This window comes from Culex quinquefasciatus, chromosome 2, assembly GCF_015732765.1.
Source record: "Culex quinquefasciatus strain JHB chromosome 2, VPISU_Cqui_1.0_pri_paternal, whole genome shotgun sequence".
Taxonomy (NCBI): domain Eukaryota; kingdom Metazoa; phylum Arthropoda; class Insecta; order Diptera; family Culicidae; genus Culex; species Culex quinquefasciatus.
In genome coordinates this window covers 126,205,148-126,264,915 of record NC_051862.1, presented here as the reverse complement: position 1 = coordinate 126,264,915, position 59,768 = coordinate 126,205,148, and the positions used below count along the sequence as shown (strand labels likewise).

General features: G+C 41.0%; 4 protein-coding genes across 4 annotated transcripts in view; 1 reads left to right on the top strand and 3 right to left on the bottom strand.

Moving 5' to 3' along the window:
- Nucleotides 1–16,128: 16,128 nt before the first annotated feature.
- On the bottom strand, nt 16,129–22,186 carry LOC6038264 (aspartate aminotransferase, mitochondrial). The gene is made up of 4 exons (XM_001848036.2): nt 22,031–22,186; nt 21,816–21,920; nt 17,332–17,839; nt 16,129–17,161 (listed from the first exon to the last, which is right to left on the bottom strand). Exons 2-4 carry the CDS (start codon nt 21,899–21,901, stop codon nt 16,466–16,468), a joined length of 1,290 nt encoding a protein of 429 aa, XP_001848088.2. The 5' UTR covers nt 21,902–21,920; nt 22,031–22,186; the 3' UTR covers nt 16,129–16,465.
- Nucleotides 22,187–28,692: 6,506 nt separating this feature from the next.
- On the top strand, nt 28,693–31,026 carry LOC6038266 (uncharacterized protein KIAA2013 homolog). The gene is made up of 2 exons (XM_038255802.1): nt 28,693–29,524; nt 29,587–31,026. The coding sequence occupies exons 1-2, from the start codon at nt 28,875–28,877 to the stop codon at nt 30,821–30,823; spliced, it is 1,887 nt and encodes a 628-aa protein (XP_038111730.1). The 5' UTR covers nt 28,693–28,874; the 3' UTR covers nt 30,824–31,026.
- Nucleotides 31,027–38,053: 7,027 nt separating this feature from the next.
- On the bottom strand, nt 38,054–39,221 carry LOC6038267 (small nuclear ribonucleoprotein-associated protein B). The gene is made up of 2 exons (XM_001848039.2): nt 39,024–39,221; nt 38,054–38,822 (listed from the first exon to the last, which is right to left on the bottom strand). Exons 1-2 carry the CDS (start codon nt 39,024–39,026, stop codon nt 38,211–38,213), a joined length of 615 nt encoding a protein of 204 aa, XP_001848091.2. The 5' UTR covers nt 39,027–39,221; the 3' UTR covers nt 38,054–38,210.
- A 14,286-nt stretch (nt 39,222–53,507) lies between these two features.
- LOC6038268 (cytochrome b561 domain-containing protein 2) overlaps nt 53,508–59,768 on the bottom strand; it is a 6,802-nt gene continuing 541 nt past the window's right edge. The window contains exons 1-2 of the mRNA XM_001848040.2: nt 59,652–59,768; nt 53,508–54,125 (exon numbers count right to left, since the gene is read on the bottom strand). The exon at nt 59,652–59,768 is cut by the window's right edge and continues 541 nt beyond it. Coding sequence (XP_001848092.2) covers nt 53,616–54,125; nt 59,652–59,768 — 627 coding nt within the window. The 3' untranslated portion in view covers nt 53,508–53,615. The remainder of the gene's footprint in view (nt 54,126–59,651) is intronic.

Genomic DNA, 59,768 nt, shown 5'->3' with positions numbered 1-59,768 from the left:
TGCTAGTTTGTCAAACACGGGATGGTGCGAGTTTGTTTGTCATAGTCCAATACACTCAACCCCCGGTGGTTGGTCACTTTTTCGTTTGACACTTTTTTAGTTTGTACCCCTTTTGTTGGTCAAAGTCAAACTAAAAAGTGACGAACTGTCACTTTGGTAGTGTGTGTGTGAGCTCCGTGTAAAGAGGGGTCTCAAACTAAAAAGTGATCCCGTTCGATAGAGGAGAAAATCGTGACGTCAGAAATGAACTCAAATCACTCAAAGTTCATTTTGTGAGTGACTTTAACATTTTGGCCTAGTTTGACAGCTACCTCGTTCCCAGGTTTTCTGTGGGAGAGAAAAGGAGGCGAATACTTTATGAAAATCATACCTGTCAAAATTCCTAGCCTCAAAATTTTGTCGCGAGTTGCTTTTCTCCTCTATTGACAACAGTTGGTGTCACCTTAGAGTTGTTTAGACGTCATTTTTTCCGTGATTCGATTATCCGAAGTGAAATTTTGCCTAGGCCTTTGTATAGTCAAGTCCAAGTCTGTAATATAATCTGTACTGTATTCAAAAAAACATGAAAAATTTAAAATTTCGGTAAAAAATCAAAATACAGGTATTCAAAAATTCAAAAATCTGAAAAATTTCTAATTAAAAAAATGTTTATTTAAAAATTCTTATTTTTTTTATAAATCCAAATCTCAAAATGCAGAATCTAAATTTTAAAAGGACGGATTTTGTTTACTGCTCGAAATGAAATAAATAAGAGGTATTGACCATCAATGATAAATAAATAAATCGCTCTACTGCATTGCCTTGGTGTTCTCGATTGCGAGATTCCTACTTGAAACAAGGTGTCCGAAGGCTTGATTGTTGAGGCAATTGCAAACCTGTTTTTGAGAGGTGTGCAAAAAAATAGCGAGCCGCTCAAAGAGCCGGTTCACTAAAGGAGCGAACGAACCGTGGCTCAGAAAAAAGAACCGCGGTTCTTTTTAAACTTCAGTCTTTTGAAAGCACCGTTTCAAGATGGCATGATTTATGTTATAAATATAATTTATTGAATTTCCAAAAAAAAAAAAAATAGTTTTAAATTTGTTTTTGAGAATTTAAAGTGCCATTTTTTTAATATTTCAATGCTAATAAAAATGTATCTCAAAAGTAAATGATTGTCTAAACAAAATGAAAAAAAAAACATTATACAACTGATTGTACAATAAAGTATTACCAGAATACGAATTTGAGCTTTTCAAATTTGTAATTTGTAAAATATTACCAAAAATCTACTGAATAGTTTAGAGATTAAAAAAAACCTTTTGTCCGATTAAACTTAAGCGTTTATAGACTTTATACAGCCGTCCCCTAACATGACAGTTTTCGTGAATTGCGCGTATCCACCGACAGATGGCATGTGGACCTCGTCGGAGTCCGCCCATTAAAAACGCAACTCAAAATTTGCATGGGAAACTTTTTTTCCGTGACGGCTTTCGCGGCACGCTCCCTCCAACTGTTCGAGACTAATATTTTAACGTGGCGTATCTTTAAACAAGTTTTTCAAGAAAATGATTCCAGAATGCTTATTTTGTCGTTTTAAACCGAAAGTAGGCAAAAACTATATTAATTTAAACTATTCGCCATTTTCAAATGTTTGGCTAGATGATATCAAAGGCCGCCATCTTAGGCCCACTGGGCCCACAAAAAGAGGTACGCTCAGTTTGTATGGGAGCTGTCAACATGCTCCCGGGCTGACTTTATATCGATTAAATCAGAATGTAGAATGTAGTAAAAAGAGTTGCGTTGGAGAATTTGAACGGTGCGCGTCGCGTTCATCACGCAGGATTTTCGTTGCCGTTTCCGTCTTTGTTGTCCCACCGATTGTGTGTGTTTTTTGGTCCGGGCGGTTTCGCGTTTTCGCATTTTATTTGGTTTTATCTTTCCACAGCCGGCTGTCTAAGATTTAATCATTTATGCTAAACTCAACAACAAATAACCGGGAATAGTCTCATCCGCATACTCCGACTGTTTGCCTTGAGAATGCATAATACATCACACCATTAAACAAAATTTATTGATTATTGGGTCGCATCATCATCCTCTATGTTGAATCCTGGCCATTACCCTTAAGGTAAGAACAAGATTGTCCGTCAGGCCTGGACGCAAACGCAAAATTTTGCGCCTGTCATCATAGCCTGCCAGGCATCGACCATTGAACAAAGCAACACCTGCAGATTGTTCGACTGACAGCTGATGGAAAAATCTAACTGGCACAGCGTTCTGCGTTCACCACTGCGTCGAACGGACAATCTTGTTCTTAGCTTTACCCACTAACAAAATCCCAAGTAGAAGTAGTTTTCCGGCACACGTGGGGGTGTGGATATCGTATAGAACCCACCCTTTGTAGCAACCTGTGCTAACTAACATTCCCGTTCCAATCCCCCGAGATCTACAAACAGACATGGCGGGCGCCGTTGGTGGCCAACGACTGTTTCCTATTAGCAACGGCTCTAGTTTTGATGATCGTGATGTTTTATCTTTTTAGCGCATTCATGCATGCTGTTGATAAGGGAAACATTATTTGATCGTTTAAGCGTTTGGTCGTTTGTATTGATAGGATACGGTCTGTGATATTCTCCTATTTAATAATATTAAGCTACACACTCTTCGTCATCTACCAGGGAGCCGAGCTCCATCTTTATTATTCGGCTTCATCTTCCAGACTGACTACGCATCCACGCTCGCTTTACACTCACACATACACAGCTCTACACGCTTATCGCTGACTAGCTAACTTTGGTTAATGTTCAGGATGCCACATCCTCCCCTTTCCAAATTGAATGTTATAATAAGTACACTAACAAAACTTTAAAGTTAATATAAAACTAAAATCCTTTCTGCCGCTTCTCATCGCATGTTTTGCAACGCCTGGTGAAGTGTCCGTCCCGTAGGGCTATCGGCTGCCGATATCAACGATGCCAATGATGCGGGTCCATTTCCCTTCTTTGCGTAATCATTGATCGTCCATCTATCCTGGTTTCCTCCGAGTCAACTAAAGTAGCGAAAAAAATGAAGAAAAGAGAAGAAAAAAAAAACTAAAATCAGCAGTACTAGAAAAAAATACCATCCACTTTGACGACCCTCAGGATTTCTGTGGTCTATATTGCAAGTCAGCTCGAACCTAAGAGTCCAAAGGCACCCAAACCTCTTTCTACTCCAAGGAACCTAAAACCCTGGGTTTGAATTGCAAACCTTTGGATTGCGAGTCAAACCGCCACCAGCGATTCCACCGGATCAGGCTTAGTTTGGTGTGTTGTTTGTTTTTATAGCAGGGGGATGACTCCCATATCAGGAATGACTTAACGGCCTAACAACACCGGGACCGACGTTTTAGGTTGGAGCAGATGAAACCCATGATCATCCGCTTACAAAGCAGACAGCGTAACCATTCCACCACGCCTGCCCGTATACCAAGCTCTAATACGTAAAATATAATGTGAAAACCACGTATATCATGTACGGTAAACCATGAACCTCTTTGTAACGCATTTAATCGTATTATAACATTAAAAATGAAAACTCTCTAAGGATTCCTCTCCCAGCTAAAATTGGATGTTTAATTGGTTTAGAACTCGGTCCTATTTCCATCCACTAATTTAACAAATTATTTTACACCTTGATTGTTCTTCGCCTATTGAGCTTTCTATCACTTTGTTTAGATGGAACCATTATTATTATTTTGATTTTAAACTAAAACCACTGGAATCTTCCTATTGGGTTATAAATTTATGGAATTGATTAAGGAGCATTGTGTGATGAGAACGCTTTTTCTAAAAGAGTGATTCAAGGCTTTACCTTCAACAACAATGTGTTTCACAAAGATCCACATTCAACTTTGTAGTGGTAGTTACACTAGATTTATGATTTAACAATTTGGCTTTTTGTAATTGTTTCCGTAAACAGATTCCTCGATTCAGAGATAAACATATTTGGCCATGTTGACTGACGTACGTATGTAATGTTATTTATTTACAATTTGATTGATTCAAATTTTACATTCGTGGATCGCTGTTTCGAATTTCGTGCCTTATACTATATATATTTTTTAGCATGTTTAAATGTAGTAATAGATTATATTTGTTCTTTCTTTATTTAGTCATTAAACATACATTGACTACATAGATCCCTGCTTTACCTCTATATACAATGGAACATTGTTTGTATAATATCTTTGATGATTTTCCAGTTTTTTTTATAGTGGATCTGTTCATTGAGAAATTTATAGTGTCGCTAAATTTTTATAAGGTTCCATCATTCTTTTCGTTGCGTTCTTTGCAGGCAATGGTGCCCTATCCTTCCTTCCCTGTGGAAATTTTTTGCGATACATTTTCGCGTTTTTTTTTTTTTATTATTATTAACTCATTGTACTGAAGCGTGATCCTAAAAACTTATCAGCTTTCTTTGAACCGACTGCGTATGTGAATTGATCAAAGATTATGATTCTTCTGTTGTAATTTTTTTTTGATTATTTTTAATCATGTTATTATCTATTCTTTTGCATAATTTTGTACTCTACTGTGAAAACCTCCTCATTAAAATAACTCAACCTGACTCTTTCGGTAGCTGCAGCTAGTCTCGGGCAAACCCGACTCAATCTTCAGGAACTGTTTTGCTGCAGTTGGCCTTGGGCTAAACCCGACTCAACTTTTTAGGACGATTGGCCTTGGGCTAAACCCGACTCAATCTCTAGCAGCAGTTGGCCTTGGGCTAAACCCGACTCAACTTTTCAGGAACTCTTTTGTTGCAGTTGGCCTTGGGCTAAACCCGACTCAACTCTTCAGGAACTCTTTTGCTGCAGTTGGCCTTGGGCTAAACCCGACTCAACTTTTTAGGACGATTGGCCTTGGGCTAAACCCGACTCAATCTTTTGCAGCAGTTGGCCTTGGGCTAAACCCGACTCAACTTTTCAGGAACTCTTTTGTTGCAGTTGGCCTTGGGCTAAACCCGACTCAACTCTTCAGGAACTCTTTTGCTGCAGTTGGCCTTGGGCTAAACCCGACTCAACTTTTTAGGACGATTGGCCTTGGGCTAAACCCGACTCAATCTTTTGCAGCAGTTGGCCTTGGGCTAAACCCGACTCAACTTTTCAGGAACTCTTTTGTTGCAGTTGGCCTTGGGCTAAACCCGACTCAACTCTTCAGGAACTCTTTTGCTGCAGTTGGCTTTGGGCTAAACCCGACTCAACTTTTTAGGACGATTGGCCTTGGGCTAAACCCGACTCAATCTCTAGCAGCAGTTGGCCTTGGGCTAAACCCGACTCAACTTTTCAGGAACTCTTTTGTTGCAGTTGGCCTTGGGCTAAACCCGACTCAACTCTTCAGGAACTCTTTTGCTGCAGTTGGCCTTGGGCTAAACCCGACTCAACTTTTTAGGACGATTGGCCTTGGGCTAAACCCGACTCAATCTCTAGCAGCAGTTGGCCTTGGGCTAAACCCGACTCAACTTTTCAGGAACTCTTTTGTTGCAGTTGGCCTTGGGCTAAACCCGACTCAACTTTTCAGGAACTCTTTTATATGCTCTAAAATCATAAATTCAACATTCTATCCACTTTCTCTTACAAAAAATGTTTTTTTTTCTTTTTCCAGTAGCAACGGTATTACTGTAGAATCGTTATAATTCCTTAAATTATTGTTTAATAGATGGCTTCATTATTATAATTCTTAAGAATTCTCCCACAACGCAATTGCATTCAGTAAAGGTATAAACAGTTTAATACGAAAAAGCAAATGCTTATCCAATGCTAAGCATATACTTTTCATGTTTTTGCATATTCGCAAAAATCTCCCAAACTATTCAACAACAAACGCAACATAGCAAATTGGTTATGATTTACAACAACTCAACTTTTATTTTTAATAAATTTAAAAATACTTTAACTAACATAATATATTTCCATCGAGGACCTTTGGGATATTAAACTAGACGTTACGAAGCTAAACTTTCTGTCATATTAAAATATTAAAGATACATTTTGTATTTCTTAATCCAATGATTAAACACAAACCCTCATAACTGCTTTTTTTTTACTTCAGGCCTTACAGTAAATATTCACAGGCTTCCAACTGTAAAAAAAATGTAAAGAAATCTATACTCAAGTCTTTTTTGGCAATGAAGTTTTTTTTTTTTTTATAAGCGACTAAACTTTGCATTTTCTTTTTGACAACATTGCAAATTATGGACTTTTTCAAATCAATCATTAAAAAAAACAAAGAAATTCAATTTTAGACCTGTAATTCACTAACTGTATTGAAAGCTTCCATACAACAATAGAATATTCTATTTATGTTCATAAAAACACTTTGCGCATTGACTGGGAATATGAAAGTCCTGAAATACAATAAAATAATCTTTGTAGAAGCCAAACGTAAGCTAGTTGCAATGTACTGGCAAAATTTATTTAATAATGAAGGAAATGTCAACGAATTAGTACGAATATTCTATACAAAAATTAACACTATACCATCCGAAACCGTACTTCTAGAAAAAAACGACGTAATAACACAGGAAATAAATACCCAGTGTGGTTCACTCCACAACTAAGAAATTTTAAAAAATAGAAAACAAAAAGCCTACAAATTATACAAAAGCAATACAAATGACACAAATTATCTGAACATATCCGACCTTTTTCTTCTAATTCCTGTTGAAAACTCGGCATCGTGTATATAGTAATCATCACCCTTCCGCTCACCCAATTTTGGGTAATGTTATAATTGACTACTTCAATCAGAACCCCTTAATCGTGCATCATATAAACAAAACTATTTGAGTGCGCCGCTCGCGCTGGTGCAGCACACATCACTCCGCGGAAGAAACAAAAAACTGACATTTCAAAACTAAACAACAACACACATATTAAGCCCTGCTCCCCTTACTCTCGCCTCCTCCTCCTCGCGCACATTTTTTTTTTAAATCTGAGTGATGGCAGCACAACGTTTAGGATTGCTGCGATCTTTGCATGCCGTGACGGATGCAACAGATAAATTTAGTTTGGTCGAAAGACGCAACGCGGGGGAGATGAAAAAGGGAGAAACTTCGGCACAGCGTTCGTGTGCTTCGTTTAGACATGTTAAGGGAAGAACACACACCAACCCGTCGTCGACTTCTTGCCAAAACCAAATCGAGCCACACATAGTCAAACCTCTTGAACATCCCAACCCAGCTATCAGGCCGTGCACGCGATCATCACGCATAACACTCTCACACACTCATACTTTCACACATACACACATCTTTCTGCTCCGCTCGCTTCACACAAACAAAATAACCGGAACATGCTCACCAAAACTCCAGAATCTCGGCTGCCTTCTGCCATCGTCGCCACGATGCCGTCCTGCCTTCCCAATCCGATGGAAAGCCGTCCTGCTGCGCAAAATTTCGGATCACGCACTTTATTTTATTTATTTTATTTTTTTCACTAAAGGAAATTGACTTTTCCATTTTTTTTTGTCAGACTTTATTCACAAAATCACTATTAATCAACATGGCAGGATCGCCAATGTGATATTCTCCTATTTAATAATATTAAGCTACACACTCTTCGTCATCTACCAGGGAGCCGAGCTCCATCTTTATTATTCGGCTTCATCTTCCAGACTGACTACGCATCCAGGGTTGCCACATTTGATTCTGTATTTTTGAGGGTCAAAAATCTATATATCTGTATCAGGGGGAAGAAAATCTGTATTTGGAATCTGTATTGACATTTTTAAACATTTTTCAAAAAACAAAATATTCTGCGGCAAATCGCACCGTAAGCGACTCCAGGTGAAGCAGAACAAGCTGCTCAAGATGGTGCACAACTTGGACCCATGGTACCCGACCGACGATCTACACGAGCTGGCCGGCGTCGACACCATCGACGCAAGCATCGAAAAAGCAACGAGAACCTTCAGGACTTCCTGTGGGATGTCAACGAATCCGCTCATCGAAGCACTCCTTGTTAGGAAGGCAACCTCTGCCAACTAAACCAACCCTGTACCCCGGAAGTAGTACCAACCTGACGGCGCGAGTGTAGCTGTCAAACATCATTCTCAACACGCGGAAATTTTGTAGTCGAACTTAAATTCGTTTTAATTTCGTTTTTCCGCTGCCATTCCGAAAACCACTTTAGGTTTTGGGCCCGGGTAACGTTTCGGATCTACCGGTTATCGCGGTCAAAGTGTTTTCGGTGATGGACGGGGACAAGTCGGAAAAGTTGTTCCTTCCGTTCTTTGACGGCACCAACTACAATGCCTGGCGGTATCGGATGCTGTCCCTCCTGGAGGAACGCGAGTTCCTGGAGTGCATCGAGGCGAACGTGGCAGATGTTCCGGCGCTGAAGGACGAGGAAGGTGATGACGCGGCCAAGCAGCTGGAAAAGGCGCGGCTGCGGGAGAGGAGGACGAAGCGGGATCGTTCGTGCAAGAATCTGATCATCTCCCGGATTAACGACGATCAGTTGGAGCATGTCCAGGACAAGACCACCCCCAAGGACATCTGGGACGCGTTGGAGCACATTTTTCAACGGAAAAGTTTGGCGCGCCGGATGTACCTGAAGAAGGAAATCTTGACGCTCGCGTTGGGGAACACGTCGCTGCAGCAGCACTTCCTGACCTTCGACAAACTGGTCCGGCAGTACCGTGCGACTGGAGCGGACATGGACGAGCTCGACGCTATCTGCCATCTTCTTCTGACGCTGAATGCGAGCCCCAAGTACGCTGCCGTCGTGACGAGTCTGGATACGCAACCGGAAGAGCAGCTCTCGCTCGAGTTTGTGAAGTGCAGACTACTTGACGAGGAGACGAAGCAGAAGAGCGTCCAGATTGTGATCCCGAAGAAGGAGGAGACGGCGTTCGTCGGGGCGAAGGCGCAGCAGCAGAAGCCGAAGCAGAAGAAGAAGCTGCGGTGCTACAACTGCAAAGAAGAAGGACACAAGATGTCCGACTGCCCGCAGAAGAAGAAGAAGGAAGTGAAAGCAAGTGCAAACATGGCGGAAGAACAAAGTGCAGTGTGTTTCGCTGGGTTGAGCAGGGGGGAAAGTGTTCCGGAGCAACCAGTGATCTGGTACATCGATTCGGGCTGCTCAGACCATCTCGCGAACGACAAGTCCTTGTTCGTGGAACTCGAACCACTGAAGTGTCCGGTGGAGATTGCAATCGCGAAGAACGACGAGTGTATCGTGGCCAAGCATTCTGGCAAGGTGAAAGTGATCTCCAAAGTGAACGACAAGGACATTCTCTGCACGATTGAAAACGTTCTGTTTGTGCCCGAATTGCGTTGCAATCTCTTCTCGGTCATGCGTGTTGACGATGCGGGAATGCGTGTGACCTACGCCGAGGGTGAAGTCGCGATCTACCGTGGGTCGGAACTCGTCGCGAGTGGAAAACGAGACGGGAAGCTGTACCGTTTGAACTTCGTGCGCGCGCGCGTTGGCGAAAACAAGTCGATGTTGACGTGCGGACTCGTGCCGAAGAACGTCCAGCTGTGGCACCGTCGGTTCGGCCACTTGAACGCGAAGTCGCTCGACCAGCTGATTCGCCGGGACATGGTCTCGGGTTTGAAGCTCAACGGTGGGCAGAATGGCAAAGAACTCGTTACGTGCGAAGCTTGTGTGCTCGGCAAACAAACCCGGAAGCCGTTTGCAGTGCGCGAAGGCAAACGTTCGTCGCGAGTGCTCGAGTTGATACACTCGGATGTGTGCGGACCCATTTCGCCGGACGGCTTGGACGGAGCGAAGTACTTCGTGACCTTCATCGACGACTGGAGCCACTTCGTCGTGGTTTACCTGGTGGAGGCGAAGAGCGAGGTCTTCCGGTACTTCAAGATGTACGAGGCCATGGCGACCGCCAAGTTCGGGAAGAAAGTGTGTCGGCTCCGCTGCGACAACGGCGGGGAGTACAGAAGCAACGAGTACAGAAGGCAACGAGCCACACGAGGAAGAGCCGAACGTCGAGAATCCGCCAGAACCAGGACCGAGCGGCGGCAGGCCGCAGCGTCCGCGTAATCCACCGGACTGGCACAAGGACTACCAGGTCGAGTACGCAGCTTTCGCGCTGAACGCAACCAGCTACGTGGACGATGTCCCGAGTTCGCTGGCTGAGGCGCGCAAGAGAAGTGACTGGCTGAACTGGAAGGCGGCGGTGGACGACGAGATGAAATCGCTTACGAAGAACGGAACGTGGACTCTGGCCAAACTCCCGGACGGCCGAGCCCCGTGAGCTGCAAGTGGGTGTTTGCAGTCAAGCGCGGATTGGATGGAGATCGAGTTCGGTACAAGGCGCGCCTCGTGGCACGAGGTTTCAGCCAACGCAAGGGATTCGATTACGGGAAACCTATTCGCCCGTCGCCAAGCTGGACACCCTGCGGACGGTTCTTGCCGTTGCCAATCGTGAGAAGCTCGTCGTGCACCAGATGGACGTGCGCACGGCGTTCCTGAACGGAACCCTGGAAGAGGAAATCTTCATGACTCAGCCTGAGGGCTTCGAGGAAGGGACAGATCTCGTTTGTTGCCTGAAGAAGTCGCTGTATGGCCTGAAGCAAGCATCGCGCGCCTGGAACGAGCGGTTCAACAACTTCGTCGTGGATCGTTTGAAGTTCGAGCGGAGCCTGAAAGATCAGTGCCTTTACACACGAAAGGACGAACGGCAGACTTTGATCATCGTGCTCTACGTCGATGACATCGTTATTGCCGGCACGACGCTGAAGGCTGTGGAGACGATCAAACGCTGCTTCTTCAACGAGTTCGACATGACCGACGTCGGAGAGATAAAGTGCTTTCTCGGGATGCAAGTCGAACGGAACTGGGAGGAAGGCGTGATGCGGATCAGCCAGAAGCAGTACATGGAGAGTTTGCTGCGGCGATTTGGGATGGAAGACTGCAAACCTGTTTCCACTCCCATCGAAAGTCGCCTGAAGCTGCACAAGGGCACGGAGGAGGAACGGACGAGTCAGCCCTACCGAGAGCTCATCGGGTGCCTGACTTACGCCTGCCTCACCACAAGGCCGGATCTGGCAGCAGCGGTAAACTTCTTGAGCCAGTATCAGAGTTGCCCGAATGAAGCGCACTGGAAACACCTCAAACGGATTCTGCGCTACATCAAAGGAACTCTCGACGTTGGCCTTGTGTACCGGAAGAACTTGGAAACGCCAACCGTGGAAGTCTTCGCCGATGCAGACTGGGCGAACGACGTGCTGGACAGAAGGTCGGTAAGCGGTGGGATTTTCAAGGTGTTCGGATCGACGGTGGCCTGAATCACACGGAAGCAACAGACGGTCTCGCTATCTTCGACTGAAGCTGAGCTCACTGCGCTTTGTGCTGCGGTGTGTCACGAGTTGTGGCTGGGACGTCTCCTGCAAGATCTCGGATTCAAGCCAGAAGAACCGGTCCGAGTTCACGAAGACAACCAATCAACGATCCGGGTTGCGGAGGAAGCAAAAGACTTCGGGCGTCTCAAGCACGTTGATGTCAAGATTCACTTCATCCGTGACCTCATCAAGCAGAAGCGGATCAAGCTGGAGTTCATACCGTCGGCGAACCAGCAAGCGGACATGATGACGAAGGGGCTACCTGTAGCAGCTTTTCGCAAGCAGTGTTCCGCTATCGGACTGGAGCGTTGCAGCGGTTGAGCAGGGGTGTTAGGAAGGCAACCTCTGCCAACTAAACCAACCCTGTACCCCGGAAGTAGTACCAACCTGACGGCGCGAGTGTAGCTGTCAAACATCATTCTCAAGTAAAACGTTCTCGAATAAACACGCGGAAATTTTGTAGTCGAACTTAAATTCGTTTTAATTTCGTTTTTCCGCTGCCATTCCGAAAACCACTTTACTCCTCCGTCAACAACTGTGATATTAGTCTTAAGCCAAACATAGATCTAGGGTTTTTTCTCAAAATTTATTTTCCCTAAAAGAGCATGCAGCTAGCAACATCTAAACTTAGAAACATGTACCCTCCCTGTAAAGGCTTATGAATTGATCTCAGTTGAAAGGTTCTCCAAATCCCTGAATTGCAAATGTAACATCCTGGAGCAGAACTGTTAAATTCTAATAAACACCAATTGAATTGAATTGAAAATATTCTTAATTGTTTTTTAATGCATAAAAATGCTATACAATCTAAAATTTAATGTTTGGGCTCATCCAGCAATTGAAAAAAAAAAAAACAATATTTAAAGAATTAAAATTATTTGATTTAAATAAAAAATCGGGAAAATCTGTATATCTGTATGTTTTTCTTAAAATCTGTATTTCTTTATATACAGATTCTGTATGACCTCATAACCTCAAAAATCTGTAAAATACAGATAAATCTGTATTTGTGGCACCCCTGTACGCATCCACGCTCGCTTTACACTCACACATACACAGCTCTACACGCTTATCACTGACTAGCTAACTTTGGTTAATGTTCAGGATGCCACAGGTCCTGTTCAGCAACGGAGAAGGACAACCATAGAGTTATCTAAGAGTGATCTCACGCACACTAGCGCTCCATTTGTTTTGCTGGCTGGTACAAAATTTAACCTCAATCTTTTTCGTGTACGTACACGCAATACATGCGCACGTAGATAACTCTATGGGTGGTCTCCCATGCTCATGCTCATGCTCATTAAATCAGAATGTAGAAAAGAGTTCACAGAATATTTTCTTCCAATAAAACATCAGCATTAGTTCAATCCTTGCAGAAATAAACGCAATTATAAACAATTTTTCCAGCATCCTAGATTTCAGTTTGGATGCCATTCAATTACTCGAATGTATAGGTTCGAGTAAAAATATTGACAAAGAGACTTATGGTTTCCAAGGGCATCTTCTCGTTTTCAGTTTTAATTTGTTTTATCAAATAATTTATAAAAGTCCAATGTGAAATAACTTATAAAATCACACGATTCTTTAAAAAAACCCCTTTTTATCCAAACTTTGAAAAAGAGCGAAAGAACCGTTCAAAAGAGCGGTTCTTTTTGATGAGCGAACGAAAATGAGCGGCTCCTAAAAAGAGCGGTTTTGTTTTGCCCACCTCTACTACACTACACCTAAGCTTCCATCCAACCCGGGATTCGAACTGACGACCTTTGAATTGTTAGTCCAACTGCCTACCAGCGACTTCACCGAGACAGGGCCCAGGGAGACGACTCCTACACCTAGACTGAGCAGACGATCTAAACTTTTTTTTAGGTTAGTCCGGGGCCCACATTTACTTTCCCGTCCGACGAACCCAAGCCGACTGAGTGAGAAGCAACCACGCTTGCCCCTACAACAATTTCAATTTAAAAATTTGAAAACTTCTGAAATTTATAAACTTAGAAATACAAACAATAAAATACCAAAATTTTAATAAAAATAACAAAAATAACTTATAAAATAAAATAGTTAAAATCCTTTTAGGCCGATGCAAATATTTAAAAAAGTTTTTGTCCCTCGGCCCTGGCCGAGGTCAAGGGGGGGCAAAAAAATTAAAAAATATAAAAATTTAAATAACAAGCCATAATCTTCACATTTAAATGAAAAAAGTGTTTTAAAATGCATTTTACACTAGTTCAGTTGTTTTGCAATCATTAGTTTTCAAAAAATCTAAGATCTGACAAAAACAAAAATTGTATCGAAAAAAACGTTACTTAATCCACCCTTAGGTGGTTGGCGCCTTCCTCACATTTAAAGATTGCTATCCAAATGCAAGAAGTGCGTAAATAACACTTAAGTGCTTATAACTTTTGATAAGGTTGTCAGTTCTTCAATGTTTTGGACGCATTGGAAAGCTCTTTTGAATACCTATCCAACGATAGGTCGCATGAGAGATCCGGACAGCATTTTCATCAAAATATCTGAGATCCGGCCTCGAAAAATTGCGTAAATAACACTTAAGTGCTTATAACTTTTGATAGAGTTGTCAGATTTTCAATGTTTTGGACGCATTGGAAAGCTCTTTTGAATACCTATCCAACGATAGGTCGCATGAGAGATCCGGGCAACGTTTTTATCAATATATCTGAGATTTGGTATCCAAAAAGCGTATAACTAACACTTAAGTGCTTATAACTTTTGATAGATTTGTCAGATCTTCAATGTCTTGGACGCGTTGGAAAGGTCTTTTAAAAACCTTTCTGAAAATGTATAGCATGACGGGTTTTCTTACAAAAACCACCCTTTTTACAATCTTCCGGACTTTTGTTAAAATGGTTTTTTAACATAACTTTTGAAGTACTTAACTAAACTGCATAATTTTTAATAGCGACTTATGGGACCCTAAGATGGATCGAATGAGGCCAAAACGGACAAAATCGGTTCAGCCAGTCTCGAGATAATCGAGTGGCAATTTTTTGATCAACATCCCACCACACACACAGACATTTGCTCAGAATTTGATTCTGAGTCGATAGGTATACATGAAGGTGGGTCTAGGAGGTCTAATTGAGAAGTTCATTTTTCGAGTGATTTTATAGCCTTTCCTCAGTAAAGTGAGGAAGGCAAAAAGATTTTGCATCAAAAATTTTCAAAAAATCTTAAGATTTTTTAATAAACCCAAACATGCTAAAAATGATTTTAAACGCAGGAGAATGTATTTTGATTTGATTTCAGCTGGTTGCCCTTGAATTTTCTTTGAAATTTTGAAGTTTATTGTAAAAATATTATTTTGCCCCCTGATTTTTCGGGCCAATTTTGAAGGGGGGGGGGGTGACAAAAACTTTTAAAAATATTTGTACCAGCCTTATTCAAAATATTTTAAAATCTGAAATTTAAAAATTGAACATAGAAATTGAAATATTCAGTAATGCAACAATTGATTTTTTAAAGATAATAAAATTTCAAATAAAAAAAAGTGAATCAAAGATTTCAAAAAAATTATAATAAAAAACAAAAATCAAGGAATATGTTTTTGACCTAGAGTTTAGTCAAGTATATAAGTTTCGATTATCCGAAGTGAAATTTTGCCAAGGTCTTCGGATAATCGAGTCTGGACTGTATACATATTTTAATATATGCTTCTAAAAATGTTTGATTTTCTTATTTTTGAATATAACAAAAACATTCAAAAATAAATAATTTAAGTACTTAAGAATTTGAAATTTAATAAGGAAACTTTAGAAACCTAGAGTTTTATTTTTTTAATGTATTTTTTTAGTTTTTCCGATTTTTTTGTTTTTTGTGTTTTTTTTTTATTTTTAAATTTTAGTCTCTTATTTTTTTGGAACTCTTTAATTTGTGTTTTTATTATTTAGGATTTTGATTTTTTTAATATTATATTTTTTATTTTTTCTTTCAATAACCTTAAACGCGCGCACCGTCACACATGCTCAAACCAAACTTGACTGCGTTCCTTTCGATCTCTTATGCTTTGGGATGTTCCCTTGGTTCATGAAAATTTTTAGCTTAAAACTATTTTTGATGCAATTTAAAAAAAAATAGTTTTTCGGCAACTTTTTCAGTGTGCGGGGCAGGATAGACCACCTTAGAAAACAAGCCATTCCGCCTAATACAACGCTGAAAGGAGATAAGAAATGACTTAAGGGATCTTTCTAACATAGTTTCCATGAAGTTAGACCACTTTTATAAAAATAGTCACTTACCAAATCAAACATTTTTGAAAATAGTGTAAATATGTTGTAATAAGACACTATTTTTATAAATAAGCAACAAAACAACTATAAAATCAACTAATGTTGCATAAAACGTGTTTTGTGAAGCTACCAGGAGTGAAATAATCCTTTTAGCTTGAATTTCGTAACTTTTGATTGTTTTTATAAGGCAGGAAAAGAGTGGTCCATTCTGCCCCCAAGTGGATTTTAATCTAACACTTCCACCACCAAGCCTCTAAATGATTTGAAGGTTCCGTTGTTGTTTGATTACCTTCGTAATAGCTTCTGGTAACATTATAAACATTGAACAAACTTTTTCAAACAATCTAACTTTCGAGAAAGCTTATTTAAGAACCTCGAAATAAACAACATTTGCGTGGTTTTGTCAGTAAATGTACATTTTTGCTCATAATTCGAAAAATACAATGAATTCAAACGTGGTTTTCGGTTTGGTGATGATATTTGACGTCTCTTACAAGACCCTTGCCTTACAGCATATTTTAGGATTTTCTCAATATGATCAGAAAAGCGCCACTCGCTGTGCTGTTGTTCCAACAAAAGACTTTATTTCTACACTACTAGTATGTATGGGTGTGGTTTGAGGTCAGCCTAGCTGATCTTCTAAGGTTTTTCGTGCGTGATCGTGCCAAAAATTCTAAAGGGCTGATATAAAGACTTTATAATAGCTTTGATTTGTAATCATAACGTTCACCCACCCTCCTCGCCCTAAATCAATCTAATTGATTTGGAGAAAAGCTCGCAAAAAGTACACTGAGTGCAATTTCCTTAAATGCCAACATCATAAATGACTTTCTTTCCTAGACAAATCAAAAACAAAAATGCAATTCGCGTGAAGGCAGTGCTGCGCGCTTGCGGCATTACTTGGTGACCTCGTGGATGGCCTGAGCCAGATAGTCCACGTTCTTGGAGGTCACGCCGGCCATCGAGATGCGTCCGTCCTTGGTGAGATACACGCTAAACTCCTTGGTCAGTCGCTCGCACTGCTGCTGGTTCATTCCGGTAAAACAGAACATTCCAATCTGGTCGGTGATGTGACTCCAGTTTCGTGCCGATCCCAGCTTCTTCAGGTTGTTCTGCAGCGTGCTACGAACGGAGATGATGCGATCGGCCATCAGCTTCACGTCGGCAAGCCACTCCTTGCGGAGGGACGCGTCGGACAGGATTTCCGCGACCAGCCGGGCACCGTGGATTGGCGGGTTCGAATACATCGGTCGGATCAGGATCTTGATCTGGGACATGGTCCGGTCGGCTTCGTCCTTGTCGGCGCAGATCAGCGAGAACGCTCCGGCACGTTCACCGTACAGACCCATGTTCTTGGCGAAACTCTGCGCAAGCGCAATCTGATGGCCGTCCTTCAGGAACGACCGCACGGCCAGCGCGTCCTTGTTGACATCACCGCTGGCGAAGCCCTGGTAAGCCATATCGAAGAACGGGTACAGGTTGCGCTTCTTGATCACGGCCGACATCTCGGCCCACTGTTCCGGCTTGGGATCGACGCCGGTCGGATTGTGGGCACAAGCGTGCAGGAGGACGATCGATCGTTCCGGGATTTTCTGAAACGAAAGGGCAGTTGCTTATCAACGTCATTGTCGGCTAACGTATACTTTTTTCTCAACCCAATTAGGCGCGTCTTGTTTACAACTCACTCGCGGTTTATCGCCCTTGTCCCAGTAATCTCAAATGTTATAACACGTATATCTTATCAACCGTTTCGCAAACTCACCGAAAGATCCTCAAGCGCCCCCTTGAAGTCGAATCCGCAGGTGCTGGGCTCGTAGTACCGGTACGCCTTCACGTTCAGCCCCGAGTGGCGGAAGATCGGCCCGTGGTTGCCCCACGACGGCGTTGGCAGGTAGATGTCCTTGACGCCCGGGAAGAAGCTGGCCAGGAACGCACCTCCGATGCGCAGCGCGCCGGTTCCACTGATGGCCTGGACGGTGGCGTTCGCTCCACCCGCCACGTGCTGGCTGTCCTCGCCCAGCGCAAGCTTGATGCTGTTTTTGCAGAACTCGGCCGTTCCGCCGATCGGCGAGTACTCGTGGTCGAGGTTCTTCTCCACCAGCCGCTGGGAGGCCTTCTTCACGCTGGGAAGCACAAACGGTTTGCCGTTGTCGTCACGGTACGCGCCCACGCCCAGGTTGATCTTCTTTGGGTTCGAGTCCTTCTTGTACGCCTCCGACACGCCCAGGATCACGTCCGGCGGACCCATCTGGACGGCACCCCACCATGAGCTGGAGGGAGAAGGTGAACAATGGTTTGTTAACTTTTTGAAACAAGTGCCAAAATAGAAGTACGAGTCGAACATTCCAACGAGGTTCACCGAGTTGGATAAATACGACGAGTGCTGAAAAAGTCAAGTTTTGCAACAAGTTTCATACAACATTTTTTGCAATTCCACCCTTTGGGTGTCAATCAACCGTATAATTAAAAATAATGTTGAAAAGTATTACTTTTCGGAACAAGCGCTGAAAAGTTCAACTTTTCAGCATCCATTTCAGTGCTGAAAAGTAGAACTTTACAGCATTTATTTTGAAAAGTGTTAATATTCGATTCTATTATTTTTGGTACTAAAAAGTATGCTTTTTCGTCGTTCAAGAATGACAGGTACAGGGTTGTTACGGGAGAGTCGAAAAAAATCCGCGCCAGATCCGCGCCGTCCTAAAATCCGAAACCGCGCAAAATCCACGCCATATAAAAAAATATCGCGACCAACATTTAAGAAATTTTATTTTTTAATGAAGAAAAACTAATTCAGAAAGTATTTGATTAAAAAAACTCGTTTTATGTTTGAAGGCTCCAAAAGAATGAAAGCAATAAATCCATTTAAAAAAATCCTCAAGAGACGGTCAAGGCAAGAGTCATGAAAAAAACGTTACTTAATCCACCCTTAGGTGGTTGACGCCTTCCTCACATTAAAAAGGTGCTATCCAAAATGCAAAAAGTGCGTAAATAACACTTAAGTGCTTATAACTTTTGATAAGATTTTCAGATCTTCAATGTTTTGGACGCGTTGGACAGCTCTTTTGAATACCTATCCAACGATAGGTCGCATGAGAGATCCGGACAACGTTTTTATCAACATATCTGAGATCCGGTCCATAAAAAGCGTATAAGTAACACTTATAACTTTTGATAGATTTGTCAGATCTTCAATGTCTTGAACGCGTTGGAAAGGTCTTTTAAATACCTTTCTGAAAATGTATAGCATGATGGGTTTTCTTACAAAAACCACCCTTTTTACAATCTTCCGGACTTTTGTTAAAATGGTTTTTTTAGCATAACTTTTGAAGTACTTTACTAAACTGCATAATTTTTAATAGCGACTTATGGGACCTCAAGACAGACCGAATGACGCCAAAACGGACAAAATCGGTTCAGCCAATGTCAAGATAATCGAGTGACATTTTTTTGATCAACATCCCACCACACACACAGACATTTGCTCAGAATTTGATTCTGAGTCGATAGGTATACATGAAGGTGGGCCTAGGACGTCAAATTAAGAAGTTACATTTCCGAGTGATTTTATAGCCTTTCCTCAGTAAGATGAGGAAGGCAAAAATCTTCAAAATTGAAAATACAATATTTAACTTCAAAAATAAAACCTCAAAATTAAATCAAAATCTAAAATTATAATATGATAAAATTTTAAATTTCGAAAGCCTGAATATTCAAAATCTAAGAATTTTAATACAGTTTGTAATCCAAAATCCTCGCTAAAATTTCACTCCGGAAGAAATTTAATTTCCGATATTTGAAATAATGCCTTCTCATAATTTCAAAATCTTATGTAAGAGATTTTGAAATTATGAGAAGGCATTCAAAAATTGTGGAATTCAAGAATTTACGAATTTAAGAACTAAGAATTTAAAAATAAAAACATTAAAGAATTTATGAATTTAAGAATTTAAGAATTTAAAAATTTAAGAATTTAAGAGTTTAAGAATTTAAGAATTTAAGAATTTAAGAATATAAGAATTTAAGAATTTAAGAATTTAAGAATTTAAGAATTTAAGAATTTAAGAATTTAAGAATTTAAGAATTTAAGAATTTAAGAATTTAAGAATTTAAGAATTTAAGAATTAAAGAATTAAAGAATTAAAGAATTTAGAATTTCAGAATTTAAAAATTTTAGAATTTTAGAATTTATAAGCTTAAGGATCAAGTTAAGGATACTAAAATCATTTTAGATTTGAGAATTTTTTTTCCTATATTGTTTTGAACTTGATATTTTTTAAGTTTTTAAATTTTGACTTTTTAATTTTGATTTTTTTTTTTTAAATCTTCAAATTTTCGATTACCCACATTTTTGGAATTTTGAATTTCAGATTGCTAAAATTTTAAATTTCGAAATTTCAGATTTTTTAAATTACTATTTTACAAATTTCGAAAAAAAATTAATATGTATTTTGTTTTTTTTGTTTTTGTTATTATAAAAACTATTTAAACAATTTTTTTTCGATTTTTTGAATTTCTGAAGCTTTGAATTTGGAATGTTCTGTTCTTTTTATTTTCGCCAAGAATGTTTAAATTAAAAAAAAAATATTTCTACCGATTAAATTCCATTTTAAAATTCGAAAGTGGAGGCCAGCTTCTGTTACGTCCAATCAAGCTCATATTTGGCGCCCACCAGAACAAGCCCCAATAATAGTTTTTGTTACACATTCTAATCTTCGGCATAAGTTTGTAATACAGTAGTTGTTCGGTAACTGGGCTGAGAACGTAGCCCAGTCACCGAATGTTGCTCGTTAACTGGGCTGAACAAAAAATAACGAGGGGACCACCGATGCATAATATTTTCCAGATGAAATATAAAAATAAGAGTTACTCAAATTTATTTGCAATGCTTACATTACATATTTCTTAAATTGTAACTTGAAATTAAACAAAAGTTTGAAAAAAGATTATTTATTTATTGAATATTATTTTTGCATCCATTAACCCCTCGGTCATTTTGGTTTGTTTTGGTTTTTTGACGTTTGTCTGCTTTTTAACTGGGCTACGGCCCAGTTATCGAGCGCCCAGTTAAAAAGCAGCCCAGTTAAACAACGCCCAGTTACCGAACAACTACTGTATTTGATTTACAAAATTAAAAATTGAATAAATCCAGTATAAAATTAAAAATCATTACTCAAAACTCAAAAGAAATTAAATATTCAGAGCCGGAGATGTTAAGAAATGTCAAGAAACATATAAAAATTAATTTCTACATAATCTTTATCTTCATTTTTCGACGTTTCGTACTAAGAAAATACAAACAAACATTTTCAAAATTGCCATCCGCGCGAAATCCGCGCCTGAGCAAAATTAGCCAACAAATCCGCGCCAGATCCGCGCCGTCCGGAACAACCCTGCAGGTAAGTAAGTAGTTTCACGACAGAATTGCAAAAACATAGTTTTTAAGCACTTTAATGAAAGGTACGCCAATTTGTCATTCAAGAATGACAGAAAAATAATGTACATTAGCTAGTTTTTCAACGGAACTTCAATAAAAAAAAATCTACAAATGGCTTGCATGTTTATTGATCAGCTTAAAAAAATTTCTTTTTTGTTTGTACCATATTAAATTTGTCGCGTAATTTATTCTATAATTTTTATTTTGCTTTCAAGTTATTAACACAAATTTTTTAGCGTATTGACAGAAATATACCAATATCAATTTCAAGCCATGATCTTGCTTTCATTTCAAGACCAAACTTTTCCTCAACGTTCTCAATGTGAAGGTTAATCACCCACGCCGCCGCCGCCGTCACACGCACTGATGCCGTGAAGCGCGCTTCCCTTATCTATTTTTAGCGTTTCTTCTCCCCAAAAACGCTCCGTTAGGTAATGTGAACGGACAAGCAGCAAGCAAGCAAAATTCCGTCAAATCTCAAACAGAATCTGATAAAAAGTAATCCAAACAGGCACAGAAATGTCAAGCAAGCTGTGCGAGCTCTTTGATTGTTATTTATTCTGCCTACTTTGTGGGCGACATGACAACGGGTCCAAATCGATAACGAAAAAACAAGTTATTGATTCTGTTACTTAACATAAGCGTTCATCGATCTAGTAAGCACCTTTCTACCTTACTAACGACTCCGTTAAGTGACCTTGAATGGTCAGCAAAGGTCATCTTCCAGTATGCTTATTTTTTTCAAGATAGGCCTACCGGAAACTTTCTCATCTTTCGGCCAGTTCCGGTTGGTCGCACACACCCTCACTCACCTGGCCCGTTTGGCAATGAAGCCCTCGAAGGTCGTCGAATTTCGCAGCAAAACAGCTGAGCGCTGGAAACTTTTGGAGCAGGCCATTTTGAAGGAAATTACTTTTCTGTAAAACAAAAAAAAATTGCTTGATCAATGCTGCAGTTCAAATCCAAGTGCGCCCTGGATCGAGATTAGTGTCATCCGGTGCAGCTGTGACGTCACAGATTTACTAACCCGCAAGTAGATCAGTGGAAAGTAATGCACTCGGCGAAATGATAAGAAATTTTACTGCGGACTAAATTCGGTGCCGGTGCGACCACGGGATGCACTCCGACGGAACGATGACGAACGACTGATTTGTTGGCCTCTTGGATCTCTCTCTCGTTTGGGGTTTTTGCAAGCAGCGGCGTTTTGTGCAAAATTTACTCCTCTCTCCTCTCCTTTGGTTTCCCTGTGACTGAAAATAAGAAATATTTTGAAGCTGTAGTACTAGAGCGAAACAGTGGGTTGCGTCGTCGACAATCAGGCAAGAAACAAAAAAAATATTAGAGAGATGACATCAATGATTTTATGGATTTTTGACAGTTCGATATGGTTTATCCCAAGTAACCATCCAGCACTAAAACTGTGCCACAGTTCAGCATTTAATGCGCATTTATAGCTGTGAGTAAAAGCTGATCAGCATCGAAAACAGCACTACCAGCTACTTTAGTGCTGAACAATGGCCGAGTTTGGACTTTACTCGGCTGATTAAGTGCTGGCCTCTACTGTCTCTATCAAACCCAAGGGAATGATGGAAAGAGAGGAATCACAAATCCGTATAAATAATTTCAAGATTGTTCAGGTGTAAACCGAAAACGCGATCAAAAATTAAAGTAGAGGAATAAGGCTTTTAACTGCTTATTTATTTGTCGGTGTACAAGACGCCGCACTTTTTAATCATTTTCTGGCGTACATTCCATTTTGCAATCCAAAACCAGTCATTGAATTGGAAAAATAAAATTCTTTTTCAAATTTTATTTTCTTGATTTGTGTGCACCTACGTCGAAGACCCAGAGTGTTTACTTTTTGCTCTTTGGTTTGACAGTCTTGGTCTGACAGATTTGGTCTGACAGCTTTATCATGGATTTTGGTCTGCATGGTCTAGGCGAGGGATAGGACACAGCACCTTCCTGATCAAACCCTGCGAAAAATGTCAAAAATTTGAGAGAGGAAAAAAATGCTTTCTCTCTCTCTTCTTTTCCTTCCTCACCATGATCCCCACCTTGATGGCCACCAACACTATTGTACAAATATAAGCATGCTAAACCAAAACGAACAAACGAGAACTCACCTTTCTTTCTGGAGTTATGAATAAAAACCACCCTAGTTCTTTTTCGGATAAATAAAACGTTCGTTTAATTGTTGTTTAAAACCTACTTGTGGAGTTTCTTTGGTTGATTGAATCTGGAGTTATGTCACTTTTCGTCGTCTTTTTTCGTTCTGTTTTCTGAATGACAGAGCTTGGCGTCGAATGCACTGCCACGATCGAAGCGCTGCCTGGTGGCAGGTGGCGGCACTGCCGATGATGAGCTTTTAGGCATGGGAAGCAACACACTGGAGTAAGTTGTCTGGGTAATTTCTTGTGGTTGGCGTGACGGATTCTCGGTTTCGTTTAGTGGCAGTTCTCGGTGATCTAGCTGGTTCGATCCTGAATCCTCCGATGAGGATCAGTACAAAATGGGCTCGTCTTTCTAAAGAGTCTCGACCGGGCAAACAAACATGGCGTGCGATCTCCCTTTGGGAGTGGCGCATAAATCTCACGCTCACCAGATCGACTAGCAACGGTTACATCTTTTTGTAACATCTTAGGCTATCTTCACAAAAATTTTGAACGAAAAAAAAATTGTGGGCTCCCCCTCAAATTTGACTTTTAAACTTAAAAATCAAAAAATCTCATAAAAGTTGGGTGTTTTTTTCTTTCAGTGTATTTTTATCGAAAAGCCCGTAAAATTTCCTACAAGTTTGTCTTTGACCACTTTTTGATACGATGCAACGGCTTCGAGATACAGAAATATTTAAATTCCGAATTACAAAAATATTTAAAACACTTACGCCCTTCTCAAATGTCACTATCGTGTGGAACTGGCTCCATATACAGAAAAATGCACGGGGTTGGGCACATGGTTGATCCGTAGCGCATTGGATTTACTTCCGTAAATATTTCGTAAATATCGTAAATACAAGCGTAAATATTATTTATCTGCACAATATTCGGAATTGAATTTTGCTCAGTGTGGATAGTGACAGTTCAGAACTGTCACTTGTTTGTTTTCTTCATTTACAAACTGTCACCGCTCCAATCTTGAGGTATATTTTGTCACCTTCAGGATTTCCGGTGCCCTACGAAGATTGGGACAGCGGGACCAGAAACGATGACGGCAGGACCGTCGATGAAGCGGTCCCTGCCGGCCGAACTTCCACCACCATCACAATCCGACCGCAGCCGTTACCGCAAGCCCAACCGGACCCGGGCATGCTGGAGCTGCTCACCAGCTCGGAGAACCATGCCCGCGTGTTAGAAGCCCGAGCCGTCGCAGTCAGAAAGCCGGCAGCCCCCGCAGAACCAACGACGACGCAAGTGTACTGGGGCAAAATAACGACCAAAAAGCACAAAATGTGGGAGGGCGACGGAACGTTGACCATCGTGGCCGGAAGAGCGTCACGTTGGGCGACGAGGACGGCAAGGTGATTGGGAGCTCCGGGTTGGTGAAGGGGGAGGAGCTGGAGGAGGGTTCGCGGTTGAGCAAGGAGGTTGAACTGGTGGAGCGGATTGATGGGGAGGTGGCCAAGGAGAATGATGTGCCGGTGAAGAGGGTTCGATTCGAGGCGAGAGGAGGTTTAGGCCGCCGGCAGAGTCGATGTGCGCCGGGAGTCCGATTGTGGTGTCGAGCTGGTTGGGACTGTGGGGAGGAAGCGATTGCGGAGGACTTTGTTCCATTGATGATGCGGGAGCCTGGGAGTATTGGGAATGAAACGCGAAGACTCGGAACAGTTTGGAGCGATTTTGGCCGACGAGATGGGACTGGGGAAGACGTTGGCGTTGATCTACACCTTGAAGAATCAGGGACCTTACGGGCAGCCGGTTGTGAACCGGGTTCTGATCGTGACTCCGAGCAGTTTGGTGGACAACTGGGATCGAGAGATAACAAAGTGGTTGAAGCAGGAACGGATCTTTACGTTCATCGTGGGGCCGAATAGCAAGTTGAAAAAGTACGCGCACCTGTTCGCAATCCAACGAGTTGTCACATGGGGGGAGAAGGGAGAGGAGGGGCGGTCAATATCGTTTTTTTTTCATCATATCTAACAATACAAAAAAACTGATTTCACAAATAAAAAGAAATTAAACCACCGGCGACTTTTCCTTGGTCAGTGCGGACGCGTCCCAGACGAGCTTGGCACCGTCTCCGATGAACATCTGCACCAGCTACTGGCCGGCCAGCTTCAGGTAGGTCGACTTCGGTGGATGAATTCTCAGGTTCTTGAACTTGTCCTTTTGCGTCGTCGGCAGCACGACGGCCTCAATCAATTTCTGGATTTGCCTGTCCAACCCGCCAATGTCCGAATACTGCTCGGTCGGCCGGAAGTGTCTCCAGGATGAGGTACGAGTCCTTGTTTACGCCCACCAAATCGCCCGGCAGGTTTCTCTGGATCAACCAAGCCAGCACCACCACCGCCCCGTCGTCCTCCGTCTCCTGAGGGTCCACGTCCAGCAGCTCGATCGACTTGTCCTCCTGGGTTACCACCATCTCGATTGCTGGTGCCTTACTGAGTCCAAACACGCACAACAAAACAATGGAAAATCCGGATTTACCACGACGAAGCTGCTGGCCCATGAAACTGCCGGATGATAATAGAGCGCCAGCGAAATGTAATAGAGACAGATTGATTTTTGTTGTTGTTTGTAAACAGTGCGCGCGTTTGCGATGACAGCTGTGAACACTGAAATAAAATTCATAGAGGAATGGTGTATGCACGTAAATATGGATGCACATACGGATTAACTTATGAAGTAAATGCAATATATTTGGAGTGACCACCTCGTGGAAAAATGGCTTATATAAGCGTAGGATAGCATGTCTACAAAGTTTCATTGAAATTGGAGAGGGTCGAGAGAAAAGTACCTGAAAAATTCCTGTTTTGGGCTGGAAATGCTCTTGTATTAAAACCGATCATCAGAGCTAATACAGGGTTGTTACGGACGGCGCGGATCGCGCGGATGGCGCGGATGGCGCGAATCGCGCGGATCTGGCGCGGATTTGCTGGCTAATTTGGCTCAGGCGCGGATAGCAATTTTGATTAAACAAAATAATTGAGAACGATAGAATTTCTTTCAAATTACAAAGGAAAATATTATTAGGAATTAAATAAGTACAATCTTTTTCGTTGAGTGCAAAAACATCAATTTCTAAGAAGTTGTTAATGAAGAAAATTTTCTTCTAAAAATTATTGATTTTTTTTTCTTAATATGAAACTTCGAAATAATCTTCAAAGAGCGATTTTTTTAAATGCATTGAGATTTGTTATATAAATTAAACATAACGTTAAAACTTATTATTTTTAAAACATCTGCTTAACAACTCGTATTAATAAAATTTTTATTCAAATCAAAATAACAAAATTCGAAAAATTACAGAATTTCAAAAATTTGAAGCTATGAAACTTTTTAGATTTTCTAAGTTTTTTCAATATAAAAATTGAAATTTTCAAATTTTTGGTTTATTGAAAAAAATAAAAATTCTGTTTCCACTCTGATTCAGGTAGAATTGATTCTGCTCCCAATTATCACAACATGACGAAATCCACTTAGCAATCTGTTGAAATCTCAGTCTAAAAGCGAAATGTAATTTCAAAATTAAAAAAATAGAAAATCTATAATTCAACACTTTCAAATTTCAGAATTTACATATTCAAACAATAAAAAATAGAATTTATTATTTAAAATTGCCATTATTAAATTATTAAATTATTAAATTATTAAATTATTGAATTATTAAATTATAAAATTATAAAATTATTAAATTATTAAATTATTAAATTATTAAATTATTAAATTATTAAATTATTAAATTATTAAATTATTAAATTATTAAATTATTAAATTATTAAATTATTAAATTATTAAATTATTAAATTATTAAATTATTAAATTATTGAATTATTAAATTATTAAATTATTCAATTATTAAATTATTAAATTATTAAATTATTAAATTATTAAATTATTAAATTATTAAATTATTAAATTATTAAATTATTAAATTATTAAATTATCAAATTATTAAATTATTAAATTATTAAATTATTAAATTATTAAATTATTAAATTATTAAATTATTAAATTATTAAATTATTAAATTATTAAATTATTAAATTATTAAATTATTAAATTATTAAATTATTAAATTATTAAATTATTAAATTATTAAATTATTAAATTATTAAATTATTAAATTATAAAATTATTAAATTATTAAATTATTAAATTATTAAATTATGAAATTATGAAATTATGAAATTATGAAATTATGAAATTATGAAATTATTAAATTATTAACTCATTAAATTATTAAATTATTAAAATAATAATAATTTCGTGTTTCGATTTTCCAGAGTTAAATTTTGGCGAGAATTATCAAGTACAAAATCCCTAGATTTTATTATTTGGTAATGTATTTTATGGATTTATATTTTTTAAATTTTTGAATTTCATTTTTTTTTCCTGAATTTGCTTTTAAAGCAACGATATTGCTGATATACTTGGTTGGTCGTTTGAAATTTCATTCATTATGTTACTCTCTTCTATGTTTGTCGCGATTTTTTTTTATATGGCGCGGATTTCGCGCGGATTGGGTTTTGGGGTCGGCGCGGATTTTTTTTCAACTTTTCCGTAACAACCCTGATATTTAGTTCGAGATTCTGTTCTGGTTTTTGGAGTCAATTAATCACGCATAACAATCGTTTCCCGCACGGACCAGAGGACAAAGGCTCAGGAACCAACATCGACAACTACTTCTAACATAACATTTGGCATTGATTCTCAAGCAGTGCAACTTCGATCAAAAAAGCATCCTCTCGGTCAGCTGTGTGTCGGTAATATAATATAGATGTAAACAAATCTAAAATAGAACGAAAGTGGGTGGGGAACACGGTGGGGAAGGAAAAGAAGAGAGAGAGAAAGCATTTTTTTCCTCTCTCAAATTTTTGACATTTTTCGCCTTTGTTGGATAGAGACAGTAGAGGCCAGCACTTAATCAGCCGAGTAAAGTCCAAACTCGGCCATTGTTCAGCACTGAAGTAGCTGTTAGTGCTGTTTTCGATGCTGATAAGCTTTTACTCACAGCTATAAATGCGCATTAAATGCTGAACTGTGGCACAGTTTTAGTGCTGGATGCCCAAGTAACCATGCATGTGGTTAGTGTATGGAAAATTTTTATATGGTATCCTTATGGCTGGTAAAGGGTATTTTGGCTGAGTGTAAAGTTTTAGTACCCAATTATGAAAATGCAAAAACTTATAAAAATGGATTTCTGTTGCATGTGGAATAACATTTCAGTTCTTGCTGTATACTTCCCTGTGGGTCTCGTGGCGCAGGGGTAGCGGCTTCGGCTGCCGATCCCGATGATGCTATGAGACGCGGGTTCGATTCCCGCCTTATCCACTGAGCTTCTATCGGATGGTGAAGTAAAACGTCGGTCCCGGTTTCTCCTGTCTCGTCAGAGGCGCTGGAGCAGAAATCCCACGTTAGAGGAAGGCCATGCCCCGGGGGGCGTAGTGCCAATAGTTTCGTTTTTTTGTATACTTCCCTCAATATTCTAGTACTTCATCAAGGTTGGTCTCTCAAAACTTCAGTCGCAGGGTTTGTTTTGGTTTCGCGATTTTTCACCACTTTGACATCACCTATATCGAAAAAAATGGGATCAAAGTGAAAAAAAGTTACGATCGTGCAGTTTTCCATTGAAAAACATGCAATTATTGGTTTAGAAAACCGGAAGTCATCCTTCATCGTCCTCTGAAGTAACGCCCTGCAGCCGCCACAATGAACGCCAAGTTCGACACCAGTGAGTTCACCCGGCGCCTCAAGCGAACCTTCGACGGGAATCTGTCCTACCGGAAGATGTTTCTGCTGCTGTTTGTGGTGGCCGTGTTCCTGCTGTACATTGGCCCGTCCTTTCTGCGATGGTTGTTCAGTGGCAGCGAACCGGCCAAGGATCACACCTTCCGCTGCATGGACGACCGGTTGACGCCCTTCTACCTGCAGAATCTGGAGCATAACGTGAATATCCGGCACCAGCCGGCTTACGAGCACGAGCACGACGCCGTTCCGTACGTTGGCAATGGGTGGTTCGGGGTGGAGATTCAGGCGGACGCCCATTTGAACGTGTTCCGGGGGCGGGCGCTGCTGCAGCCGGTCGCGTTTCATCCGATTGTGAGCGTTGGAGGGGGAGGTGGGGGCGTGGAATCGGCGCGTGAGGCTACAGTTGTGGAGTATTTGAGCGGGATTGTGCACCGGTTCCAGTGCTTCCCCGAGGGGTACTTTGTGGCGTATCAATATTACGCGCATCGGACGATGCCGGCGGTGCTGGTGCAGGAGCTGCAGATAACCAACACCAAGAACCAGCTGGTGGACGTGGAGCTGGTGCTGCCGAGGATCACGGATTGGCCGACGGCGGTGACCAAGAGTGTGAAGTGGGTGGTGACTCGTGTGGGTTGATGGTTTCTTGTTATTAACTTGACTTTTATTTTTCTAGACTCCAGCACGGTTCGTCCATCCTCGAGTACCAGGTCATCACCGGTTTGGTGGATGTGGCCGCGCCGTCTTCCTCGTCTGACGAGAAACGCATTCGCGTGGTGTCGATCGTAGCACGGAAGCTGCCACGTGTGCTAACCTTGAAAAAGCGTGGCATGACCAAGCTGGAACTGCTGACCACGATCAACTACTCGGAACCGATTGGACGGGACAAGTACAGCTCGTACAAGGAGCAAACGGAGCAGGGCGCGATCGACGCCATGAACAAGGCGCTGCAGGCGGCGGAACATGGCGAGCATAACGCTTATTATGCGTTTAAGCGCGATCACGTGCGCGTTTGGAACAGTTTGTGGGAGACCGGATTCCACATCAGCACTTCGATGGCAGAGAACGTGCTGAACGGGAACGACATCAACGCGACCATGTACGCGGTCATTTCGCAGTCGCGCGCCTTTGAGTTTGAGGAGTCGAGTACGGCCCAGCGTAAGGCGGACATTGCGCGGGCGCTGACCTACGCCGAGGGTTGTTACGACAGCTATCACACGCTACAGGCGGAGAATCTGTGGAAGAAGATGAGCTCACTTGAAGAGTTGAACGGAGTTGTTGGCTCGTGGATGTTGACGTTGGAGAAGCAGGGCTGCCACAATCTGCTCAAAGCCGGCGCCAGCGGAATCGTCCAGGCGATGGTCCTCAGCTTTGGCGGCTTCCGCTTCAGCAATCAACACCTAGAGCTGAACATCCACCCGAAGTACCTCCACCGTGATTACGACTTCCGCCGGCTCAACTACGGCAACATGACCCACGTCAACGTCTCCATCGTCGTCCGCGACGACAACAAAGCCGTCCTCAGCGTCGCTCTGGACCGATCCGACCGCAACTATTACGCGTGCGACGCCGGTTGCCTCGACACGCCCGTCCAGCTGAGCCAGGTCAAAACCCTTTTCCCCGTCAAGCTGACCGAACCGCTCACCTCGATCCTCTACATAACCTCGGACAAAAGACACATGGAAGACCTTCGCCACGCGATCCACGTCAAAGAAGTCGTCGAAGCACCCGCCCACGAACATCATCTGATCGCGCTTCACCGGCACGGACACTCGCTCGGCGGCCTCCCCACCCTGTTCTGGGTGTCGATCTGCGTCATCATCGTCGTCTTTCACGTCTTTCTCTGCAAGCTGATAGTGAAGGAGTACTGCGAACCGCCGGACAAGATGCGCTACCGGTACAGCAAGCCTTAGTTGCTTCAAGTTTAAGCTTTAGTGATCGCTTGTATTAAGATTCCTAGATATGAGTTATGTGTAGAGAGAGAGAGTGACGTAACGCTGTGGTGTTGAAATAGAAGGAGGATGAGCGACGAATCGTGTGCGCGATTGTCACCGCCGCCGTTTGCAATAAAGAGGTCGGTTCCGAGCATGGTGGAACCGGCGGCACAATAATTAAATCTGTTCGCGAGTTCCAGTACTGCCCCTGATCGCATTAATGTCCCATATGCATTTGCATCGCTTTTGTGTTTTTGATGCCGTTTGGTTCAAAATCGTGTGCCTTTTAGAAAAGCTTACAACATCCAGTACTTTGCTCTAGAAATCAGGAGGGAATCCAATTTGTTTTGAAGAAAATTTAATCATCAGCCAACTGCTTCGGGGCCTCCAGTCCATCAGCTTTCAGGTCCAGGTTGATGTTTACTCCTCGGCGTCCGGGCGACCGAGCCGGGTTACATTGGCTTAGAATGGAGACGTTTGCCCCGCCTCTTTGCGCCGGTTATCCCATACCTCTTTCGGTTTTTGTTGTAACGCTTCCACGCAACATGACTTGTTGCGTTGCATATCACTTCCCAAACACGGACGGGAACTTCAAGTACCTAAAAGTGCTAAAAGTAGAGTGGAACACAGCTTTAAGGCAAAGTTCTTTGTCAAAACAAATTCCAAAATCATCACCGTTGTCATCCAGGGTTGTTACGGAGAAGTCGAAAAAAAAATCCGCGCGAAATCCACGCCATATTAACAAAAATAATTTCGCGACAACATACAAGAGAGTTTCATTTTTTTATGAAATAAAAAAATATTTGGGAACAAAATCAAGAACTCCATCAGAAGAAACACAAAAATCACATACACTCAACTCCCGGTGGTTGGTCCGTTGGTCACTTTTTCGTTTGACACTTTTTTAGTTTGTACCCCGTTGGTTGGTCAAAGTCAAACCAAAAAGTGACGAACTGTCACTTTTTACACGGCGCTCACGCACACTATCAAAACAAACGTTTAGTAGTGTGTGTGAACTCCGTGTAAAAGGGGTGTCAAACTAAAACGTGACCCCGTTCGTTTGACAACAGTTGGTGTCAAACCATCGGGGGTTGAGTGTACGATTAAATAAAGTTGTATTCAATAAAAAAAAATTGCCTCATGAGGCCGAATCTCAGAACGAGGAATCTTGAAACACCGAAAATTTTATGGACTTTTTTTTTTTGCTAGGATGAAGTGAACCAGAGGAAGAAGCCATAACAATCATTTTTGCAAAAAAAAAAAAGAAATTCTAAATTGAAATTGAAACATTAAGAAATTTGGATAATAAAAAATCAAATCAAATTTTAATTCTTAAATTAAAACAATTGAAAAGATCATAAAATTTATAAGTTTGAAAATCTTGAAAAATTAAAAATCTAGGGATTTGAAATTTTAAATGCAGTTCGTACTTGATGATTTTCGCCACTCAAAAAATCGAAACACGAAATTTGTATTATTTTCTTCTTAAAATTTCTCGAACCTAAAATATGTCCCCGAAAATACTCCAATTTTATCAGTTTTTCTGTAATCTATGATGGTGACAAAAAAATATCATTTAAGAATTTAAGAAATTTGCAGTTCTTTTCTCAAAAGGTTCGCGAAATTATTTTTTTAATTTAAGAATTAAAGAATTTTGGATCTTCAAATTAAAAAATTAGAGAATTTAAGAATTTAAGAATCTTAGAATTTAAGAATTTAATAATTTACGAATTTAAGAAGTTTAGAATTTAAGAATTTAATAATTTACGAATTTAAGAAGTTAAGAATTTAAGAATTTAGGAACTTACGAATTTAAGAAGTTAGGAATTTAAGAATTTGAGAATTTAAGAATTTAGGAATCTAAGAATTTAAGAATTTAAGATTTTAACAATTTAAGAATTCAAGAATTTCAGAATTTGAGCATTTGAGAATGTATATTTTTTATGCTCTTGGTTGTTTTTAATTTTCAATTTTTAGAATTTTAAAATTTTGACTCTATAAATTTTTTAAATTTTAAAAATGTTTGTAATTTCTGAAACTTCGAGTTTTGAATATTGTTGCTTGTTGTTTTGAAATTTTATTTTTCCTAAAGAATTTAGAAATTTAGAAAAAAAAATCTTTCTACGGGGTAGATTTTAATAAAATTCAAAGGCAAAGAGCCAGCATCAGTTACGTCCAATTAAGCTCATAAGCACAGTACGGCCACCGAAACAAGCCCCAATAATCATTTTTCTTACATCCTAATGTAAAACTTCGAGAAATATGATTCAAAAGATTATTATTTTTTTATGGATCCTTTATAAAATAAACAATAAATAAGGTTAAAAAGAACATTACTCAAAACTCAAAAGATATTAAATAAATCAGGGTGGCCACCAGATTTCGATTTTCAATTTCCCGGTTTTTTCCCGGTTTTCTCCCGAGCCCAGAAGGAATTTTCCGATTTTTTTTTAAACCAAACTACAATGTTTTTTTAGGCTAACGTTAGTACCAACATACTTTTTGAACGCATACATTTGGTTCAAAGTTTGAATTCCTCAAGAAATCTTTCAAATCTTGAGTAAAAAGTAAGTAAGTTGTAAACGAAGCCGTATTTATCTGTTTCCAATCCAAACATCTAATTTCCATAATGATTGGGATTTTTCATCATCATACATATAGATTGTATAACCTCAAAATAAAAAAAAATCGTTTTATTTTTTAGAATGAGATTAATTATTACTACAATTTATTAATTTTAAAGAAAAGAATTGCAAAAAAAAATGTTATCAACAGTTATGTAAATGCTCGTTAATTCGTTAGTTGACTCGAAAAATCAGGGACCAAAAAATATTTTTCAAAAAACATCAAAATTTCAATTGAAATTTGAGTGCAACCAGCTGAAATCAATATAAAATGCATTCCCTTGCGTTTGGAATCATTTTTAAGCATGTTTGGGTTTATTTAATAATCTTTTATTTTTTTAAATCTTACACCTTTACTTTTTTTTTTGTTACCGCCAAATCTTACATTTTTTGAAGACAAAACAAATAAACTAGTGTAAAATGTGTTTGAACACTTTTTGCATTCAAATGTTGAGACTATGGATTGTTCCCCCACTTGACCCCGGCCAGAGCCGAGGGACAAAAATTTTGAAAAATATTAGCATCGGCCTTATTTTCAACATGATCTCAATTTTTGTGTTGATGTAGTAACCACCTAAAAGTGATTGCCTGTATTTCAAGTGACGTTTTTGTAGCAGAATTCTAAATATATTGTATTTTTAAAATATCTGAAAATTTTACATAAATTTCAAACGACATTTAAAAAAACTTTGCAAAAAAAATCATTGCAAGTTATCCGTAATAATTTGTCCGGCTGAGAATCTCAAATATTATCAAATAAAATAATATTTATAAACAGAAACTCCATGATATTATTATTTTTATGTTGAAATATGTTATAATTCAACGGTTCCCAACCTTTTCTAGGCTAGGTACCCTTTTTAGTGCTACTTAAGCTGCTGGTACCCCCTAGCGTTCATACATGAAATTTTTCGTTTGCATGAGATTTTTTTACATTTCAATTCACGAAGAAAGAAACATGAATTCACGTAAGTTAGAAGTATTGGAGTTGTAAATTTGATTTAAAAAATAATTAAACAAAACATTTTTGAAAAAAGAAATAGATCTTATTTACTCTGTGATCAATAGGTCAAATGCTGTATCAAGTAGGCGAAAACCTGTTTTACCCCCAATTCAACAAATTGTTAAAAAATATTTTAATTCATTCTAAATGGCTTTTTTTTTCAATAAAATTTACAACTCCAAAACTTCTAACTTACGTGAAATTTTCCGAGGATTCCGAATATGACAAAAATGAGACTAAAAAGTGCCGCTATGGAAGCCAACAGGGCAAAAACTAACGTTGTAAAATGTTTGACACAGAAAAATCGAAAAACACTGAGAAAAACTGCGATTGGCCAAAAAGTTATTACCGTAGGCTTATAGTCCATGAAATTCCCTAACTTTTGACTTATGGGAGTATGGGTGTTGGAGGCTGTTGCAAAAAGATATTAAGGTTTAAAAAAAATCCATTTTTAACAGTAATTTGCAAAAGCTATGAGAAAAAGTTAAACAAATCCTGCATGTCTATGGCTCATTTTGAAGTGCTTCAAAAGACCTTTCGAATGCATCTAAGAGTGTTAAAATTGATGAAGTTTTACGTAGACGCGAGCAATTTTAAGATTTTTTATGTTTTTTGGACCTCAAACTTCAAAGCCCGTTTTACCCCACTTCCCTTTGTCGTAGAGGGCTCATATTTGGCATGAGTTCATCTCATGTATAGACAAACAAACGCTGAAAGTTTCATCCAAATCGGAGCACCTAAATACGACCTGTTACACATTGGTGAAAAACTCGCTCTTAATAAAGCTTCAAAATAAAATGTTGTTCTCTGTTTTTCTTTAAAACTATCTACTGAAAATGTCTTTAAATTTAGAGATTTTGCTTTTTGGGTGTTTTTGAAACCGCCTTGAGTCAGGGGTATTAAAAAACACCCAAAAAGCAAAAACTTTAAATTTGGTTTATTGGACTTTTTCAAAAAAACTCCAGAATTATTCTATTAAATGGATGAGAAAATTCTTTTCTGCTTTCTTTTTTGAACATTTTTGATCCATTCTTTTGTTCCATATACAAATTTGAAACAAATAATTGTAGAAAAAAAAAACAAAAAAAAAATCAAAAACGGTGCACTTTACTTCAAATTCATAAAATTTCTAAACGAATGCAAATTATAGATTTATCATTCAAATATTTTTTAAACATTTTCTGATTGGTCAAAAACAATTCGCCCGTAATTCATTGCACCTTAAGCATGGTTGTTATTTTTTTGATTCAAAGCTATTGGTTTTTTTATTCTCTCAAATATTTTGTTTGGGACAAATGTTCGCCATTGCGGGGTTTGTCCTCCGGACCCCCTGAGACCACTCGTGGTACCCCCAGGGGTACATGTACCCTAGGTTGAGAATCGCTGGTAGAGGAAACATTTTGCTTAATTAAAAAAAAATCGCCATGTAAAAATATAATAGGATACAAAAAACATCCATAACCAAGAAGCATGAGTCTACTACACAAATTCAAACATAGTTTTCGCGAATTCTTCATTTATAATAACAGGAATAATATTCTAATTGAGAAAAGAACATATTGAATAAATTAAAGAGGCTTTTGTCAAATTTTAACCAAACTTAAAATATTTTCCCGGTTTGTCAGTCGAATTCCCGAGTTTTTCCCGGTTTTCTCCCGGTGGATAAAAATCCCGGTTTTTTCCCGGTTTTCCCGGTTTTTTCCCGAGGTGGCCACCCTGAAATAAATATTTAAAGGCGGTAAGCAGATGTTCAAAAATTATTTGAGTGTAACAATAAATTTCTTTAAGAAATCCTCAACAATACATTAAAAAAAATATATCTTCATTAAGATTATTTCGACGTATTCTCTTAATAAGATTACAAACAAAAATTTTCGGAAGAAAATTCAATTTTTTTCATTAACTTTTTCTAAGAAATCAAATCGCAAATTCAAAAACAATTACCCTGATTCCTGATAATACTTTCTTTTTAAATTGAAAGTAATTAAATCTCTCTCAATTATTTTACTAACCAAATTTCACATCCGCGCGAAATCCGCGCCTAAGCAAAATTAGCCAGCTAATCCGCGCCATCCGCGCCGTTCGTAACAACCCAATTTAATAATTTAATAATTTAAAAAAAAATGATAATTTAATAACTTTCTCAAATAATTAAGAATTTAAGAATTTAAAAAAATCCATGTTAATTTTTTGTAATTTTACGATGTGAGAATTCATGTTTCCTTTTGCGTTTTTGTTGCAGACAGTTTCAAATTATGAATTTTAATTTTTTGTTTAATTGAATAAGTAAATTCTGAAATTTTCAATTGTAGACGGCAACAGAATCTTTTTTTAGAATTTTTAATAAACAATTCAAAATTTAAATTTTAGATTGAAAAAAACATAAAAAATCTAAAAAGATCTAAAGATTATAAAGCTTTTTGAAATTTTGTAATTTTTGGCATTTTGTAATTTTGAAATTGTAATAGAGTTATCTACGTGCGCATGTATTGCGTGTACGTACATGAAAAAAGTGAGGTTAAATTTTGTACCGACCAGCAAATCAAATGGTGTGCTAGTGTGCGTGAGAGCGGGCTTAGATAACTCTATTAATATGATCGCTCAATATTTATTGTTTGCTATATCAAAAAATGCCTGGAACCTTTGGATACGAGGTTTTTAAGCGAAAATGGCGTTCGAAAGGTGAACGCCCGAAATGTCAAAATCACGCAGTGGTACCAACATTACGGAAAAAGTGTGCAATGGCATGACAGCCACATTTTTTTCTAATGTTGGTGCTACTGCGCGATTTTGACATTTCGGGCGTTCACCTTTCGAACGCATGGCTTTCTACCTATATACAGCCTTGTTTCCTGATATACAGCCTTGTTTCGAACGCCATCTTCGCTTAAAAACCTGTATACCGATCTAAAAAATAATAAATCTAAGGGTTAAATCCAATCCGGAACATACCCTAAGAGTCATTTATGTACATCCATATGTTTATATCTCTGGAAAAAGTTTAACATATGAGTCAGAAGATAAAAATTAAATGTATCATGTGAATTTTTACTCGCACTCAACGAAAAAGATTGAATTTATTTAATAGCTTATAGTATTTTCCTTTGTAGCTTGAAAGAAATTCTATCGTTCTCAATTATTTTATTTATCAAAATTGCTATCCGCGCGAAATCCGCACCTGAACAAAATTAGCCAGCAAATCCGCGTCAGATCCGCGCCGTCCGTAACAACCCTGCATATGAAAGCCGGGTGACTATGAGGAAGGCAACAACCACCTCAAAGTGAATTAGGGGAACAGCATCTAATTCCAGCGTGCCTCTAATGTTGGCAGGTCAGAACATTGACATTCAATTAAAGCTAATTAAAAGCGTTTTCAACTGAACTCGAGTGATAAATAGCTCAATAAGAAGTGAGCAAGCAAGTGTCTATCAAAAGTTTTGCAAAATTAGTTGTTTAAATAGCGAAAATCAACAAATTGGATGGAGTTAGGAGCGAGTGCTTAACCTGCCAAACATACGAGAATTTCCCCTAAGTAACGTTTTTGTAAGCTTTCGAAGTAAACTTAATCAACAAAGCAGATGGTTACAGTTAATCCATTTCAAATTCAGTACCTTTATTGAACTTTACTCGGTGAACTCGGCAAATACACATGAGGGCAGGAAAATGGAAAATTCAATTCGTCCACACTAATCAAAGTGACTTATCTTAACTCTAGTAGAAGCAGATGCACAAAGCGAACCTAATACGGCCTCGGTGGCGGTCCACCCCGCATCATACCGGGCGGGGGTCCTCGCATCGGTGGTGGTGCACCCCGCGCCATTCCCGCCATCGGATTCATTCCTCCCGGGCCGGGCATCATTCCTGGCGGCGGCCCTGGGATCATCGGTCGCATCTGGGGCGGTGCCGAAACCTGGCCACCGCGTCCAACGGGAGCCATGTGCTGCTGGGAGGGTCCTCCAACGCCGCGGACCGGCCCCTGAAGTCCGGCCGGAACGCCGGCAATATTGGCGGGCATTCCCCGACCGGCGACACGTCCCATGCCGGGTCCGGGGGCGCCACCCGGAATCGGCACTCGCGGCAGACCCTCCTCCGGTGGCGGTGGACCTTCCACGGTCAGCGAGACAATGTTGCCGCCGCGGAGCAGGACAAACCCGAGGACGCGCTTCTCCTCGCGCTCCGGCAGTTTGGTGTTCTTCGGCTTGATCTTACGGAATTCTTCGCAGTCCCCCAGGATGAGGTTCATGTGTTTGTCGAACGCCTTGAACGTCCCGATGAAGGTTCGCGAGTCTTGCAGGACAATCCGCACCCGATAGTTCAGGAGCTGGATCATCTTGTTGTTCTTGCCGATCGTCTGGAATGAGTAATGGACATGATTAGAAACAGCTCAAACTTACACGTCCCCCGCCATCGGAACATCCCCAAGGCCTTTAATTTCAATAGTAAACAAAACGTTTATCGGAACAATCCCAGCCATTTTGCAAAAGCCATAACCTCTTCCGGGGAGGCAATACCAAGCCGAATTTTCAACCCCCAAATTTATCACCAAACTCACCATTTTGACTGGTTTTTTCAGCAGTCACCGTTGAACAAAGTATTTATGCGGTTAAATTTGATATTTTGGTCTCAAAATACACTTTTCAAAAAAGCAAAAAAGCGAATTCCGGCCGCTTCGGATGCGGCAACCGGAGCGTTTCGTTCGCGAACACAAGCGGGTTTTCTTCTCGGCCTGCTGCTTGCCTGCCGCTGACAGCTTGTTTGACAGCTCGTAAAGAGATCGATATTTCAGACCGGGAGCTGCGCAGCATGGTTGCTCGGCGTCGGTAAAGAAGATAATATCGACGGTTTTATCGATTCCAACAGAGGGCAGAGAAATAAAGCTTGAGTAAATTTTGCAGACATTCAGGAGGAAATAAATAAATAATTTTGAATAATTTTAAAAATAGCAACCAACAACACAAATTATTTCAACGTACTGGTGTGCTGAACAGTTCGGTAAACTGTAGACTACCAAATTCGGTAAAAAAAATTTGGGAGGATGTAGGGCTGGAAAAATGCAATTTTTTGGACAAATAAACGATTTCAATACTTCAATTTTCGACCGAATTTTCATTTGAAAACCGCCTGATTTGGTGAAAACACACTCCGAGTCCCCATAAAAAATGGATAAATTCAAATTTGGTATGGAACTGGTTCCGGTTCAGCACATCCCCTTTCAAATGCGCCCAAGAGCTTAAATCCATAATGTGGGCTCTGAGAAACCCCTACCACAAAATTGAGCACTTTTTACCACACACGGACGTCACGCGTGCTCTACAGTAAATTAAGCGCCAAAATTCGGATATTGGAGGTAGACGAATTCTGTCATTGTCAATCGATCGGGCGTCGAAAATCGATCGTCCATGATTTTTTGCAGATTTTTCGAATGAATATTTTTCGAGAAATGATTTGGGAACGAAGCTTGATTTGGCGTCGGAGCCAAAAACAAACACTATACCTTTCTTTAGTAAGAAAGGCAAAAATACCAAAATTCGGTAATGAAGTTCATTATTAAATAGGTTTTACGCCGACTCGAATTGGAGGTTAGAAAGGAGTGCACTGTTTAAATGGACTTAGCACAGTTCGATGCGAACGTCGATTTTGTTCGGGAAAATTCCTCGACAATCGACGAAGACCATGTAAACAGTGCACACGAGCTGTCATATGACGTCACGGTTTTACGCCGACTCGGTTTTTAGGTTAGAAATTTGACAGCTTGGCTGCACTGTTTACATTTTTTGAACGTGTCTCTCAGTAAAAATGTGTGTGCGTGTGCGCTCATGACCCCTAAACCTAAAAACCGAGTCGGCGTAAAACCTAATTGTTCGTCGTACAACGCGTACAACCGATTTTCGGTAAAATTTTGTTCATTATGACAGATGGTTTTCCGATTTTATCTTAACCGATTTATCAACTACCGAATTCGATAAAAAAATCGACGCTAATTTATTTTTATTAGGTCCTTTTTGGTACCGAGACCTGGTTAGGACCGAAGATCAAATACATAAAAAAAAAGTTCAAGATGGTATGTCAGAGACATAACCGAAAGACATAGGACCAAACAATTTGAATGAGTTTTTGGATTGCTAGTGAAATCTGGAATAAGATTATTTTATTTTGTTTCATAGATTTGTCGGCAAAATTGTCATAAATGTTCTCCCAAGGTGAACCTTCTTTGAGGGCACCGGCAACTCCAGGTTAGGGCCACAACGGTCGAAATGTCAATTTTTTATGTTCAGTATCAAAAACCATGAATTTTGATACCCATAATGCAACAACTCGTATGGTTTTGTAAATGTCCTCCCAGGCCCCGGGGGAACCTTCTTTGAGGGCAGCGGCCACGGTTTTGGCCACCACTGTCGAAATGGCAATTTTCATGTTCAGTATCAAAAACCATGAATTTCGATATCCATATTGCCAAAACTCGTATGGTTCTGTAAAAGGCCCTCCGGGCCTCGGGGGAACCTGCTTTAAGATCACCGCCCACTCCAGGGTGTGGCCACTACTGTCGAAATGACCATTATCATGTTCAGTATCAAAAACCATGAATTTTGATACCCATATTGCCACTACTCGTATGGTTCTGTAAATGTCCCCCCAGGCCCTGGGGGAACCTTCTTTGAGGGCACCGGCCACTCCAGGTTGTGGCCACTACTGTCGAAATGGCCATTATTATGTTCAGTATCAAAAACCATGAATTTTGATACCCATATTGTCACTACTCTTATGGTTCTGTAAACACTGTCGAAATGGCCATTTTCATGTTCAGTATCAAAAACCATGAATTTCGATATCCATATTGCCAAAACTCGTATGGTTCTGTAAAAGGCCCTCCGGGCCCCGGGAGAACCTGCTTTAAGATCACCGGCCACTCCAGGGTGTGGCCACTACTGTCGAAATGTCAATTTTCATGTACAGTATCAAAAACCATGAATTTTGATACCCATATTGCAACAACTCGTATGGTTCTGTAAATGTTCTCCCAGGCCCCGGGGGAACCTTCTTTGAGGGCAGTGGCCACTCCAGGTTTTGGCCACCACTGTCGAAATGGCCATTATCATGTTCAGTATCAAAAACCATGAATTTTGATACCCATATTGCCAAAACTCGTATAATTCTGTAAAAGGCCCTCCAGGCCTCGGGGGAACCTGCTTTGAGATCACTGGACACTTCAGGTTGAGGCCACTACTGTCGAAATGGCCATTATTATGTTCAGTATCAAAAACCATGAATTTTGATACCCATATTGTCACTACTCTTATGGTTCTGTAAACACTGTCGAAATGGCCATTTTCATGTTCAGTATCAAAAACCATGAATTTCGATATCCATATTGCCAAAACTCGTATGGTTCTGTAAAAGGCCCTCCGGGCCCCGGGAGAACCTGCTTTAAGATCACCGGCCACTCCAGGGTGTGGCCACTACTGTCGAAATGTCAATTTTCATGTACAGTATCAAAAACCATGAATTTTGATACCCATATTGCAACAACTCGTATGGTTCTGTAAATGTCCTCCCAGGCCCCGGGGGAACCTTCTTTGAGGGCAGTGGCCACTCCAGGTTTTGGCCACCACTGTCGAAATGGCCATTATCATGTTCAGTATCAAAAACCATGAATTTTGATACCCATATTGCCAAAACTCGTATAATTCTGTAAAAGGCCCTCCAGGCCTCGGGGGAACCTGCTTTAAGATCACCGGCCACTCCAGGGTGTGGCCACTACTGTCGAAATGACCATTATCATGTTCAGTATCAAAAACCATGAATTTTGATACCCATATTGCCACTACTCGTATGGTTCTGTAAATGTCCCCCCAGGCCCTGGGGGAACCTTCTTTGAGGGCACCGGCCACTCCAGGTTGTGGCCACTACTGTCGAAATGGCCATTATTATGTTCAGTATCAAAACCATGAATTTTGATACCCATATTGTCACTACTCTTATGGTTCTGTAAACACTGTCGAAATGGCCATTTTCATGTTCAGTATCAAAACCATGAATTTCGATATCCATATTGCCAAAACTCGTATGGTTCTGTAAAAGGCCCTCCGGGCCCGGGAGAACCTGCTTTAAGATCACCGGCCACTCCAGGGTGTGGCCACTACTGTCGAAATGTCAATTTTCATGTACAGTATCAAAAACCATGAATTTTGATACCCATATTGCAACAACTCGTATGGTTCTGTAAATGTTCTCCCAGGCCCCGGGGGAACCTTCTTTGAGGGCAGTGGCCACTCCAGGTTTTGGCCACCACTGTCGAAATGGCCATTATCATGTTCAGTATCAAAACCATGAATTTTGATACCCATATTGCCAAAACTCGTATAATTCTGTAAAAGGCCCTCCAGGCCTCGGGGGAACCTGCTTTGAGATCACTGGACACTTCAGGTTGAGGCCACTACTGTCGAAATGGCCATTATTATGTTCAGTATCAAAAACCATGAATTTTGATACCCATATTGTCACTACTCTTATGGTTCTGTAAACACTGTCGAAATGGCCATTTTCATGTTCAGTATCAAAAACCATGAATTTCGATATCCATATTGCCAAAACTCGTATGGTTCTGTAAAAGGCCCTCCGGGCCCCGGGAGAACCTGCTTTAAGATCACCGGCCACTCCAGGGTGTGGCCACTACTGTCGAAAAGTCAATTTTCATGTACAGTATCAAAAACCATGAATTTTGATACCCATATTGCAACAACTCGTATGGTTCTGTAAATGTCCTCCCAGGCCCCGGGGAAACCTTCTTTGAGGGCAGTGGCCACTCCAGGTTTTGGCCACCACTGTCGAAATGGCCATTATCATGTTCAGTATCAAAAACCATGAATTTTGATACCCATATTGCCAAAACTCGTATAATTCTGTAAAAGGCCCTCCAGGCCTCGGGGGAACCTGCTTTGAGATCACTGGACACTTCAGGTTGTGGCCACTACTGTCGAAATGGCCATTTTCATGTTCAGTATCAAAAACCATAAATTTCGATATCCATATTGCCAAAACTCGTATGATTCTGTAAATGTCCCCCCAGGCCCTGGGGGAACCTTCTTTGAGGGCACCGGCCGCTCCAGGTTGTGGCCACTACTGTCGAAATGGCCATTATCATGTTCAGTATCAAAAACCATGAATTTTGATACCCATATTGCCACTACTCGTATGGTTCTGTAAATGTCCCCCCAGGCCCTGGGGGAACCTTCTTTGAGGGCACCGGCCGCTCCAGGTTGTGGCCACTACTGTCGAAATGGCCATTATCATGTTCAGTATCAAAAACCATGAATTTTGATACCCATATTGCCACTACTCGTATGGTTCTGTAAATGTCCCCCCAGGCCCTGGGGGAACCTTCTTTAAGGGCACCGGCCACTCCAGGTTGTGGCCACTACTGTCGAAATGGCCATTGTCATGTTCAGTATCAAAAACTATGAATTTTGATACCCATATTGCCACAACTCGTATGGTTCTATAAATGTTCCCCCGGGCTCCGGGGGAACCGGCCACTCCAGGTTTTTTCCACCACTGTTGAATTGGCCATTTTGACGTAGACTTACGTCTTTGTCGAAGGTACTGGGGTGTCATTCCAAAAAACCCGGGCCGAAGGCCCTGGATTACTGCGTCATCCGTCAAACGCTTATATCTTCCTTCCCTCTACACTCAAACCCCGATGGTTTGACACCAACTGTTGTCAAACGAACGGGGTCACGTTTTAGTTTGACACCCCTTTTACACGGAGTTCACACACACTACTAAACGTTTGTTTTGAAAGTGTGCGTGAGCGCCGTGTAAAAAGTGACAGTTCGTCACTTTTTAGTTTGACTTTGACCAACCAACGGGGTACAAACTAAAAAAGTGTCAAACGAAAAAGTGACCAACCAGGGGTAGGACACAAAGTAACTGAGTGACTCAATTTTACAAAATTACTCAATGTGGCTCAAAGTTACTCAATCTTCCTCTTGATTTTTTTTCGCCGAGTTGCGGAATTTGTGAATAAATGTTGACCACGTTGACAGAAGAGCGTGTTTACAAATACATTAGAAATATTTTCACGCCACGAAAGTTCAGTCAGTCAACGATACCGGGAACAAACTATTCCGCCCGACGACGACGTCGATTCCGCCTGTTACGGATTGCCTTCACGCTCGGTGTCAAACAGCTGATCGTCGATGTCAACAAGATGGACTCGACCGAGCCCCCGTACAACGAGGCCCGTTTCGGGAATCAAGAAGGAAGTTTCGTCCTACATCAAGAAAGATCGGCTACAACCCTTCGCTATCGTGCCTCCGGGAACGGAAAGCGTTGTGAACAAGCCCAATATCGCCATCGTCTCCGCCTCGGTCAACCTGACCGATGAATTCAAGTCCGTCGAAATGCACGAAGAAGCCCTGCTGGACAACGCCACAACACCGGCGTCGTGGATACGTCGCCGGTGACTCGAAGAACTCACCGCCCAGGTCATCGTGCTGAACCACCCCGATCAGATCTCCAACGGCCACACCGCTCAAACCGCGAGTTCAGCCAGATCAAGGAGAAGGTCTTTCGTCTTTCCGGCAAGTCGAGATGGGCAGTGGCCGGATCGGGTCATGCTCGTGCAGCAGGAGGTTTGAGCGGTTCCAAAAGCCAGCGAAGTGCCAGCACACCAAAATCGTAGTCGTCTGAAGCAGTCGCTCCGATCTTTTCTTATTTTTACCAGAGACTAAGCGAATGATGCGTTTTTTTATTGTGTTTGTATTTACTTATTTATTTTGCTCCAAAATCATACCTAGACCCCCGGCAGAGTGATGACATGAATCTTAGCGGTACCCTTTTGCATTTTGGCCTCGATGGCCTTCTTCTCACGCACGGTTGCGGCGATCTTCTTTGCGGCAGCCTATGTTGCTCCGGCAGTTCCCTTCTTCTTGTGGATAGCACCTCCAGTGTCACCGGTGGCTTCTTTTTCAGCACCTTGCTGACAATCTCCAGGTTGCGTTTCTTCTCGCCCGGCAGCGTGATTGGGCGCGCTTTTGCTTCACGCCGATTACGCGGTCCTTCGTTGGTCAGCTTCTCCTGGAACTCTCCGACAGACGCCGTCGTCGAATTGGCGACGTTGGCAGCAGTCACCAGCTCTCATCCGGGCGATTTCGTTCTTGGCTTTCCTTTCAATGCGCAAATATCGCTTCGTCCTTGTTGGGTTCCGCATTCTGGGGCACCTCTACCACCCAACCCACTCTATTTGGAAACGGCTTCTTCGGGGCTGGCTTCTTGGTGGCGGCCGAAGCGTTCTTGGCTAAAGCCGCCGTCGGAGGCTTTTTGTCAGCAGCGGCACCGTTTCCGGTATCAGCAGCATTCATCCCTTTTTGGCCGGTTCGGTATTTGGGGCAGTGGCCAAGCCTTCTTGCCTCCCTCAACACATTTCTGGCAGTCGGAAAAATTTACGCTCCCGCTGTTTTTGTGTTTTGCAAGTTGTCAGTGTCAGCGTTGAAATGCGATTGTCAAAATTTGTTACGTCATTTGTGAAAATCATAGTGAAGATTGAGAAATTCTGAAAAACGTGCGTGGCTCAATGTCACTCAATTCTATTCAAATTTTCTCAAAATCACTCACTGTCCTACCCCTTGTGACCAACCACCGGGGGTTGAGTGTAATCGAATCGACACGATTTATAAAACTTTCATTGTTGGCAAAATAGTTTAACTATTGAAACAATTGAATGTTTTAAAATGTTTTCAAAATGCACAGATTTTGCCAGCAAAATGAGCGCTTCCCACTCACGGACGGGAATGTCAAGTACCTATTTTGAGGGGAAAATCATCCGAGCAACGCGACCGAGTGTCGGTCGCGAAAAAGGAGGGGGAGTAGCGGGCCGAAAGGCTATATAAGAACGCGCGCCAGAGCCCATTCGCCGGACGCCGGACCGGCAGCATCAGGAGCAGGAGCAGCAGCAGGAAAGCTCAGCCCAGAGCAGCAGCAGCAGGGGAGAGAGGGACCAGAACTGGAAAAGAAGCGCGCATCGCCTTCTCGTCGTCACCGTCAGCCAGTTGCCTCTCGATGGCCGGACCGTTTGGATCTTTCGTGGTAGGGGGTGAAGACTTCCCAATTCTTCGGAGTTGCCTAACTCCCCGTCTCTCGTCCCACCCGTGATGAGTCGGTGAAATGCCTTTCAGGAACTATTGTTGGTCTTCAGGGGTGACGGATTGCACAGCTTTCTGAACCCCTCTCTCCACCACATTATGCTACCAAACTTTCATTCGGTTCGCGAAAAAATCGTTTTTCGTTTTTTTTCTCCTCCATTCGATGTTTCCATTGTTTGAATAAGGCTTTCTAGTCAAAGATTTACCAACACATTCAAAATATGGTTACATGGCAGTTGAATTGACTGGAGTGTTTAAGTTCTGTTTTGTCGGGGGGTCCATCTCCCATTTACGATCTTATTCCGTTAATGTATTTCAAGTATCTAGCTAATTCTTCAAAATTAAGAAATGGAAAACTCAATGTACACATCTCAAAACTTTACGTAGTCTACGCCATTCCGGTTATGTCTGTGACATAACTACTTTGACTTTTTCATGAGAACCGCCGCATCAAAGCGACTTCCACCGGTCCGCTTCGCTCGAATTTCCTCCTTCTGCTGCTGCGTGTTCTTCCTTCTGGTTGCTGGTCCTCTTCTTCTATTGGCTGCTGCTGCTGCTGCTCCGCGCCGGCCCGACGTGCACAGTTGGAGTGCTCGTTCCAAAGTGACTTGCTTTTGCGAAATTTTCTGCTTAAATAGCGGCACAGCCGGAGAACGGCACAAAAGGGGCGCGGCCTCGAATGCATACGCTCGCTCTGATTGGTCATCTGTCCGATTTGTACTGAAAAATAACTCATTTTGATTGCATGTTTTAAGCGCTTTAACTATGTTGAGTCAAACTATCTATGTAGTTAAACGATAGCTGAAGTCTTTCTCTTTCGATTGGTGGTCCAACCGTCTGGATTGATTCACGGGGAAAAAAGATATAAGCGTTCAAAATTGTTAGTTTATACGAGAGATCAAAGTAGTTGAGCAGTTAACGTAGTAACGGAGAGCTTGTTATTTTTACAAATAAACTATTAACCTGTGAACCCTTACCCGAACCGGACGTACTTTCTTTGAATTCCAACTGGTTATGGGCCCAGGACGAGTTCGGAAGGAGAATCGTTAATCAAGAAATAGGAAAATGGAGATGAAGCAATTGGAATCGACCAAGCTGAACAATTCGAACTACGAGAACTGGAAAATACGGACCGAAGCGCTCCTGATCAGAGAAGGGCTGTGGAAATATGTGAAGAATGACATCCCACCGGCTCAAGGAGGTGCAGGAGATGCTGCCGTTGCAGTTCCGCTAGAATGGGCAGAGTTCGACGAACGGGCTCGGGCCACGATCCTACTGCTGTTGGAAGAAAACCAGTACGGGATTATCAAGGCGACTAGAACGGCAAAAGGAACTTGGGAAGCTTTGGCCAAACACCACCAGAAAGCTACGCTGTCAACAAGAGTGTCCTTGCTGGAGCAATTGTCAGAGACCCGATACCGAGCTGGCGATGACATTGAGGAGTACATCGCCAAAATGGAGAATATCTACACCAGATTGTGCAGTGCAGGAAAGGATCTCGGAGAGGACACGATGGTAGCGTTTATTCTACGTGGATTGCCCCGTTCGTTCAACGCGCTAACGACAGCTCTGGAAGCTCGCTCTGACGATGAGTTGACGCTTGGTCTGGTGCGAGAGAAACTGTTAGATGAGGTGAGCAAGCAGAATCGGGATGACGCAGGACCTTCTGGAGATATGGCGTACGGCGTTGCTGGACGGAGAGTTACGCACCTGATTTGCCATTTTTGCAAGAAGCCAGGACACAAGCAGCGGATGGATCAACAAGATCAAGACAGTGAAGATGATAATCAACAAGCAAGATACGCGTTTGCTGTAACTTCTAAGGAAGCAAAGCTGAAGAAGGAATGGATAGTCGACTCAGGAGCCAGCGCACACATGACATCCAACAGGAGTTTTTTCGAGAAGCTGCGGCCAGTTTCTGGAGATGTCGTTCTGGCGGATGGACGGATTTTGCCGATAGAAGGAGTTGGAAGCGGAAACATAGTCTGCAACGATGGAAAAGGTAACAGCAACAAAATTCGACTGTTTGGAGTGTTGTTCGTGCCTAGGCTTGCTGGCAGCATGTTGTCCGTTATGACGATGACATCACGGAAAGCGAAAGTTGAATTTGAAGGCATACACTGCAAGATCAGCGTGGATAACCGGCTCTGTGGCTTAATGGTTACGGCTTCTGTCTCCCAAGCAGAAGGTTCAGGGATCAAATCCCGGTCGGTACCTTTGAAATTTGGAATCAGGAATTTGAATATGAATAAAAACTAAAATGAATCAGGTGGGATTCGAACTCACACCTTTGGATTGGTGGTCTGGGACGCTAAGCAGTCGGCTATCAGAAGGTTTGCACTCTAGCAGTGAATTGATCCGTAGTGTTGAAACATGTTGTCTCTTCTTCTCATATTATTAAATACTCGCTGATCCCTGATTTGCCTGAGGGGATTGGAAGTCTAAATATAGATCGAGTTTCCTTCAGATGCTTGCTTCTATGTTTAGGCGGGGCCGAACAATGCCCAGCGACCTCGGAATTGGACCGCAAGGAGCTCTGTCATTCTGAAATGGGTCGTTGGAAGCAGCGCGAGGGCTATCACCACCTAATACCCGGGACTGAGATAAGCTGTATCAGCATTCGGCATGTACACAGTCTGATACAAATTATACTTTCCCATAATTTCGTTACCGGTTAGCGGGTATTGGATTGGACCACACACACACACACACACATACACTGCAAGATCAGCGTGGATGGACAAGTTGTAGCAGCGGCGTGCAAAACAGCTGGTCAGTACAAGTTGGAAGGATTAACTGCAGCGCAACGGGTTCGATTTGAGAAGGAGACATTGAAGCAGAAGCAAAGTCGAAACCGTGTGCAGTCCATTGAAGAGATTCTGCAGCCTTTGCCGCCAATGTGGAAACCTGAAGTAGCTGGCTTGCGGCGGGCCGGAGATGAAAACGATGTACGCAGATCGGTAAGGACCACGAAGGACGTACCACCATCCCGTTACGCAGCTTCTGCAAACGTAGCTGTCGGACGAATCGAGAATTCACAACGCGCTGGACGATTTGGATTGTTCAGGACGAAGTCGTTTGGATCGAAGGACCGGAATTGCGATCGTTTGCTGTACGTATCAAAAGGCATCGCACGAGAGACAAATCTAGGCGATCCATCAGCAGGAGGTCGTGTTTATGCTGTAACAGGAGGAGCAACCAGAGCACGTAAACGCCAGATGGACCAAGAGGCCAATTGGTATCGTAACAAACGGTGTAGCAACTTTGGATTTCTCGAGAAGGAGTGTTAGTTTATACGAGAGATCAAAGTAGTTGAGCAGTTAACGTAGTAACGGAGAGCTTGTTATTTTTACAAATAAACTATTAACCTGTGAACCCTTACCCGAACCGGACGTACTTTCTTTGAATTCCAACTAAAATGTCCCATTTTTTAACTCTTAAAAGTGACGCTTTGGATCGAATTTCTGAACTGGCCCCCCAATATAGTAAGTAGAGACATAGTCCTATGTCAATACACTACAGTAGAAATTAATCCGCACCGAACTTGCGAGACATGGTGCCGACCACCCTTTCCTGTTCCGAGCGGGTCTTGCAACTCCTCAGCCGCGCGGTGAACTCGTAAAACACAACTCCGTGCTGTAAAGCACCTCGTCTCCTTTCACCTTGGGTTGGCCACCGGCACCAGGGCCAGTGTATCCTTGACTGCTTCCTGCATCAGCTGCGAATTGCGGGTCTGTTTTCTTCAGCTTATCCGGGATCGGGACCGGCAGCGGAGGGAAATCCGCCGCGGAGAACGACGGTACCACCGGACTCTGTCCTTCTTCCATGCTGGCGGTTTCGGCTTGGACGCCTGCTTCCACGACTGGATGAACTGCGCACGTTTGGGACAACTACGGTCCAGACCCTCGTGAGATCCAGAGCACTTAGCACACTTTTTGGGTTGAGTTACTTCGTCTTCACACTTCCTCCCCTGTAAATTCTGTGAAATGTGATCCGTTCTCAGAATCCTCTCTGCGGTAAACACAACGTAGTAGGGCTGGCCGCTTTAATTTTTGCAATACATTTTCGGGTGTTCTCGGATGTACTGCAATTATTAATAATGACAAGAAAAGTGCTTGGGGCGTAATCTAATCACAAGACTTTCCAGCATGCTTTCATCGGACTGGCTGCGTTTGTGTTAGATTAGATTAGATTAGATGAGTTACTTCGTCTTTACACTGTTTCGTTTTGTGGAATCGCCCACAGTTGTTGCATCGGCTTTTCAGATAACAATTCTTGGCTCCGTGTCCCAGGCGGAGGCAATTCCTGCACTGGGTCACGTTGGGTTGCGTATTCCGGTAGACCTCCCATCGGATGATGACTGGTCCCATTTTCTTCACTCAGCTTCTTGAGGTTAGTGTGTCCTTTGGGAAAGAAGACAATGTAAGGGGTTTCTCCCACGGTGGACTTATCCTTCCGCTTGATGGCTTTCACATCCAAAACATCAAGGTTATGATCCTCCTTGAGTCGATCCTTGATAATCTCCACATCCACTTCTGGGAGTCCTCGCAGAACGAAACGGTGGGTTCGTTCGCTTCTTCGATCGTGCGTGTAGAATTGCACTTTGAACTGAAGCAGCCTCGGAAGCAGCAGCTCTCGAACGGTGTTAAACTCCTCCACGGAAAAACACATCACCTTAATTCCACTCCGGGTCAGCTTGTACTCCGGTTTCACTTTGCACAGGGCCATTAAATCCAGAAATATGTTAAAGCCCAAGTTCGTTACCACCAGAGGTGGTTGCTTTTGTTTACCGGCAGATTTTCTGGGTTCTGGAACCGCCGGGGCGTCTCCTCCTCCTGCTGCACTGGCATTGTTGTTGTTTTTGTCGCCCGCTAGCGCGCTGAATTTATTGCTGTTGTGTAGGGTCTTCTCAACTTTTTCTCCTTCGATGACGATTCCAGTGACCTCGCTGGACTTCTTCCGCTTCTTATTCCCGCGGACGGGCAGAAAATCTTCCTCCTCGGAGGATTCCTCCACCTCCATCCGTCAAAAACTTCCAAGCACGCGAGATGACAACACGACTAAAACACGTCTTAACTTTTCGCTGGCTGACGACTGAGTGCTTTTAAAAACATTGGCGCCATGTGGGCTACTCGTATGTTTGAGCAATTCAGAGCGCCTGGTTGAAATGACGCGTTTCTCCTCTGTTGTTGCTGCGCGAAAAGTGCTTGTGGATGGAGGTGGAAGATTCCTCCGACGACGAGTTTCTTTCCGTTGTCGGAACGCGGAAGCGGAAGAAGACAAGTGACGACGGAGCCGACGTCGGAAATGGCAACGAAGAACAGCTCCTCAACAACAACAAGTTCAGCCCGCTGGTGGAGAACAACAACAAAAACAAAGGTAACCCAGCCGGGAAAGGAAGCGTCCCAGAAACGGAGCGAGCGGCAACTCCGCGTCGTCGTCAGGGGACTTCCACCTGAATTCGTCAAGAATAAACTCAAGGAATCGCACAACCTGGATGCTGTGGAGGTACATGCCATCAAGAGAAAAGCAGAGTTCGCCTCATCGACGGAAACCCCGTACATTGTTACGTTCCCCAAGGGGTACACGAACCTCAAGAAGCTGAGTGAAATCAAGCTCTTGACAGCATTTCAAATCCGGTGGGAGGCCTACCGGAACAAGCGGCCGAACGTGATTCAGTGCAAGAACTGCTTGCAGCTGGGTCATGGGACCAGGAACTGCCACCTCAAGGGGAGGTGCAACAACTGTGGGGGTCCCCACAAGACGGACGAGTGCAAAGTCCAGGAAGCCCAGCCAAAGCGGTGTGCCAACTGCTCTGGAGCCTACGAAGCCACGGACCGCAGCTGCTTCAAGCGTGCGGACTTCATCTGGAGGCGCCAGCAGGCGTCGAAACTGAAACCGCCGGCAAGGAAGGCGGAGAAGCAGAGTCCAGCAGTTCCGGCGTTCACGCCGGCGGAGTTCCCTTCGCTGCCGGGCGCAGTTCCGGACGGTAAATCGAAGGATCGCCCTCGACCCGCAGGAAGCAGCCAAAGTGGTTCCCGAGGCGGTGGAGCCACGGAGAAGGAAGCCGAGGAGCTCTACAGCTCGGCGGAGTTGTGGGGCATTTTCTCCGAGTACATCGGCAGGTTCAAGACCTGCAAGACCCGCTTGGACCAAGTAACGCTCGTCAGTTACATGATCTCCAAGTATGGATTATAAGGAGTTATTTTTGTTATTATTATATATTTGTTTTCAAACCGATCCTCTATCCTAACCTGGTCGCAGTAGAGACCCTGAATAGGGAGACTGGTCTAATCTTGCTAAATCGATCTGGCACCGTATGTTTTGAGCTTGGCAACACTGATAAGTTTTGCTGGACGTAAAAGCAAATGCTCGTTTGGATACGTCAAACTCGCGTCTGTTTGGGTACGTCAAATTCACTTCGTCCAGTCTCTCTATTTAGGATCTCTAGGTCGCTGTACCTAAAAGGACCTAAAAAAATAATTTATGAATAAAAAAAAACTTATTTTCTAAAAGTTTGAATGGAAATATTTTTATAATAAATAATTTATTAAAAATAATACCACAGTTTCCGCTTCGCTATGGCGCATTTTCTCCGAGTACATCGCCAGGATCAAGACATACAAGACCTGCTTGGACCAATAACCCTCGTCAGTTACATGATCTCGAAGTACGAAGAATAAGGAGTTATTTTTGTTATAATTAAAATAATATTTATAAAATAATATTTTTGAAAAGGTCCTACAAACATATGAAACACAACAGCTTATAAAACCTTTAATGATAAACCTTTAACAATAATGTGAAACTGCATTTTTCCAGTGATATACATAAACCCTTTTCGTCAGTACGGAATATCTAATTATTTATTTCTTTCGGCACAAAATACAATGATGTTTCAGCAATCTTTTGTTTCATTATTACTTATATGGCACAACATATTTAATACAAAAAGATTTCAATCACAATTTAAAAATTATCAATATTAAAACTATCATTCTTCGTTATCGGAACAGTGTCTTCAGTTGTGACAGAATCGTCCGGATGACTCCCAGCGAACTCGTCAGAATGACCAGCACCGTAAAAACCTGCAGCGTGGTCCGCATCTCCGGAGTCGAGTTGTTTCTGAAAATTTTCTTATCGAAGCCCAGCACGAGGGCAGCCATTCCGATGACAAAGCAGCACAGGCCAACAAATTGATGTCCCAACTTCATGTAAACGGGTTTAATTTTCCGACGGAGTTCAACCGAAAACAGTGCCCCAAGTCCGTTGGTCATCGAGAGGAGCATCAGAATCAACGCCACCAGTCCCAGAATGGAATGGGTGTCGTGGAAGTGCAGCTTGTTGTTGATGTCACGCCAGTAGTATTCCAGTGCGATGCCAACGATTACGCAAAGGCTTCCGACCACCTGGAGAATCCAGTGGACCGTCCGGCGTTGTGGATGGAGCATCACCTGGGACCACGTGTTTCCGGAGTAGAAGAGCAGGATTGCCTCGGCCATCAGCAAGTTGAACTGAAATTTTGAAGAGGAAATTAAATAAAATTTTAAAAAGATAGGTAAACGAAAATATTGGGTTTTGTGTTTGCCTAACAATATTTGCAAAACCAGTTTCATTCGTGAAAAAAATTGAACACTATGCATGTGATTTTTGTTTGTTTGGTAGCCTGTAAACAAAACTCAACCCACACAGTTAACAAAACAATTTTATAAAAATAGTTATTCATAAACTAATGTTTCAACGAGTTTTACTTAGAGAAGTAAATTTTAAATAATTTTTTATATAAGCTTACAAGAAAAAGTTATCAGAAGTTAAAATCTGTCACAAACTATCTTAAAGTACTTGTATTCGACACAGCAACAACATTTACTTAAAGAATTCACTGATGAAATCGATCTAATTTCGTTACTTTTTTGAGGTTGCGAACAAATATTTAACCTCATAATCTTAGAGGGCTAAAATTAACTTTTATTTGATTTTTTCACATTATCAACATTAAGTAAGATTTTTTTTAGAAAAAAAAACCCTTTGCTGCTTTTCATAGCTGGTGAAAATTTTAGGTTTTTTTTCTCATGCAAAAAAATAACTTTAATGTTAAACTCAACATCTTAAACTAACATTTACACACAAGATCCTCTTTAATTTTAAATGAGCGATTCTCTGTGGTTTCGGTCATTTGTTTTTTAACTTTTTTGTTGCCTTTGATATGCCCAAAGAAGCCATTTTGCATTATTAAATTGTTTATATAATATTCCATACAAACTTGGCAGCTCTCCATAGAAAAATGATGTATGAAAATTCAAAAATCTGTGTCTTTTGAAGGAATTTTTTGATCGATTTGGTGTCTTCGGTAAAGTTGTAAGTATGGATAAGGACTACACTGAAAAAAATATACACGGTAAAATTTTTATTGGTGATTTTTGGTTTCGCTTTTTATCACTAAAATTTGATTTGCAAAAAACCACTATTATTTTATGGGACTGTAATAATCATCATCAAAAGAAAATCTCTGGATGTTCATCAAGAGAAAAAATCCAAAAGGAGCATGGCTCTCCTCTCTCGCGCACGAAAGATCGGTAAAAATAATCTAAAAAAATCATCATCTTGATTATTCGGTGGAATATCCTTTTCACTACTACACTTGCAAGTGTAACGTCACACGTCGAAAAATTTCCCGTCACATTTTGTAGATGGGCAATGTGTGTAAACAAAGTGAAATTCACAAAAAATCATCAGCAGATTGATTTTCTTGGAGAATTTCGGGGGCGATTTTCTTTTGCATGATTTGCCTCCTCTCTCTTTCGCGGGTGAAGAAAGTTCGCAAGCGAAATTAATTTTTTTTTGCGATAATTCCATCCTTGACGGGACACCAATGCCAACTATTCAGAAATTTCCAGAAGGTGCAAAAAGACTTTAACTGAGTGATGATTTTTTGAATCTATAATAATTAAAAAAAAATCAACTTTACCATGCAAAGATTTTAAAAACAGGAAAATTGATGTTTTCTAAGTCTCACCCAAACAACCCACCATTTTCTAATGTCGATGTCTCAGCAACATATGGTCCGATTTTCAATGTTAAAATATGAAACATTCGTGAAATTTTCCGATCTTTCCAAAGACTATATAATCCGTTTTATTTTAATCAAAACTAACATTTAAAACGGGCCAAACATTCAATATAACGTATATCATTTTTGATTGGAAAGCTACCAAATTTGTATGGAATACAGTCATCCCACATATTCGGAACACCCACAAATTCGGAACACTTTTATGGTAATTTGTCAATAGGATGCAAAATGCAACTTTTCTGTCGTCCCTGCTATTTTTAGGACCTTTATTTGGACATTCTCTTGCTATTTCACTAGTAAAAATAGAACTTTTTGAACAAAAACCCTCATTTCAAGACTATTTTATCCAGAGCAGCAAAACACTGCCTCGAAATTGCCTGTTCCATGATTGTGGGATCACAAAAAAGTTATCAGACCATGTTTAAAACATCACTAAGCTTGAGTTTTATTGGTTTCAGAGTGTGAAGTCATTTTTTTTGTTGTAAAAAATATGTACTCCTGTAGAGAAAAAAAAAGTTTGTTTACATCGTAATAAAAAAGTGTTCCGAATTTGTGGATTTCAAGGGTCAATGTTTTTTCTTTAAAAACTTGATATAAAACGCCACTCTATATACATCAATCGAAAGATCGCACGAAAAGCTTTCGCATGAAGGAAAAAGCAAATCTTTATGTTCAATTCGACGGTAACATTCCAAAAGGCATTATGTACATTTTGACACTTTCTGGGTTATTGCATATTCTGAAAGTACTCCTAATAAGCTACCTCTCCACCAAAAATGAGCAAAAGTTACTTCAGTAAAGTCTGTTTAATCATGATTTTAAATAAAGTAACATAAACAAAATCTCTGCCATCAGCAGTCCCTGTTGATATAGCCCTGTCAATCTGTCAAACAAAAGACTACATGAACCTCGTGACGAAAAAAAAGCAACATGAACAAAGCGCCATGTACATTCGGCGAAGAAAAACGAATCATAACAAACCGTTCCCCTCAATGACAGCAGGGTGATATAGACGTTGGTGATTTCAAAAGAAGTTATGTTTGTTTTTCTCAAATAAAATTACGGAACTAATGTTTTATTGAATTTGGATGATCAAGTATCAATAAAAGCAACGTTTTCCATCGTTTGTTATCATTAGAACATATTATTTTGCTTTTATATTAAAATGGGAATTGAAAATGGATGCTCAACATTCTAATGCGTTTTTCTCAAAACGCATGGTTTGTACATGATGCTTTTTGAAATGTTGGCGTCGAATTATCGTTTTTCTATGATTTGTTGAACATTGGCAGATCTGTAAACTGTTCCGAATATGAGGGATGACTGTATTATATGGACAAACTAATGATAAAAAATGGCTTCTTTGGGCATACAGGAGGCACCAAAAAAGTTTCAGCCGAATAAAAAAATACAAAAATTAAAATTAAAAACATGAGAAAGGCAAAAAAGACCTCCACCCAAAGGAAAAATATAGCTCAAAATCTGCAACATTGGATTTGCTGCAGAAAATGTCATATTTTATAACATTTTTTGCAGCAAGCCCGTAGATCATTTTTGCCCGCGTGTAAACATTTCAGTGATCTGCAGTTCTCACCAACACATATAATGCTGGCCCATCCCCGAGCAACACTCCAAAGAGAAGCATATGTTGGTGCTCTTTCACTCACTTTTCATCAAGCGTCCATGGCGCGGTGGTAGCGTGTCGGATCAATAACCAAGAAGTTAGTGGTTCAATCCTCGTTCTGTATAGGGTTTTTTTTTGTGAAATACAACCAAAAAGCCGTCGGTAATGTCGATAATTAGGCTTAGTGATTTTTCACGCTCGAAAATTGCAAATTTCACGGGGACCTCAATTTCAAAACACCAAATTTCACGCAAATTTCGCGGAACTTAAAAAATGTTAAAATAACTCTGAAAATCCTATGTTTAAATCACAGAAACTACTTTTTATGCTTCATTATATATTATTCTTCAATAAACTAAAGCAATCTTTACTCAATTTGAATGCGAAAAAAATCCTAATTTAAAAAAAATCTTCCTGATTTATGGATGGGCTCTATTTTAATTTGAAACAAAATGTAGGGCACGCGTAATAAAACTAAAATGTTTTCTCTAATTTGCTTCTGTTATATCATTTTACATTTTATTGAATTTCATATCAACGCAAGATTTTACAATCTTGTCCAGTCAAAATGAGTAGAATAAATTGAATTTTCTGCGACATTTAACCCATTGAACATATTTTTTAAGGGTTTTAGCTCTCTTTTCAAAAACTAAATCCAAAATCAATTTGCAAAAATAACAGGGGAAATGCTCGTATGTTTGGCAGGTTAAGCACTCGCTCCTGATTCCATCTAATTTGCTGATTCTCACTACTTAAACAACTTATTTTGTAAATCTGTTAATAGAAACTTGCTTGCTCACTTCTTACTGAGCTATTTATAACTCGATTAAAGTTGAAAATGCTTTTAATGAGCTGTAATTGAACGTCAAAGTGCTGATATGGCAACGTTAGAGGCACGGTGGAGTTAGATGCTGTTCCCCTATAATTTTTAACATAATCGAAATTTTTATTTTGAACAAAACTAAGCTTGATTCTTTTAATTGTTTCCAAAATTATACCTTTCAAATAAAATAGTAGTAAAATTTTAGATACCACGAATGAAAATATTATTAAATTTAGTTAGTTTCTAGAAAAACTCAAAAATCTGAACATTTTTTCAAATGGTTCATATCAATTTCACACACATAAATAATCAAGCTTTTTGATTGAAAACTATTAAAATTTATTTAATTAGTCTTTTTGGATGAAATACTTATCATGTTGTTATTTAAAAAAATGATTTGAGAAAATTGATAAATTTCACGAATTTCTTGCCGTCCACGAAATCGTAAAACATCATTAACTCTATATTAGTAATTAAACCAGGGTATTCACTCATTTAATTCTACAGTATTTCTTAAGATTTTTTTTCCTTTTTTAGTGTGATAAATTATTTTGAGAAAAATCGTTACATTTTCACACAAACATAAAATTTCACGGGATTTCGCGGAAAAAGCCAAATTTCGCGGATTTCACGCTGTCCGCGCAATCGTGAAATTTCACTAACCCTATCGATAATTGTCGGTAACGGGCAAAAATGTCATACCCCTATATCGCAAAAAATGCATGAGGACAGATTTCATGCAGATTCTGATATACTTTCATGCCGCCAAGCATCACAATCATGCGACTGCCAGTTGGGTGCACCCAAAGGAAAAATATATCTCAAAATCTGCAACATTGGATTTGCTGCAGAAAATGTCACATTTTATAACATTTTTTGCAGCAAGCCCGTAGATCATTTTTGCCCGCGTGTAAAAATTTCAGCGATCTGCAGTTCTCACCAACACATATAATGCTGGCCCGTCCCCGAGCAACACTCCAAAGAGAAGCATATGTTGGTGCTCTTTCACTCACTTTTCATCAAGCGTCCATGGTGCGGTGGTAGCGTGTCGGATCAGCAACCTAAAAGTTGGTGGTTCAATCCTCGTTCTGCTAAGTGTTTTTTTTTCGTGAAATACAACCAAAAAGCCGTCGGTAATGTCGATAATTGTCGGAAACGGGCAAAAATGTCATACTCCTATATCGCAAAAAATGCATGAGGACAGTTTTCATGCAGATTCTGATATACTTTCATGCCGCCATGCATCACAATCATGCGACTGCCAGTTGGGTGTAAATAAGACTTTCAAAATAAATTGATTCATTTCTTCCATGTTTTTCCAAAAAAATCTATGCTAAAATATTGGAATGTTGTTTTAGTGGTTTATTTATTCTCCTCTAAAGTTTACCACACTTTGTACAGTTTAAAATTATTTTGACGAAGCACGCACTCAAAAGGGGCAAACAACCTAAATCATCATGCGTCTCCACCGGCCACGGCAAATGAACTATCATGATAATCACTCACTAAGCATCACTCACCCCGGTCATGCAGAGGACTACGTGCCACGCAAAGATCTGCTCCAGACCATACTTCCAGCAAACCCAAATCGTGTAGATGAACACAAAGCCGATGAGTACATGAGTAATGGTGTTCAC

Excerpts from the sequence above, each read along its gene's own strand:
- LOC6038264 (XM_001848036.2), bottom strand. The coding sequence starts at position 21,901 with ATGGCCTGCTCCAAAAGTTTCCAGCGCTCAGCTGTTTTGCTGCGAAAT. Across the intron at positions 17,840-21,815 it reads TTCATTGCCAAACGGGCCAG|CTCATGGTGGGGTGCCGTCC; the intron begins GTGAGTGAGGGT and ends TTCTCCCTCCAG. Across the intron at positions 17,162-17,331 it reads GGGCGCTTGAGGATCTTTCG|AAAATCCCGGAACGATCGAT; the intron begins GTGAGTTTGCGA and ends CTTTCGTTTCAG.
- LOC6038266 (XM_038255802.1), top strand. The coding sequence starts at position 28,875 with ATGAACGCCAAGTTCGACACCAGTGAGTTCACCCGGCGCCTCAAGCGA. Across the intron at positions 29,525-29,586 it reads GCGGTGACCAAGAGTGTGAA|ACTCCAGCACGGTTCGTCCA; the intron begins GTGGGTGGTGAC and ends TTATTTTTCTAG.